Source organism: Eulemur rufifrons, chromosome 7 (assembly GCF_041146395.1).
Source record: "Eulemur rufifrons isolate Redbay chromosome 7, OSU_ERuf_1, whole genome shotgun sequence".
Lineage (NCBI taxonomy): Eukaryota > Metazoa > Chordata > Mammalia > Primates > Lemuridae > Eulemur > Eulemur rufifrons.
In genome coordinates, this window is record NC_090989.1 from 17,117,882 (window position 1) to 17,189,970 (window position 72,089).

Genomic DNA, 72,089 nt, shown 5'->3' on the forward strand with positions numbered 1-72,089 from the left:
TTTTATTATGAGAATAAAAGATAGCAAAGAAATGCAGTAGGCAACTATAAACACCTGCATACATAATCTTTTTTTAAAAATAGTTAATATGCATGTTGTTCTTCTTTAATATGTATTTATTCATGCCAGTTACTGAGCTAGAAACTGGAGATACAACGGTGGTGAAGACAACCATCATTTCTAATTTCACAGAACATACATTCTATGGGGAAGACACAGAGAGACAGAGACAGAGACAGAGACAGAGAGACATACAGAGAGCTAAGATAGGGAAAGAATGTGGGGAAAAAAAGAAAGGGAGGTCCAAAATAATTCTGAGACATAGAGTTATCTTTAGCAAGCAAAAAGTTTACTCATGTGGGAGAAACCCAACCATTAAACTCCTGTCAACAATCAAAAGCAAAAACAAGATTTATGATACAGAGGAGAGAGGTAGAAAAAAAATCTCATAGTCTCAAGACATTGTTTTGCATTTTTTAGAGGGTAAACTGATTGGCTGGAAGCTAGCAGAGACTCTAGTTGGGTTAGTTTGCCCTTTAATCCTCTGACTACCAGCATTTCTTTTTAAGTTATTTATGGATTCTCTGTGTGGCATTTAGCTATGGAATATATGTGAGAGAGTTTCTCTATGTCATACAGGCCTTTTTCTTTCTGTTAATACCTCCACACTTTTTAGGTTCAATATGCACCATTGAATTTTCTAGAAGAAAGAAAAACATCTAATAAGCTAACAGATAATTGAAATAATTGCCTATTTGATTTTTAATGCTTGCCAGAAGTAAGTGTGGATCTGAGATGCAGAAAAATAGGCATTTTATATATAGCGTATATATACTTAATTACAAACGTGTGCTTAGTAATTTACAATCACCTATTGGTAATTAATTCTGCAAAGTCATGAGTCAGAAGAATTCTTTCAGGTATCACTCAACAGAGTTACCTGAACAAATTGGACCCAAAATGACACAGGCCATCGAGGGTCTGATAACCTTTCTAGCTGGCTCTGGTGAGCAGTCTCTCTAAAGGATGATTTTGAACATGCATTAAAGTCTCACATGTGACTGCACCCCCACCTCTTTCTTTCCTATGCACCTCCCTTCTCAAAAGTTTCTGATGCTCCCCCATCCCTGAAGGATGAGGGAATCTTGTTTCATCACTAAAATAAACTGGCAAGTGTACAGATGGATTGGAAGAGGGTCCTTAGACGAGAGAAAGAGAGGAGCAAATGTAAGAATGGGGCTCCTGGGAAGAGCCACACAGGAAACCATGGGGAAAATTTAGTTACCTGAACTATGAATCACTCAAAGCCCACTTCCTCTGGTCCTGCTGCCTCAAGTTCATGTGCTCTTACTTTCAAAGGCCAGAGGTGGCGATCTTGTTGGGATCCTGGGATGCTCCAGCTAGTGGTGAAAGGGGAGTTTCTAACAGGTGCAGGTTGCACCATCTGGAAGGAGAAAAAGGGGAGTTGATGGTGAACTCCTTCCTGTAAGTCCTGGGCCTTAGAATCAAATTGGCATTCGGGATGCACTGTCACTTCCTGGTTCCAACATAACTGGGGAGTTGGGAAGCAGGGGTGTAGGAAGAGTGACACCTCCTAGGTAAAATGGAGTAAAAACTGCAATGTCTGTACCTAATTCCCCTATCTAGGATTGTAACCCAGATAACTGCTCTTCCACCTGTTACTACGGAACTGGGGAAGGTGTATGTTAAAGAAGTATGGAATGGTCCATGGAAAGTCATGCAAAATGACACTATCCTGTGTATCTCTTCCATTGACCATCACGGGTAGGAGGTAATCGCACTGATTGGGTAGCTGCTGTTTTGAACCAGCCAGGGGCAAGTGAGGCAGTATCCAATTGATCTTTATCAGCTCTGTTTGTACTAACTTCAGCTTCTTCCTTGATTGACCAGAATAAGGCAAATACATTTAATATGGAGACATTGAATAGTTTCTACAAAGATTATGATATTCTGGAGCTTGAGCAAAGTGATGTTAAGATGTAACCCCAACTTTTAAAAGAAATGTAATTGTAGGTAGGACCAAGAAGTAACCACTCCTACTACAATTACAACTATAACTACTACTCATTAAGTAATTTGAAAACTTTGCTTGAAATTTGCCATCATGAAGTGTGGGAAGAAACCTCGAATGTTTCAAATTACTTTTGGCTGGAAATTCCTAATTTTCCATGTGTTTCCAGTAAGGTTTGATTTTGAGATGATTTCTGGAAAATCAAGTAAAAAAAAAAAAGAATGTAGGTAACTCATAAAAGCAAGTAATATGTGCATAATTGTGTGAAAAAAGCTAAAACAACATTTCACAGCTGGTCAGCATAAAAAGTGACTTGTCAGTATTACTTTACAGATAACACCTGTATGTCTTAAATAATACATGTGTACATTACTCATTTGAAGACTTTTATACGGTACAAAATTTCTGTGTATAAGAAAAATGAAAATCTAGCTTTTCCAAAAATTTATTTTTTATAATAATAAGTAAAACTAATTCTGAAGCATATGTTATCTATATGTCCTAATCAGATAGAGAAAATGGTTTGGAGTTTTATCATGTATGCAATAAGCTTTCCTGAAAAACAAAAATCTCTGCAATGCAGGTCTCAAGAAAGTTTCTTTTTGGGGGGGCTAGGGGGCTGATCGTCTAATCCCCTGTCCTATTATCCAAGCTCTGATTAGGACTTTCTATTCACCCATCAGTGTAGCCTAGAAGGGAACATGAGTTAGAGTAAGTATGTGTGAGGCGTATGCATGCTGACATGTGTTATGTGTGCTAATGTTTGTGAGACTGTGTATATGCATTGATGCATCAAGATGTATGTTCCACCATTGTGGGATATAGGAGGAAATGGAGAGGGAAAGAAAGTGTTCCAAAAGGAGTGAAGAAGAACTGTTCACGTGTAGTTTCAACCTCTAAAAACTCAGGAGTTACATATCAAAGCTAGAATGGTAAATACAATACACTCCTCCTTTCTCTGCTCCCAAAGAAGTAGAATTTGCAAAGCTCAGTGGCACAGGAGGAAAAAGCTCACCCAGAATCTTCAAGGCATTCATAAATGGCCCCACGCAGTAGTGGAGCAGTTCCTACTCAGAGAATCCATGCATCCTGCTACCAAGGGAAATGGTACTAAGAGGCCTCCAAATGCAGCACGGCCTAGGGTAGGGATCTTGATGTGGGAAAGGAAAACACATACAGACCGTGATTCTTCTACAGGGGAGGTATGGAACAGGTGTTTGGCTGGAAGGGAATATTTTACTGTCAGATATTTCCTCACTCTAACCATTAAAATCATAGTTTGGGGGGGAGGAAGGAAATGACACTTTAGCAAATGGAAATTTGAAAAAATACTACTTACAAGGATATACAAATCCTATGGAGTGAAGCCGTGCTGGAAATACAGGGCTCACAGCACCTGCAGGAGTTATTCTCTTGCTTTTTCTCCTTCTATGTTTGTACTTTCCAGTTTGTATTCCAAGTATCTATTGGTACAATTGGCTCCATCTCGGAACTGTGAGTTCCTTGAGAACATTAATCATAATTTATTCATTTTCACATGCTTCTAGAGAGCCCTAAAGCACTTTGCAGTAAGGCCTTGATAGATATTTGGTAACCTCAATAGATTTTAAAAGGTCTTGTAGATTCAGCACCAAATTAGAGCTGGAAGATTTAAGTTTCAGGAGATTCTGCCACCAGTGGGCTTTTTATCCACAGGCAGGCCACTTCAGCCTCTGGGTCCTTCTCATTGTCAGGTGGAAGAAGTTGTTCTAGATAATCTCCAAGATAACTTCCAACTTGTAAATTCTAGAGTAGAAAGTCTGTCTTCCTTATAGGAAATGCAAAAGTATGTATCAATTGTATTTGTGACTACACATTCTATAAATGCAGTAGAAAGTTTTCATTAAATATGTACAAATAAAACTGTTACTTAGACTAATGAAGTAGAAATTAGTCTACCTAAACATGATTACTAATATATTTTGTCTTTCTACTGTAAAAATGAAATAAAAACTTTAGCTGCTTTCATCCAGTGCAAATTACTTCCTTGGACTGACAGACATTAATTTTTTTTTTTTCTGGAACACAGCTTATCCTAATCCATTAGCATAATATTTCTAAAATATTACCAAATGAACTTTCCAAAGTGTCCAAGTTATTTTCCCAGGAAAAGAAAACTATATCTAAGTAGAAATTTTCTGAGTATGTAAGAATTTACTCATATTTTTAAGCTCTATTATTTAATTTCCTTTTGAATATATGATTCTAATAAATATTTAGTACTTGATGTTCACATTTGAAACTTTATCTCTTTCTATCCTGTTCTTCAATGTATTTCTCAATATTTGAATTATCTGAGTACAAATGGCATTATGAAATTAAACTGAAAGGCATAAGATTTAGATGGAAGATCCATGTGAGAAGCACACAGTGTTTTTAAAAGAGCAGAAAAGCTTCATTAAGAAGAAAATTCAGTTGGAATTTCCTTAAATTCCAAGTGAGAAATCTGTGAATGAAAAGAATTGTAGTTAATAAATTTAAGCCACTGTCACCTAAAAAGCCTCTCCATCGAAATGATCCTTTGAGATGAACGTGATGAAATGGTTAAATTCACTGAATCAAGGTTGTTTTAGAGATGTTATTTAGTGCCAAATATTGGACTTTATTTTCGTTGGAACTGGTTAAAGAAAAGCTATCTGCAAGCACAAGGCAATGACCACTGAAGAGAATATGGCAACATAAGACTCCGAGACCACTGGGAGATAGAGAAGATTGCTGTAACCTAGATTCTCCTCCTTTTCCACCCCAACCCAGTCAGCTGGTGGTATTGACCTGGAACAACTGGCCACTTCAGTCCACCATTGAGACGCTGTGGAATTAAAAGGCAATGACAACTTTCTCCCAGGTCCAGATGTATTATTTCAGAATCCATCAGGGGCTGTTGGGTGTCCCTGGGTCCCCAATGATCACTTAATTTATAAATGAGAGCGAGATGTCAGGACATGTTTCTCTCCGTCTCTCAGATGACCCCAGAGACTGCTCTAGACACAGGGCAAGGGGCATTGTTTCTGGACAATGCTGGAATTCCTTCCAGGTGTTTACCACTACTCTGAGGACCTCAAGCCAAGCCTGGACCCTCACGGTTCCCTCCCCAAGAAAATGATCTGCCTGGGGACCATCGAGGCGCCGGCCTTGCTGTCCTCTGAACCATCAAAGTTAAATGTAGAAAAAAGAGGAGAACGTGCTAATTACACTAGATTCATTTTTTCACTGGTGCATTCATTAGCCTGAAGAATGATTGGAGGGGGCGCTCTTGCCCCTACAGTACTAGACCTTCTAACCATTACCAGGCATTGGTTAGAAAGTCGTCGGGTTTCCTTCTTCCTTCTTAGAATTTATAATTAAAGGAAACAAAGAGGACAGAGCAAATGAGTAGCCGTTGGCAACGCCACCCGCTTACCAATAAGCACCAACCTTCCTCCCCCGAAAAGTATTATTTTTCTCCTAAAAGGGATTTCTGAAAATGATGGTAGGTCAAAGCCTGTGGCAATGAATGGTTGTTCCACGGGGACAAAAACTGATATGGGTATTTATCACTTAATTATCATTTAAGCAGGAAGAAAAAGAGAAAGTGTGAGCACAAAACTGTAAAATCTTTTGAAAAAAAAAAAAAAAAATGAGCAGAATTCCCTCCGGGAGTTAACTCTTCCCCTCCCTACCTTTTCAAAGCAAAGGAAGTTCCAGTGGGCCAGGATTAAGTGACAGATTGTGGGCACTGACTAAGGCGCGCTTGAGAAAGGGGGGAGCCCGCGGTGCGCACACAAAGCCGCGGAGTTCCCAGGCGGTGGGCGGCCTTGCCCCGGGGCACAACAGTGCGCCAGGAAGCGCCCTCGGCTCTTCGGCTGCCCAGCCGCTCAGCTGGTGGCCGGGAGAAGTTAGTCACCCGGAGTCCCAACTCGGCGAGCGTCAGTGCGCGAAGAGGCTGGGGAATGGGCAGGGAGGAAAGCCGGTGCCGGGACGGATGGGAGGAAACGAGAAGAGCGCGGGGGTTAGGGGACACGCGGGAAGCCGAAAGCCATCGGTGGATGGAGTTGCAAGGTCTGCGGGGACAGAGCGCACGGGTGTGCAAAGGGCAAAAACTTGAGGCAGAGACTTCCGACCGAGGGCAAGAAAGGCAGGCGAGAAGGAGGCAGGGAGAGACTTGAAATGTCTCAGTAACTAAAAACACACCAAAACACCCCTTCAGGACATGAGGTAAGCCGAGGTTAGCCAAACCCAATTGGTTGTGAAATATCAGACGGACCCGGAGTCGCTGTGGCTTTAAATGAGGCCAAGGAGATCTGTTTTTCTTGCCCAAATACTTTTTTCCCCTCGCCTTCGCTTCCTCCCTTGTCCCTCCTTCCACCTCGCCAGGTCCCAGTCCCTTCCTCCTTTCTCGTCTCCCTTTCCTCGATCACCCTCCCCTTTTGCCCTCCCCCATCTGATTAGGCGCGGACGGGGAAGGGTGGGAGTGGTGGGGGAAGCTCTCCCTTTAAGAGGCAGCGTGCAGTGACGAATTGTTGAAATTGCCATTGCAGGATGGCATGCCGCTATAAATTCATTGTTCCACCTCCTCGCATCTTCACAGCGCTCGCGCTGCTCTCGGCGCTCGCAGCGGCCGACTGGGGATGACGGCGGGCAGGAAGACACCGCAGCCAAAGGAACACGGACGCGCCGCTTTACCAGCTCGCCGCAGGCCGCCCCCTGCGTTTTCGCTTTAATTTTTATGGCTTTTTTCCCTCTCTTTCTTCCCTTGCTCCTGGTTCCAGAGGAGCCAAGGAAACCCACAAAATAAGAAAGGAAGTGGGCCCGGGAGCTTGGAACCTCCGCAGCCAGCGAGTCCCCAGCAGCAGGCGGGCTGGAGGCAGCGCGCACCAGTTGCCGGCCGGGTGCGCTGTACCTTTCTTACTTTTCTTGGAGCAGCGACAGTGGCTGCCTTTGGATTTTTCTCCTTTTTCCGTATTTGCTGAATCTCCACTACCCGGCTTTTTTCTTTTCTTTCTTTTTTCCCTCCTCCTCTCTCTGGAGCACGAATCCAAACATTTTCCAAAGCAACAAAGAAAAGTTCGCACGCTGGCACCGCGGCCCGGACAGGCTGGCGCTGCTGCCGGGTCTCCCTCCCTCCCTCCGACACTTGACTCAACCTTGCAAGCAAGACTGTGCGTGTGTGTGTGTGTGTGTGTGTGTGTGTGTGCGCGCGCGCGTGTGCCCCCATCCCCCGCCCCGGTAACTTCCCTAGCGAATAACAAATACCCATAAAGTCCCCGTCGCGCAGCCCCTCCCCGCGGGCAGCGCACTATGCTGCTCCGGTGGGCGTCCCTGCTGTTGTGCGCATTCCGTCTGCCCCTGGCCGCAGCCGGCCCCGCCGCCGCACCTGCCCAGGATAAAGCCGGGCAGCCTCGGGCTGCTGCAGCGGCCGCCCAGCCCCGCTGGCGGCAGGGGGAGGAGGCGCAGGAGCTGGCCGAGCCTCCGGGTCATCCGCACCCCCTGGCGCAGCGGCGCAGGAGCAGCGGGCTTGTGCAGAACATCGACCAACTGTATTCAGGCGGCGGCAAGGTGGGCTACCTCGTCTACGCGGGCGGCCGGAGGTTCCTCCTGGACCTGGAGCGGGATGGTTCGGTGGGCGCCCCTGGCTTCGTGCCCGCAGGAGGCGGGCCGAGCGCGTCCCGGCGCCACCGGAGCCACTGTTTCTATAGGGGCACAGTGGACAGTAGCCCCCGCTCCCTGGCTGTCTTTGACCTCTGTGGGGGTCTCGACGGCTTCTTCGCGATCAAGCACGCGCGCTACACCCTGAAGCCGCTGCTGCGCGGGCCCGGGGCCGAGGCGGAAAGCGGGCGCGTGTACGGGGATGGGTCTGCGCGGATCCTTCACGTCTACACCCGCGAGGGCTTCAGCTTCGAGGCCCTGCCGCCGCGCACCAGTTGCGAGACCCCTGCATCCCCTCCAGGGCCCCGAGAGCGCCCCCCCGCGCACGTTAGCCTCGGCGGACGCACAGCGCTGTCCCCGCAGCTCCTGGACCAGTCTGCTATCTCGCCCGCTGGGGACCCAGGACCGCAGACGTGGTGGCGGCGGCGGCGCCGCTCCATCTCCCGGGCCCGCCAGGTGGAGCTGCTCCTGGTGGCTGACGCGTCCATGGCACGGATGTACGGCCGGGGCCTGCAGCATTACCTGATGACGCTGGCTTCCATCGCCAACCGGCTGTACAGCCACGCCAGTATCGAGAACCACATCCGCCTGGCTGTGGTGAAGGTGGTGGTGCTAGGCGACAAGGACAAGAGCCTGGAAGTGAGCAAGAACGCAGCCACTACACTCAAGAACTTTTGCAAGTGGCAGCACCAACACAACCAGCTGGGAGATGACCACGAGGAACATTACGATGCAGCCATCCTGTTTACTCGGGAGGTAGGTACAGCTGGGATGGGTGGTCCCAGAGCTGGGATAAGGACGTTGTTGGAAGGGACAGTCTTGCTCATGGCTTTGCTTCTTCCCCAACCACCTGCCACTATGGATTTGTTTAACTGCTTCTTGCGGGAAACCCAGCCAGCCTTCAACTCTGCTTCTGTATTCAGATTAGCCCCGGCAGCAAATTTTGCCTTAAATGACTAGCCCTGCTCTAGGCAAACAGCAGTCAAGAATGCTGGATGTCATCCAGTCTGAGGTACGGTGGCCTGAGTACATAAACATGACAGGAAGGCACTAGAATGCTTCGGAAAATGCAATGGTTAAATGGGAAAAAAAGGAAAGCAAGATTGCCTTGGGAATCATGGGTCTTCTACTTTCCAGTGTAACCAAAAATTGTAACTGTCCAACCCAATAGAAACTGCTTGGTTCATTCACAGCACTCACTTTTTTCTGATGACTTCCTTTTGTAAATGCCCACACCTTGTTAGTTGAATGCCTTCTGCTATACAGGTGGAGGGAGGACTTTCCCGAGGACTCCCTTTCCAATCTGGATCTCTAATGGAGTTCTTACATGTCCACCTTGGATCCCCAGTTCCTGGGAAGGAAAGAGGATCCGGAGGATATAGTTATCCAATCAGCGGAGGGTACAAACTTGTGAGGTTCCTTAAGAACTCCTTTGCCCAGTTGACCAATGTGTCACATCACTGCCCGTGCCAACTCCGCCACCGCGGAAGGGTCACAGCCAGTTTGCATGTTTGGGTTTTGGATGAATACGTCTCTGAAGCCCCAGTGCAGAAGTCTGGGCAAAGAGTCAAGACATGAGGAAGGAATGTTTTCTCAGGATTTCCCTCTTTTAAGAAAGACGGTTACAGGAAAGGAAAGGAATGGATCCTTGTAGGCCCAGAGGCTCTCGCAGGAACACAGTATCTATTTACACAGTCATCAGACCACCACGTTGGTGTGACCTTTAGACAAAAAGTCCGGGTTGATTTGGGGCCTGGCATGAACATAGTTCTGAGCCTCAGTTTTCACAACTTTGCTCGGGTTGGCAGTCTTAAATTGTGCTTCTCAAATGCCCGCTAAGAATTTGACTTTTAAAGCTCATTCTTTAAGTGTTTGAGACCCATCCAGAACAGATGAGGGATGACAAACTTGGAAGTATTTTGTGAAATCGTGGTACGAAATGAGGCAAACAGAACAAGGATAGGAAATTGAATGATGGATTGCAGGAGACCTGAATCACACAACTTCGCTACCTAATTCTTCTATTTTCACTAAGGCACCCCTGGTATGAAGGAAAAGTGTTGATAAATTTGGAGGAGAGAAACACTGTGGTTCATGGGGTGGACATAAATGCAAACCACATGTAAACAAAGACACTGGAGGGCGGCAGCTTAGGGAAGCCAGGCCGTGCTCAGCTGTGCACAACGGAAAATCTTTTTCCTCATTAAGTGACCTTCTGGAAGCCATCCTTTAATTCCTCTGCACAGCATTAGTCTTTGAAACTGTAGAACACTCATTTTGTAGCCTTCTCTATGAAATGAAGTTCTGTAAAACTATCCTTTTTTTATTTGGTTTCCAAGGCTTCTCTCTCTGTCTCTCTCTCTCTCTTTTTTTTTTCTGTAAGCAACTTTCCATGTCTGGGTTTCCTTGCCTTGCTACATCACAAGAGGCTGCCAAGAAGGAGTCTTTGGAGAGTTTATGGAAGGAGGCTCTCTAAAGAAAGAGGAAAAAATACTTTTGTAGGCATACGGTTCCAGAGAGTAGGTCATTTTAATAGTTCACCTTCATTTATTTATACAAGTACACATTTCATAATTATAAAATAAAATAAATAAAAATTAATGGAAGGTCCATTGCTCCCTACCTCCTGTCCCATAATTTTCCTAATTGTTTCGCCACCCCCTACAAAAAGGAAACTAGTTAGTGATTCTAAATGATCAGTCTCTTGTTTTTTGGGGATTTGTTTCTTGCTTGGGTAGTTAATAATTCCCATTTTCCCAAACTCTGAAACTTATCAGCATGTTTTAAAAGCAAGAGAGAAATAAATTAATGGTCTTTCTTAATTTTAATAACTATTATAATGACATAGATTTTTCAAACTGATCTACACATGGAAAATATTTTACATGGGCCCTCCCTGGCCTCCTTGCCAAGCAGAAGCATACTTTTAGTGAAGCAGATCTCATTTGTGGTTGGCCTTCTAGTATAAACATCTAATCCCATGAGAACTGAATATTTGAAAAGCATGTGTATTGTGAATATATGCATCTAATTTAAAAGAGTGCTATTAATTAAGAGGCTGAGAAAAATATTTCAAGACCCTTAGGTAGCACTCATTGAGAATACTTCAAAATTAAAGTTAATCTCTGCCTAATACTTCAGAAAGTAGAAAACAAAAAGGCTGATGGAGAGATAATCTATGCTCTTTTATTTCATGGACATCAAATATCTTAAGGCCTAAAGAAAAACTTTCATAGCTATTTCTTTTTCAATGAAAAATATCCAGAGTTGGCACCAGGATTCTACTTTTACAACCGTGTTTTGAATGTAAGAAGTACGTTGCTTAGCAACCAGACGCCAAGCCATCAGATCCATGTTTTGATGGGCTCTGAGTCCTGTTCAAATTTTGTGTCCAGATGTCTTTTCCTAAATTGCTTGTTTTCCAGGCATGAAGCAAATGTGTGAGGATATGTTTTCCACCCGTGTTTACTAGCTGAGGCCACCTTGAAAGCTGTGTCTGGGAGTCAGCAGAATAGTGCTAGTAATTCATCTATCAGACTAACACACTTCACTGTCAGGACTGTACCCAGCACTCCAGTACTGTTCTAATTAGAAAGAGTTAGCACCAGTGAATTTTCTGACATAGAAGCTGTTTTCATTCTGGAATGACACTAGTGGTAGGATTCACACCACTTCTGCCACCAAACAGTAGAAATCCAGGATTTAATTTTGCTTTCCAGAATCCTTTTCCTGATTGCCTCTTTTATTTAAGATAATTTAAAGACAGACTCTTCAGCTCATTTTGTAGACCATTCACTCTTCTTTAGAAACAAAAGCTGACCTGCTTGATGACAAAATTGGAAATTGTTTAACATCCTTCCATCCCTGTATAACACCAATGAAAGCCTTACTTTCACAGATTGAAAGCACTGGTTTGAAATGGAACCAGCTAAGGGACTGCGCAATGTAGAAGATTCATTCGCTTTTATTAACTATCAACGTGCTAGTTAATAGCCCATCGTCTCTCAGCTAAAACTCTCTTCTACATTCCGTCTTATGATGCTGGGGCTGGGACTCCACATACAGCATTTCTCGTTTAGCTTCCAGCTCCTCGTTAGGTTCTACAATAGGGGCAATAGTTGGAGACCAGAAGTTGGAAGAGGAAGAAGGATATGTTTTTTTCTTATTGGCTTGCTGCCTAGACTAATTCAGTCACGTGTTTTAGTTCAAATCTCATTTAAGTCAGAAAGTGGACCCTTACCAAGGCATCATAGCTTACAGGTCAATCCTAATCAATAAACGCCCGAGTAACTCAGAAATGGGGAGATTGGTAGCATAGTGAGCAGCTCTAGTTGATATTTTTACAACAGACAATGAGGAATATTCTGAAAAATATAAAGTCTATTAGGGACAGTACACCACACAAACAGGACCTATTGCGTTGTTGTATTTCTCACATTCAGCATATGCCTACGTGCACCTCCTATGTGTGAGACACTCATTTAGGTAGCTGAAGGTAGCAAGATGGAAAATGCCTGGTCTCTGCCCACTGGGCTTACCCAGCAGAGAGGAAGCAGCTACATGCATACATTACTTTAATGCTAGGAACACTCAGATAAATGCTGTAACTGAGCTGTAAACAAAATCTGTGAAAGGAAAGGGGAGGGAACAATTTATTCTGCTTATGCACTTTATACAGGTCTTATTGCAAATGTAGAATCGAATTGGTCCTCAGAAGATTAATAGATTTGGTTTGGATTCAGCCAGCTGTTACTGAGCATTCTTAGGTACTACCCATGGCCATTAACTATTTTGTAATTAATCCTTTCAACAATCTGCAACCATCATATCATTATTTTAATGTGACAGATGAGAAATTCATATGAAGAGAAACAGATAATCCTCTTAAAGTAACAGCTGACAAATGACACAGACAGAAGACAGTCCTGTCTAGTGCTCTCTAAACTAAACATATTATGATTATTATAATTTATTCAAAAATTCAATATGTTCCTCATAGTCAGAGAGGGATTCAGAGGTTTCAAAAAAGTAGCCCCTTTCCTAAGCATCTATTCCTGGAAACAGACTAGGAAATGGATAATTGCTGTACAGCATGATGACTTTTATGACAGAGGTGGCAGTAAGATATTATGGAAGCACACAAGAAGGTCACAACCCCATCTGAGTTCGATTTTGAAGAAAGAGTAGGAGTTTGCTGGACACATAAGAAGAAGACAGACATTGAAGACACACACCCAACTATCATATGCAATGGCCCAGGAAGTGATCTCCAGTGTCACTTCTTAGAATTCTATCTGCTCAGAGCCCCACTCTTATGACCTTTAACCTTATTTACTTTCTTATAGGCCCCGTCTTCAAATACAGTCACATTCAGGGTTAGGGCTTCAACTTAAGAATTTTAGGAGGACACAATTCAGTCAATAGCATCATGGAAGAAATTTAAATTGTAAATTAAATGCAATGGGAGTCAATGGAATGAAGATCAGTGGGAAAACATCAGTCACCAGAGGTGTGTTCTGAAATGAGCCTTCTGGTCTAAATAGTTGGATGAGATCCTGGGTAAGCCTTTGCAGGCTAGTTCAGTAATCTTCAAGAGCAGCCTCCAGGTGGTCTAAAATAAAGCAGTGGCATTAGGAATTAAGAGGCATGGATCAAGTCAAGAAATGTTAAAAAGAAATGGATGTGAGTAAATTAATCCTTTCTAGCAGAAGGAATGTTTTGAGCTCAAGTTTATGGGGTGAAATATTCATGAGCTCTGCAGGAAATAGTGGACAGGATGGAGGAGGAATGTGCAGGGGAGGCAGGCAGGAAGGCCGGGGTTGCATTGTGCAAGGTTTTGAATGCCAGGCTGAGGTCGACGTGGAGGAGTCTTATAAGATCTGTTTTCTAAAAAGGTAACTGACAGTGGCCTATGGATAAGGAAGTTACCGGAGACAAAGGGACCAGTTAGAAGTCTCAGGTGATAATCCAGGCAGGAAGAAATAGGAAAAAATGAGATATAGAGGACAACTACAGTGACTTAACAGTGATTGATTGGACGTGACAGGTGAGAGATAGGGAAAGAGGCAAGTGAATGATATCACCAGGTTTCTTATCCAGCACTTCCATTTTCCTGTTTTCTGGAATGTGCTTCACAGTGCATTTTGTGTATTTAGTATGCTTCTAAATTATTGAGTTTTACCAGACATACCATAGAGATAAAGATCATGCTGTTCTTCATTTTCTGCAAAAAAAAAAAAAAAGGAAAAAGAAATTTGCTTGACCAAGTGCAGATTGTGACTGTAAAAGATAAGATTAATGTCAAGAATAACCTGATTTCATACCATAGAGAAGTAAGATCAGGAATTGGGAGTGTTTAGATGTAGGTTTGAGTTTCAGCTTCACTATGCTCAAGCTTGAGTTTGGGCACTTAATGCCCCTGAATTTTAATTTCTTCATGTATAAACTGGAACTTTTTCAGTTCATACCCACCCATGTATAGCTGGGACAAGCCCTAGAGATCATCTGGTCCAAACTCCTTATGTTGGTGGCAAAGCATGTAAATGATTTACATGATGCTTCTTACTAATAGAGTTAGCGTTAAAAAGCAATCTGCCTTCCAGTCACTATTTCTAACCAGCTTCCATTCCCATTTGCCAGAATGACTCTTCCAGGCATCTACTCCTTTCAAGCTACTTTCTCTGTCTCTTCTCCTTCTTACCTGACATTTGTCAGAGAAAATTTCCTACCTTGAAACTCTGAGCCCAGACTATCTTTCCAGCTTCCTCTGCTGGTGCCCCACCACAATCTTGTTGTTCCCCAAAACAGGCTCTGCCTTTTACCATCCCACGATGTTTCCACTAGTCTTCCCTCGTTAGCATGCCTTTCCTCCCAGACTATCAGATCCAGGCTCCTCTGCAGAGACACCTTTACTGGTTCCCTCAGGGAGAATTTATCAATTCCTCTTCCGTTCTCCCTCAGCAATCCATTCATAATAGCATCTCACATTTGCTTCTCTCTTGACATAGGTGTTTTGCCCACTAGATCATGATGCTTCTTGAGGCTCAGGATCAGATCTTATTTTATCTATTCACCATGTTGTCAGCACTGAGCAGTGTCTGGGTGATTGTAGACAGAGCACGATAATTGTTTTAGGAATAAATGCACCTGGATCCCCTGGCTCCTAACCCAGCTGGGCTCTGTATGTTTGGTATTGCTTAGTTGTCTCCAGAGGCAAGGATGGATACCGTACAACATGGTCTTTGTAACGGTTGGTCTAACAGTTCCAATTAATGCAGTCTCTGCGGAAGTCTAAAATCAAGACCCCCTTGATTTGGGGGATTGCTATGTGCATAGACAGAAAGGCAATCAATGACAGCTCAAGAATCAGATTCACAGAACAAATATGCATGGGTGTGTGTAAGTATGTGCGTGTGTAATACTTAGGATTAAAATATGTACCACACCACGTTCATTCTTCTGTCACTAATCTGTCTTCACTAAGAATAGTGTAGACAGATAGGTAGACATCTCAAGCCTTGTTAAACCCTCTATTATACTCTTCCCTTGAGCTCCACACTTGCCCTTATCAGGAGGTAATATCTATAGAAGCAGAAATGCCGTTGTTTAACTCCTATATAAGGTGTTCTTTCTTAACTTCGGCTGCTACTGCTGCAGTTGTGATTATCTACCCTTCTCAGCATTTGTGTTTCCTCTATCTCCTTTCCTCAGCATGTTTATGCCACATAGGAGACCAGTCTCTTAGTCAAGGCAAGATATCCTACAACTCCTCTGATATTTTTTTCATTTTGTACATTTGTATCTGCTTTATTCATTTTCACCTCTCAATCGGACCACTGGGATTTTCCAAGGCTTTCTAGGCATCTGCTTCTCAATGCAGCACACTTTGCTGCTGTTCCCCTCTCTGTCATCAAGAATAGGTCTCAGGTACTATTAGTGCTTCTAAATTCCATGATTAATACAAACTCTGCCATATTTATAGTCGTCTGAAAGGGCATACCTGGTGAATGTCACAGTGTAATGACCTTGTCAAATCTTTGTTGATCTTGCAGACCATCTCAGATATATTTTTTTAATTAGATACAATGCCTCAGTCTTGTATCCTGGCCAACACCACACCACAAAACCACCAGGTGAATCTCTGCACACTCTTGCGACCCTTACATTTTACTAAATCTCCCATTGCATTTCTCGTAACACAAGGGTGATAAATATTGATCCTGCATAAAAAGAGCCATCTTTGATATGACAAAGATATAATTTATCTCAGATCCTTATTAAGTAGAAAAGCTTTTGTCAGCACTTTGAATTCATTCACCTCTTATAGGAATATGTATGTGATTCACATTTCTTCATTGTTTCTGCCTCCAGATCTAGATTAGCTCATGTATATATGCTATTGCCCCAATAGTATTTTTAACCCCTGCTATAATTTTTTTTAAATCCTACAAACTTCAAGTAAGTTTGCATCTATACACATTATAAATCACAACCAGAAAATAGACATGAATGTGATATGCCGAATTCTTAATAATTTGATACACAAGTTACTTTTAATACATTGAGATGAACATTGGATCACAAAGAAATTCAGATGTTCGTTGGAAATCTTGAGAGTGAAACCATAACTGTACTGCCAAGGTTTGAAATGGTGCGAGTGAAATGGAAAGGTTGCCAGTTTACATAATTGCAGTGAAAGAAATAGTCAAGGGGTTTTAAACAGTGTGGTTAAAAAAATAATAACAAGTGCTTCTGTTCATAATTTTGTCACATGCACACATTTCCATGGCAAAAGGCCAAATACATTTAATCCAATTCAAGGATGGAAAGGAGGATTAATGGCTTCTAACGAGCAATTGATTAGCAGTAAACAGAGAGGTATTAAGAATCCAATTTAAATTCCATCTAGAACAGGGAGGGCTGTTTCCCTCTGCTGTGGCTCTTCAAGCTTATAAATGAAGTAAGGAGTAAGAAGAGGAAACTTAATTCTTGAATTGTATTATGTGCAGATAATGAACCCCAAATTGTGACATAAACATAAATCTTGGTTTAAAAAAATATGTGTGTGCAGAAATAACCTACAGTGTCTAGCAACTCACTGCAGCCATGACCTGGATCTTTGGTTCTAGAGCTACTGAAATTATTGGGGAGGGAGTTAAAAAATATATTGTACTATATTATTATCTCAAAGACTGATTATAATGCACAAGTGTGTTCCAATTTCAATTCAAAAACTACTAATTTGTTCTCAACAGCTGTAATTTGGGATCCCATGGGATGACATCTGAGGACACACAGGAAACTTTGGAAGGCTGTTGTTGGTTTGGTGACTTGATTCACCAAGCCTACTTGGCCAAGATTTCCACTGTCTGAAGCTACAATAACATGGTGCCACACTGTAATTCCACACAGCTGGGAACTCATAATACACAGAACACAATAAGGACCTGAAGATGTAATAAGAGAAGAGAATTAGGGTGAATGTTCTTCGCCTTGGTTGGGTGATAAAAACAGACAGTGAAATAGGGAAGAGTGAGGAGTATGTTGCCATTCAGTGTATGGAATTGGTTTGTAGTCATATTTTCTTTCACTGGTTGCCTGAAGGCTGTTGAGGTCTTGCTAACATACAGTATATTAAATGTGTGTGAGGATTACATGCATCTGACTGTATGTCACAATTCCATTCAATTAAGCAAACATTTGTTGAGTTCCCACTACAAAACTGTGTGGTTGTTGGTCTTAGAAAGATGATTGCTATCAAAGAAACAACCTATTATTTCAACTAATAAACAGTCATCTTTTTTAGTAATTAATATATTTATAAATCCTTTCCTTTTGAAGTTATTAACTTATGGCTTACTAGAAATACTGTCTTGCTGTTTTGGGATATGTATGGGCACACTTAATAAATTTTCATTCAAAATAGTAGCCAAGCACAAGAAACTCATGTCCATTAATACTCAGATAGCATTTAAAGGCAAAGTTTATCATTACAAATCTGTCAGGTCAAAAATTGTGGCTTATATTTTCTCTTTATCACCTGTCTTCAGAGTCTCCTTACTGTCCCTTTCATCCAAATGGATCATTTTTTAACCATTCATGGGGGTGTGACCATGGTCTCTTTTAAGAATCTCTTAAAAGCTATGGAACTTCTTACCAGAAAAATGCATATGCTCACATACATATATACAATATATGACATACATTTCCTGGGGATTGAGAGGTTGAGAAGCACTACATTAAATGCTATGAGTAAGAATGCACAAATTTCAGAAAATACAACCTATGAAATTAAAACTCATCTTGGAAATTAAGAGATGATCTTTCTAGGAATTATGCTTATGGATTTAGTTTTTCATCCAAATTACTGATAAATTTATATTCTGTTGCAGATGTGTGGTTGCAGTTTGTCTCTGTGATGGAAAAGAACTTATTAGGCCAGACTCGTGATAAATTTAGCATGAATTTAGGTCAAAATATTAGGGCTTTTCTAAGCATGACCACATGTGAAAGTGATCCATGATGTATATACATTACAGCTTTGCTAAGGCTGAGGCTGCTATTGTAATGGACACACTACAATCCTAAGATATCTTTTTAAAACTAATTGAGTTCCATTATCCTTCTGTGTTTCTGGGTCCCGGAGTAGCTCAGAAGAGTTGCTGCCTTGTGTTTGCCTTTGGAGCATTTCCAAAGCAGAACAGGTGACACCATAAACATATCCCAGTCTTGCCATTTGGGGCAAGCAAGTGGCTCTATGTGGTGGCTCCTTCTGGATGTAAATTGATTTTAATGATTTCTTTATTTCTCCCGGGCAGGATTTATGTGGGCATCATTCATGTGACACCCTGGGAATGGCAGACGTTGGGACCATATGTTCTCCAGAGCGCAGCTGTGCTGTGATTGAAGACGATGGCCTCCATGCAGCTTTCACCGTGGCTCACGAAATTGGTATGCGGCGCCTTTTCTCTTCCCTCGCCAAATCAAACACTTGTAACAGCTGCAACAGGAACCAAAATACTTGGCAATTAATTCCAGATTTCTCCTGGTTCAGATGTGCCATTGGGGATTAAATTTGTTTATATTTGCACTTTTAGGGTTAACTGAAATGGGAGAGGGAAGGCAAAGTCAGCAACACAGTAGATGTTTCCTTCTGACTGTGTCATTTAAAAACGTAAAGAGAACTTCTCTACGGCTACTGTCTTCTTACTGTCATTTGAAGCATCCCTAAATGTCTCCTAGACAGAATTGGTCACAGTCGACTATGGAATGCAGAGAGGTCCATCTTAGAAGTTATTCAAGACAGTATTGACTCATCCAGGGCTAATCGGTCTGCACAAACATTTAACATGTTTTACTTCATTATGAGTGATAATTGTAGGCTCTTGTCAAAGACAATCAATAGCTTATGGTAAATATTTCTGTCTCATTCTTAATAGCAAGGCAAATGAAACCAAGTCTGATACTCAACAGAGTTTGCTTTAAAATGCCATTTGCCCAATTTGTTTGTTATCAGAAACACATCTAAATCCTACAGCTATAAACATAGGACTGAGTTGATTGCTAAAATATAGCCTGAAAATAAGGAATATGTGCTTCCTAATCATTCATCTAGGCTACTAGGTGTGTGAGAAATTTGCTTAGTACACTTAGGACTAGATGTTAGAATTAGACACATCTGGGCTCCATTCTTTCGAAAGTACTTTGTACCTAGATCATGTTGGTCTAATTATTTAAACTCTCTAAGCTTCAGTTTTCATATCTGAAATATAGGGAGATAGTGCCTATTTCATAGAGTTGTTTTAGGGACCAAGTTAAGTAGAGTTTAGATAGTAGGTATTATTTATATTCCTGTGTATTTCTATGGGGTTTTTTTAGTTAAATAGTTCATTTACTTGTCAGATGTATATATCATCTCTTAGCATCATCTTTTTGGGAGCAAAGTGTAGTTTGATAATTATTATCCTCTTTTAGATATATTTTTAAACATTTATTTTTAAAGCTAAAATCATAAGTTTTTAAATGAAAATTAAAACTCCTTTTTCACATTCCTAGTAGCAGAGACTATTTTCACAAAGTGTCGATTTCTAACTGCCATGTTTTCTTTGGGAAGTTAAAATAACTTTTAATCGAAAGTATAGTGTAATTGCATAAGTCGGAATATTGCAGCAGTAAAATAGAATTTTGTAGGTAAATTTCAATTCTTAAATATTAATCATGACATTAATGTTCTTAATTGACACTCTTCTTACCACCTAAGCAAAACAAACAAACAAACAAACAAAAAACCCACAAACATAAAACCTTAATGTAAATAACCATTCAACAGCATTACTGGTAATATTTTAATTCAACACTTTATTAATTGAGCATCTTTGGCTTCAGGAGCCAAAAATCTGAGATGGAATCCCAGCTCTGTCTCTAGATTCTCTGTTTTATCTCAGACAAGTAATTTAGACACTTTGAGTCTCCTTTTCTTCCCTATAAGGTAGATTAGAAAGGGGGAATGGCTCTCTCCTGTGTTGCCTAGAAGAGCTGGTCAGCCTGGAAGTATTTTTAAAACACATGGTTTGGGCTCCAGGGTAGGGATTATGGCTTTGTCTCTCACTCATGCCTATTAAACTAACTGATAAAAACACAGCCTAATATAGAACCTTAATCAATACTTATTACATATCTATCTATGTGCATGAGTAAGCCAGGAAAAGAAACAAGGCAACATTCTGATCTGCAGCAGAAATGAAGGGGAATTATTCCAGATATTCCTAGAGGAATGTAATTAAACAGAAGAGATTTAAAAAGTAAGCCAGTAATTAATCACTGTTACTCAGAGTGAGAGAAGTCCCTTTGGAAAGGTTCTAAATCCCTGGGACGGCAGAGGCTGGTTTATCTTGGGCTGGGTGGAGAAAGCACAGGGAATAAGACACAGAGCTGAATTTTGGCATCATCCATCCACAGAATTATAAGCTTCTAAATCATGACCTTCAAAAAATGACATTACACATTCCTTGAAGGAAGGGCCATTTCTTCCCTCTCTCCTGCTTTCCTGTAATGATCTGTTTTTACACATTGACAGCTTCTGGGAGGTTTCCCTGTAAGACCAACACTGTGGCAATAAGTGCAGCTTCTCCAAGGCCACTTTGGCTCTCAAGCCGGAGAGGCTGGAACGAAGAGCCCTGCAGTGTCACCTTTCTCAGCCCTCCCGTATTCCTGAACTAGGGGTCTTGTGTTACATGGGCTATTGCAGCAGTCTGAGAGGTAGGAAGCCAGATGCTGATAAGAACAAATGTTATATTAAAACTATATACACACATATGTACACAATAAGAACTTAATAGCACAAGAACATTGGACGTAAGTATACAACGAAATAGTGTGGGAGAAATGTGGGCTTCTATATGCAAAATCAAACCTAAATCTTTGATATGTGTCCATTTTAATTTCTTGGTTGGATCATCTCTGTTTGATTTCTTTGGAATTCCCTATAATTTATTCTCCAATCTAACACTGCATACGTAATTCCCTTTTTGCATTGCATTCAGGCTACTCTGAGGTATTTAAGGTCTGGACATAGGGGGAATATGGATTTAATTTCCCTTTCATAAGAGAATCTGGCTTTCATTCACTTTGTTTTTTAATTGCTTTATTATTGTTTAATTTTGTTTTTGCCTAAATATTATGAACATGTGTTATAAAATATGAACCTTAAATATTTAGAAAAGATAGCCTGACAAAAGATTTCCTAATCATCTGTGTATTGTTACAGAGCCTTGCTTCCACAGGCAGTGTGATCTTGGGTATTGCAGCTTGCTGATCCATTTCCAATGCTTTATTTTTGGGTAGTTGCATGAAGCTATCAGCCTGAGCTAACCATGCACTCCATTCTAATTCTACTATATTCATGCAATTTTCCCCTCCCCTTTTATTAGACATTTTCAACTTGCCAGATTTGGAACTTATATATACAGGCTAAGTATGGTGATGAAAATGAAATCTTAAAGCCTCACTTTTCTAGAGTGTTTTGAATTTGCTTGAACCTCATCCCAAAATATGCAATTTTGCTTCACGCAAACAGACAGTGTAAATGTGTTACCACACTTAAAACATAAGCTGGGAGATGATTCCCAGACTGCTCCCATAATTTTTCTACTTTATTTCTTCTATAAGTAGTAAAAGGATATAAAGTAATTAAGAATAACTTTTATTTATAGGTTCTCATGGGGGTGCCCAACTATTTTCTCTTTCTATGGATAGTGATTTAAAAGACAAAGTCATGTACATTTTATGCACAAACCATCAAAATTTTCTTTTTTGCTTCTACCTCTTCCAGCTAAAATTTTTCCCACATTGGGAATTAACATTTAAGATAAATAGAAGCAAAGCTGAAGTCTCTATCTTGCACCACTTCTATGCATGGTGTCAGATTACTTAAAGTCAAAATGACATGGGTAATAAATGACGAATTCTGAAGGGTTGTTCGTCTCATATTCTTCATGATAACTGGGAAACTTCTCTTTTCCTGCTCTTTTGAAAGAGCTAGGTTTTGGAGGTACAAAGTCAAGTGATGGATGCCATTGCAGGCTTCTGGAAGATACATGTTGATTAGTCTCTGTGTAGGCAGTCATGAATTGCCCTCCTCCTTGCTGCGCTATGTACATGTAAATATTTATTAAATTGTTAGGACATTTCAGAAAGTTACTTCAGACTATCACAAACACAGTCCCCATCCATGTGCCTTGAGTGGAGGTAGGAATGTGTTTAGGAAAGTTTTTGAGTTAATGTAAGTTTATTTTTTGAGTTTATATTTTTAGCTTGTCAAACTTTTATCATTGACTTGTAATAATAAAGATTTCGCCTGCTGCATACATGGTTCTTCAAAACAATAATTTTACTGATATTGGGCCAGCTTCTAGTATGCTAGGGAGAACGATCGGATTCTATGTAGGCTAATGAAATCCATAGTTTGCAAACATGCCTACGTTTTGCTTTACAGTAGTTAATTATGAAACGTGTTAAGTGAATCGCTCTACTATGAAAGACTCCAATATGTTTCCTAAGCTAAAGTTAGGCAACTTAAAAAGTCAAGACCAAATATTCAGCTGAGGCTGAGGAAGTGGTTGAGACACAACAGCAAGGCTGCCTGTTTTGCTGTGGTTGGAGGGTGTTCTCTGGTTGTGCTGATCTGTGTGTGACTGTGCTCCCATAGATGATTAGATTAAACACAGCCATGTTTTGAAAAGCTCCAGAGGCCCTTGAAACACCATAGACCAAAGCCAAATGCACAGAATCAGATGCCCAGACTGGCTGTGAGATGTGACGCGAGAAGGAAGCTGGGATTAAACTTGGTATTTACCCCCAAACCCATCGCTTTAATCAACACAAACTGAGCAATTTTTTTTTTTTTCTATCCAGTTGGAAGCAATGCCACGCTGTGTCTTTCTCGGCCCCTAGATGAAAGCTGGGAATAAGTTTTTGCTCTATGTTCTGTAGCATCAACAGATTTAATGTTTATTGTCAGTTTTTAAACAAATCAAATACCAAGTTATGTTTCTCTAGGGGAGGCCTATAGATTATCTGTCACATGTGTGCAATCCAGCAAATTGAAGGTGGTACAAAAAAATAAATACATCACACACTTTGCTGTGTGATGTTTTCTCCTCTTATGCTTAGGAAATTTACCCTTCCCTCCTAAATCAAGAGTTTCTGGTAATAGCAAAATTTATTAAAACCGATGAGGACTAGAATACTCATAAGAAAAAGTATAACAAACCCAGAATATCACCGAAGATAATAAAGTTTAGCTAACAATCACTGGCCCTTTGCTATATGTCAAGCACGTATCCTAAGCACTTTGCATATTTTATGTCATTTAATCTTCACAAAATGCCATGAAGTAAGTACTATTAATGGGACCCCCAAGAGAGGAGGAAACTGATGCAAAGAGAAGTTTCTAAACATCTCTAAGGCCAAAAACTAATATCCTGCTAGTGTAAGATGCAAACCCAAATCATCTGGCTATAGATCCCAACATTTTTATATTATCCTGGAATGGTTTTTGAGACCATATTTAATTTCTGAGTTTGATTCAAAAGGATATTGACACAGGCAGTTTATAAGGTGAAAAAAATTAGGTTTTTCTTCCTTCCAAATTACATAATTGATACCACATTTACTATTTATGTTTAATGTTTTGAAATGGGAGTTTAGGAATTTTATCACATCTATATAAAGATTCATGTTTGCATAAACATGTATGATCCAATTATTAGAGCTCGTGATTCCCTTCTGCAAGGATTCTAGATGCTGATCCCATGTGGGCTGTTGACTCACTTTTCAACCCCTGGCACCTCCATAATCCCAGCTGGAAAATTAGGTAAAATAAAAACATGACCTCATTAAGAAGCAGATGCTTCATCTAAGCAGTGCTTTCCCAAGTAAACACATTACAGAGCTTCTTGTGACATTTTTTTAGGATGTGGTGCTATGTCCCCTTGACCATTGGTCAGCTTGGGATCAGGAGACAAGAGCTTGAAATCCTGCTTAATTGGCAGACCAAAGTTTAGAAAAACAACCAATTTCCCTCTTGAGGTTAACATTACAAGTCAGTTCTAGTTGCATGGTAATACCTGAGTTTAATAAAAACCAAACCAATAGTTTTCTTTAAAGTAAAGTGTCTTTACCTGGCTGCACATTGTCACAGATTTTCTAAAATCAGATTTCACAATTCACTTGTGAATTTAAAGAAACAAGATGCTCTTTAAATGTATTGGGAACTTCAAAGATTAAATTTATTTAATAAAATATCACTCATTTGCCAATCTAAAAAGAGGATAATAGTACCAGAAAAATGATTAGGTGACTAACTGTATGCTATTTCTGAGCTAACAGCGTAACTCAGAATTTTGACCCTATAGACTTTGCTTTGACATAATTTACCATTAAATTTATTTTCTTAGTATAATTCAAATAAACTCCTTCCTGACATTTCTTTGTGTGATGGGCACTCAATAACAAGACTGTTGTATTTATGACATGATTTAATATCTATTAAGAATAGATGAATATTTTCTACAAAAACACAATTTGCACCTTGACTTTTATTCATGAACTCGAAAAGCAAAATACAGTTCTGGAGTGTGCATCACTTGGAAAAATACTCATGGATTACACAGTTGCATTATTCTCTAACTTTCACTCTGGCTTCTGTCCCTCTCCTTTTTAAAATCTTGTTTTATGTATAAGTACAGATGCCATTAACAAGTGCATCCACTACATAAGTGTGGTTGTCCCTTGATTGCCTCAGGATTTTAGGTGAGGAGCTCCCGATTACATCATCAAGAATTAAAGATTTGCTAAGAAAGACAAAGTTCTTCAAGCAAACTGCTTTTCAATCTTTTGCATATTCACTGATTAAAAATGGTTGCCAATACAAATACTAATTCTTCCCTAAAGTAAGACTTTGGGACTTCTACTTTAAACCCTGATGGTGAATTGTAGCCTCTAAACCCACCTCTGCCTTTTCTCTCACTAGGAAATTTTCATGTCCTCAAATCTCTTCTTTAACCCTTACAAATTGCTTTGAATCCTCTCCTCCCTTCTCTTCCAACACTGACTCTCCAGAAAGAAATATTTCTCCTTTCCAAGGGTAAAGACTGACTTTCTATGTGGGTTTCCTGATTCCATCCCCTTGCCTCCTCCAAGACTTCACCCCTCAATTAACTCTGTTGGTCTCTATTGCTCTAAAAGCTCATCATAAAATACAACTTAATGTAAACAACAAATTACTTCAGGCATCGTAAACATTTTCTCCAACACTACTTTATATTCTTTACGTGTGGTTTTACTCTCTGGGATAGGAATGTCTAAACTCCATCTGCCACTAATTCTCCCCAGGGGCTGCTTGACGAAGAAATTCTTAATCACCAAACCACACCATTCATGTTAAACATCTCTATGTGTGATTTATGAAAAACTTCTCTCTAAAAAGACAGAGGTCTGAAAAGCTGAGGGCTGCCCTAGGCGATCGGTATAAATGTTGATTTGGCTGGGGCATTGCATTTTCAATTTCCTAGAGTCTGAGTTTTCTCTGGTAATAAGCTTTTGCTATCATAGCTTGCTGTCTCGAATGTGAGTGCCACTTTAAAATAGCTTATGCTTTTGTATGCACCTTGAAATTTCAGGGCTCAACAATATCAGCCAATTTCAAACTGACAGTAGATGTCTTAGCATAATTGATTGGGGGCTCAATATCTGAAAATACCACTCCTTCTGCTGTTCTCAGATTTTAGTATGTCTGTCACGTCTTTCCTGAAGAGCATCCAAATATCCCTCACATTGATCTTCCCTTTCATATCCTGTCCAGCTCCTGAGGGGAAGTCACATGGGTCTCACTGTGTCCTGGTTCCAGCCACTCTTGGAGCTGGCTGCCTGTTTCTTTGGGTGCTTAACTGTTCTTCACGTTGCCCACGGCTCTCACTGCCCTGGAGAGAGCACGCCTCTCCCAGACAGCTGACAGGCTTCCTTCATGGGGGACGGAACCTTCGCTCACCCTCAAAAGAGTCGATCGCTTTCAATTGATCCTCAGTCACTCTGTTTCTGCCTGATACTTGGAGATCGTAAAAAATTCACATATCCTTTTACCTCTTGGTGAGGTGGAACTAAGATTTGTTCGTGCCCAGAATGACAGTCTTGTCTGCTAGAATTTCCTGTGTACATCTTTGGGGGCAATTAAGTTACATTGATAAATTAGTAAATTTGGGGAACATAAAATTCATAATGGTATGCCAAATAGCATGCCAAAAGATTTGTAAAATTATGCCAAAGTATTTAAAATTAAATGGCTTGCTTACATAATTTGAAATATATAAAATGATATGGCTCACCTCTCTGTACTCTCTTGGGCCCCTCAAAGTGCATTTAGTGTTTGCCATATGGCCTATACTTTAAATCAGAATTCTAAAATCTACCCTCCAAATGAAGTGAAAATCCCTTGATACGAAATGCATATGGAAGTACTATTTATTTATATAGATTTAGAGGAAAAGACTATTACTCCATTAAGTACGTATGAATGTCATATGAAATAGAATGAAAAAGTCACATTTTTAAATATAAAATCTGGATTCAAATAAATATTATGTTGCACAGGTCACTTTGGGCCACTTTCCCTCTCTCTCTTCTATGCCAGAGGAACAATCTCAAGTGTGAAATTTCCACACAAATCCCACATTTTTCAGCGTTAGCTGACAAATCTACCTTGGAAAAGTTTAGGAAGCACAAACTGCATTATCAACAAGTGGTTGGTTTCCTAAATAACTTTAAGTTGTTTTTAGTAAGCCACAGTGAAAGATTCTGTTTCTTCTGTGAGCCGTGATTTCTCTTGGAAACTCAACTTACTACTCAAAACTTGGAAAAGCCTCTGAAAATTTTCTTTGCATGATATTTGGGACATACTTGATAGACTATAATGCACATTTATGCAAACAAAACATAAGTGGTGGTGGGAAAGTTTCCCAAAGAAAACTTTCTTGTCTAGTAAATACTATTGGAGTAAATATCTGGATAAATAGCATAAAAATGTGGAGACTTGGAAGGTCACCAAGCCCTAGCCACTTAATTTCAACCATAACAGCAGTGAGTTGCTCAGTGGACAATTTTGTTATGAGGTGTTGGTGATTTAACAAGTTGACCAAAGTAGTCGGAATCCAGCATGAAATATTTCATCCGTGTTGAGTTTTATTGGTGTGCACTGCACTCTTTTGATAGAATGGCCAAAGTTTCTGCATTTGGCATTCAGGAACCCAAGGAGAATGCATTCATCAATTTGCTATAGTTATTTTCTACATTCTTTTTAGTGGCTTGTATATCATTCCAGAAAGCTTTGCTAAAAATGCTGACATGATTTGTTGTCTACTTTTTAGAGTTCCTACTAACAGCTCAAACTACTGTCCTAGATTTTTTAAAACAGCATTTTAGATTTACTAGAGAATATCATTTTGTCCTTAGACTATACAAAAATTGATCTTATGTAATAAAAAGTAATGTACTCAGATTATAAGAATGTGGTTATGCTGTGAAATAATATCTAGCTTGATAGAATGAATATGGCATTTGCTGGGATTGTGGAGAACATGTTTGGGAGACTTAAGCACAAATATCAACTGGCTGAGTGGTTTTAAACAGTCACTTACCTTCCTAGTATTTGTTTCCTCTGCAAGCTCTAACACTTCATGATGGGCATCTTGGTATTTTAGACATTTCTTAAATGTAGACAGGTATATTTTCAAAATAAGTTACATGCTTGTGAGAATAGTATACATTAACAACTCACTAAATAACTAACAGAAATGAACAGGTGAAGCAAGCTTATATTTGCATGGAACTTGAAAGTTCCTCATTTCATTTCACTCTTTTCCACTCTCCTAGTTCTCTCTTATATAGCTACCTATTTACTTGACTAAGAAAATAGAAGTCATTGACAGCCAAAAACTGTCTATTAAGTGTTTGCAACTTGCACAGCATTAAGTGAAATACAGAGGTTTTCAACAGTGTATGGAGGAAGATGTACTTTGATCTCATGGGGTTTGATCAGAGGAGGCAGAGAATTAGACAATCGCAGTAATATGTGGTGTGGGCTATGACATAATCCCACAGTTGTCTCACAAACTCTAGATTCTAAGTAAGGCTTTGTTTCTACATGTCACTGAGCATATGTGATCCAGATGAATTATGGGAACATCCACTCGTTAGATTAACTTTTCAATTTTCATCTAAATAGTCACCAAAAGTAACTGCTACACTAACTACATGCAGCTTTTATTTCCCAGGGGTCCAGTCCCTGGGTAAGAAGGCAGTTAAAATGAAGTCATCTACACTTGGTGAAAAAAATCAAGCACTAGCACAACTGTCATGGGAAAACAGAAATGCACAATCACCCATTATTTTCACTTCCTCTGTTCTTTCCCTCAGGACACTTACTTGGCCTCTCCCATGACGATTCTAAATTCTGTGAAGAAAACTTTGGTTCCACGGAAGATAAGCGCTTAATGTCTTCCATCTTAACCAGCATTGATGCATCCAAGCCCTGGTCCAAATGCACTTCAGCCACTATCACAGAATTCCTGGATGATGGCCACGGTATGTATCATTCCAGACAGCATAAGCTGAGAAACGGGAGTTTTACTTCATTATATCTTCATAACATTCATCTTGCCCTCTAAGACAATGGGTTGTTTAGATAGTGTCAGAAAAAGGAGCAAGGAAATTGATTGTCTATTGGCGTGTAATGCCAGCGTCCTTGGTGGCATTCTAGCTATGGTATTTTTGCTTTTGAATTGAAAAAGTTCAAAGGAGAAGCAGTGTGGGAGACCACACAGAATGCCTAGCTAGTGCCCTGAAAGCCTGGCTTTTATTCCTTCTTTCACCACTAGCTTCCTGTGAGAACTTTGGCAGACATCTTGGTTTCCCTGCTATTAATATGACTCTCACAATTATTTGTTACACGCCCTTTATAGGGCTATGGTTAAGTGGTAGGTGACAATTCTACCGATTTCTCTTTATGGCAACATAAAGCCAAGAAAGGAAGCTCTCTAGATTTGCATTGACCGGAAGAATTTGGTTTCATCATGACAGCAGATTCTCCCAAAAGTGGAGTAAAGACTGCATGCAGAACAGAAATAGAAAAGCAGTCGGAATGATGGGAAAACACTTTAAGAACTTCAAAGGAAAATCTTTGGCTTTATACTTTAGACGCAGTTCAAGAGCACAGAATACTTTTATTAAATTCTGTAAGACTAGGATTAGTGCTATAAATCATATAACAATACTGAGGAAGTCACAAGTTTTAGAAATAATAAATACTGACCTCTAAGTAATCTTTGAAACAAGCTGTTGCAAATTTTCTTGCATTCCTTATTACTTTAAAATAATAGAAACACAAGAGGATAAATGCATTAGGGTTGGAAAAGATCTTCAGAGATCATGTAGTTCAAGTTTTTTAATCTTACAGAAATGGACACATTCTCATTTCTTTTGTTCTTTTTTCTAAAACTTATGGTTAAGTAAGTATGACAGAAATTCTTGATCATCATAATTTTCCATAAAATTTTCTTCTATGGTTCAATACTGAATAAAGAGAATCTATGATAACTGTCTTTTTCCCAGTTCCACAAAGTTTATGACAATATTTTCATAATTTCTTAGTGTGTTGAGCATCTTGAACTTTGGCTACATACTGTCATAGCAATTGAAAAATTCAATTCATTCAGACAAAAAGAAATTCAACTACGTACTGTCATAACAATTGAAAAGTTCATATCATACAAAAAGAAATTCAACTGCACAGTTTTTTGATACCATATAGCTGAAGTCTCTTTATTAACTCATAGTTTGGCTACATTCGTGGTGAATTAGCAAGGGTACTTGCTACTATGTATTTAAATCTTCCTATTCCTAAAACCAATCCAGGTCCAGGTTGGTTTAAATTTTTTCTCAATATAAAATAAATGTTTTTTGGTTAGTTGAAAAGATATCCCAATATCTTAAAGATTTAGAAACCATACTAAGAATTAATGTATTAAGCTTTACTTTTGCACTCATAATAAAATGGTAATTTTATGTTTAGCTGAGTTTACAATGTAGATTAAATGTGGATAAAGTTCTAAAATTAATATTGCCATATTATCTTCCTATCTACATTGATAGGATCAATATCTAATACAGTCCCTCCTGGGTGGAATCTTAAGTCTCCACTCTTAATACTACTTTTGCTGTTTCATTCTTTTCAGGTTTTCTGAAAATAAAATAACATTAATATTTTATTCCAAAATCACACGTTACACATTCCAAGAAGTTGAGCTAACTCTTGAATCACTAAATGAATGGATTTAGTTGCTAAGGCAGCAAATACTTATGGCTAAAATGGGACTAATTTTTTTTTCCTGTACAAGTATTAGGTCAGCTAATTACAATGCTGTGCAGAATTTTGTTCCCTATTGCCATAATTTTGGAATGATTCATTTATTTCATGTTTATGGAATTTGTGATCCTACTTTATTTGCAGTAAATATGCTTTCAGCATTGTCTTCATTTGTTAACATTATTTTTATATTTGAAGAAGTCAATGCTCTGATTTTTTAAAAAATTACAACAAATTTACATAGTTTTTAATCTCTCAATTTCTATCCCAAGGGACTCATGATAGAGAACAACTAAGAACATAATTTAGTAGAAATAGATCTTCTTTATTTGCTCTGGTAAAAAATTATCTGAATACTAAATAAACAAATTCAATTACCAAAATTCTTCGGACAGAAACTATGTATAGTTTATTTATTTATTTATTTATGTCATTAAATATAGACTCTCTCACTTTTGAATATGTTGGTTTGATTAGGCAGTCTTTTGTTTCAAACAAAGAAAAATTCTATTTTATCAGTAACCTATAATGAATAAAGTGATTTCAGAATTATAAAAAACCGAGAAAGGAAGTGTGGCACAATGGCAAAGCTCAACTACGTCTTACTGCATTTCAAAACTGACTTAGTCAGTTTAAGTGAAAATGTGGCCACAGAAACTAGCAAACTCAATTTTGAGATGATTGGGGTTCTAACATTTTAACTACAGCACTTTGGAGAGAGCTAAGAAGAAAATCAAAACCCAAGAAGACAGAAAAACAAGTAAATTCATCTTTGTTAGAAGATTAAGCTGATATCATGAAACTATATTATAAAACTTCTTAACTTTACTCCTAGTGAGCTACTTAGGTTTCCACTCAGAGCCCATATATTCATATTTTACAGACCTACTATTTTTCTGTTTTAACTTTCAGGGCAACTAGCATATCTGGTGGGGGTGGGGAGACTTTAGATAGGTAAACTGAGAGCAAGAAGTGATATCATTTGACCATAAGGGGAGAGCCAGAAAGCTGTAAAATTTAGCCCAAAAACATGAAAGACACAATAGTCTGGTACCATTTCCTAAAAGGTCAAAAACTCTATCACACCAGCATGACCCCTAAAGGCATCTCTATATTTTAGCATGATACAATAATTGATACATAGAAAAAAATGATGTTCAGTTTTCTAGGAAAGTTAACTTGTGACTAATACAAAAACAGCAAAGGCAACTGCCGTGTTTAAGTAGATACTCTCACAAAATTTATATAATTGTGCAGTGGTACCTAAAGAGTACATTTTAAATGGAAAATCCATTTGCATGTAATATCTTATCCCTCCCCCTCTCACCTCCAGCAATACCAGAGAAATGAGGTCGCAGAGTAAAATTAAATTCAAAGTATTTGATTTATTTTTAAAGTTATTAGCCATAAGTAGCTGGACATTTGTAGCACTCAACCACTGCCAAATTTAAATTCATTAGTACTGAGTGTTTCCTGATTTAGTTCCAACAAGAAATATGCAGCAATTAGGTTATGGTCGGAAAGCTAGAGTGCTCACTCTAAAGTAACTGTGTCTGCAGATTTGTGATTCAGAAAAGGAGAAGCCATGCCCCATGGGACTCCTCCACCAACCCCAGCCAAGATACTTGTAGACATTCTGCAGCATTTATACAAGTTAGCTCTAGGCAAGCTGGCTAGGAGTAGGATCCTCGAAAATAAAGGTAAGCACTGGCAGAGAAATTGTGCAGTGAAAGCAGGTTATTGAATTTCCTTTCTCAAATGCTTAATAACCTTGAAGCCAAAAAAGATAGCTGTGTCCGCTGTATCCCTGAGTCCACAGTGCCACATGATGAGAAAGGCCACCACCTAAATACATAGCGCTCCCAAGAGCACTCACAACACAGGCTGCTAAAGAAAACCTAGAGCTAGTTTTGAAAAATTACCGTGTACTAGCATATTTAAAGAGCTAGGTTTATAGCCAGTTACTGAACTCAGAACTTTGGACATAAACTGACACTGGAAAACCAGTTCTCTAAATCCTTTGTTAAGGATAGACTGTAAAGCTAGCAATAGGAGCATAACATCAGCTTTTAAGGTGATATTAATAGAATCCAAAGCCTATTATGGTTGTACGTTGACTTTGACAATAAATATATATTTAAAAGTGTATGCAAATAAGATGTATATTTTAAGGCCATAGTGACCTATATTTTTTTAAAAGTTTCCTTCATCCTGTAATCACGGAGAATTTTTAATCTAATTCCCTTACCAGTACATCTGCTAAACAGTGCATCTATACCTCTAACAGCTTCACAAACAGGACTCTTGGATGTTACTTTTGGTCAACAACCATTGGCTGTTCCTTTTTCAGTGCCCCTGTTTGTTCATCTGTCACTGGGCCCTAAGTGAGTCATCAGAGAGCAGGCAAATACACCAGTTTCTCTCTTAATGTTAGACATTCAATGAAAGACTTAAAAGCAAAGGTGTAAGGGCAGAGAGGTGAAGAAAGGAAGCAAAAGGGAAGAGAGCAGGCAGTGGTGTTACGCTCCTCTGGATGAGTTTCATTAGGAACATTAATTGATTTCTCCTAGGCCTTGGATATTTGGGCCGATGCTTAATTTCATGCCTGGGTACTGAAAAGGAAGGGAAGATTGAAATGACTGTAGTGCTAGAAATAGAGAAAAAAAAAGGAAAAAGATAAAGAGCAACTTTGCTAATTTCCACTAATCATTGATATGAGAGACAGTACTAGAAGGCAGACGTGTCAAACCATAGATTTTTCAGTTCCATTTTCTGGAGGCGTAAAGACCCTTCCATCACCCGTTAGGGACTTCTGTGGCACAGAGAGATGACCACATGCTTTTATTTGTCCGTCTCAAATCACTGCGTTTTATGTTTGAAGGTTTTGCTTTATTTTAAACATTTACTGCAACATGGATGGTAAGAACATATATGCAATATGCACACATTTCTATTGACTCTCTTTTATAAGCTATCTCTGTACACAAAATGTTAAAACAAAAAAAAAGGAAGAAGGAAGGAAGGGAGAAGGAGAGGGAGGGAGGAAGAAAGAAGCAACTTGCCAATTTGTGGAACAGAACAAACACAAAATATTGGCAGCAAAGCCCAGATAGAATTTCAGACTGGCGTGAATTAAAAATATGTAAAGTAGCTATGAAGAAGTGGTTGAGAATAAAAGTAAAGCAGATTGGGAAAAAGTCAGCAGCAGGTCGCATGCTTTTAGAGGTCAATATAAATGATACCAAGAGACTGATCAATTTCCCTTTTCAGCCTTCCCCCAAACTATACACATTTTAAAAAATGACAATGTATATCCAATCCACTATTATTTAGATATTACATATTTTATACTGTGCGATTCAGAATCAGACTTGATATTGATTTTTTTTATTGTTCCTTGGCACCAGTCTGCCCTTTGGTAGTGATGTCTGTACCTTTTTGTTGTAGAAGGACATCATTCAAAATAAAAATGAAATCAATAGGCTATACACTTCCTCAGGGGTAAACAGAAACTGATGCAGCAACTAATCCTACTAGTGAGAATTTTGGGGTAATAAAATAATGGCAATTCTGGAATAAATCTTTTTATTTTAAGCAACAAGAGGTCATCACCACATGTATAACCTCTAAAGGAAAATTATAGAGCTAATATATCTCCTTTTTAATAACAAAGTAAATATTATTTCTAAAAATTATACTTCCAGATTAAGCTTTGTAAAGAGGTACCACATGTTAAAGTCTCCTTGTTGTAAGCTGATTTCAAATTGTTTGCATTAGACATTTCTTTTTACTCATCATCTCCTAGTGAGGTAGAACAGGTGTCGACGACTGTGTATCCACAGTCAGGTGGGAAGTTACTTTGGCGTGAGATAAATGAGGTAGACCTGTGCCACGTGCACCCACACATGGTAAAGCTTCCTAGCTAATATTTAGTTATCCAGTCCCACAGACTGTGCTTTTTAGTAAAATAAAAAAGTTTCTTAAAACAGCACTTTTGAAGAATTGGAAAGCATTCTTGCTGATTCAGAGATCTGTTGACAGTCCTCTAACATCAGCAGTCTGCCAAGCATCCCCTGGTTTACACAGCACTCCTTTTTATGTAGCCATAAAGATAACGTTTTTCATGGGGTTCTGAAGTGCCTAATCTTATTCTGTCTGGTAAACAAAGCTTAGTGAGGTTTTACTATCATTCTTTCCTATTGACTTGATGTTTTTCTTTTAACTAGATGTTTTTCTCCCAGAGTTCTCTTTGGCTAGATACTTATTTTTAATGCTTTTTCTGGCTTGCCTTAAGAAACTTTACCTCTTCAAATGTTCTGGCTCAAAAGTTAAGTAGGAACTTTGCTCTTTATTCATTTTCATATAATGCCACCATCACAGATTGACAAATTCTAAGGTATTCACTTTGAAGAGATTTTAAATGTAGTTGTAAAAACATTTGCAGTATACTTCAAATGTGCTGAATATTCTATTTCTCAGTGGAACGTAAGGATTTGAGTATGATTTTCTTTTGCTAAATACAAAGAATAACTCTAATACATCTAAAATGTGGTTAAAAATGTTGGGGATAAAACCAACTATCATTGTTTCATATTTTTCTGGTTACCCTTTATATCTCTCTTAGCTAATTTTATGTTTACAGTATAACAGGGAGAAAAGAAACATTTCACAGATCTTGAAAATAAATTAGGGAGAGGTTAGCTAACTTGGCCAACAGCACTCAGCCATTTAGTGTTTCTCCAGCATTAGACTTCAGAGGGGGTGTTTCTACCATTAGGCTCAATATCCCACCATTTAAGGGATCTTTGTACCTGCCTGCCCTTCAGCAGTAAATTAATATCCACACGCTAAGCAGAGGCCATATGGTATATGAGGAGGAGGGCAGGGTCTGGGCATAAAACCCTAGTAGCTATGTGACGTTGGGTAAGTGATCTATCTTTTACATTCCTCAGTTTCCTTATCTGTAGGATAAATAAAATATGTAATAGAATCTGCCTCATGGGGTTCTTGTGAGGATTAAACAAGCTAATATATGTAAAGAACTGAGAATAGTGTCTGTAACAAATATTTGTTATTATTATTATAATCAGTGTATATATACATCCTAAAATCAAGTAAACAAAAAAATTACTGAAATTGTTGGGCAATATGCAAGCATGAGTATATGACAAGAGAAAATTAATGGTGTTGACTGGTTGGGCAGGGATTCCTGGGGAAGGCTTTTGGGGATGGGGAGGCACATGTCAGCTTCTGGATTTGTATCATCTGTGTCCCCACTTCCGTGGTTTCCCCATCTCAGTCCTGTTGGCCTGTACAGTCCTGCATGCAATGCAGTGAGACACCAACTTGGTGTTGGCAGATGCTCTAAATACCCAGCAAATGTCAATTCCATTCAATAACAAACAAAGAGGGTACAAAAAGGAAGAGAAGAGTATAAAGACAGGCCTAAATTATCAAAAATTTGTTTTTTTCTTCTCCCGTCACTCCTTTGTTCTGCAAATCTTGAAAGCTTTTAAAGTTTTTGTCAGTCTGGGAGAAATACTTTATTTAGTTTATCTCCTTTGCTCTGTTGGGAGGCCTTGAGGGGTAGATCTGGGTCATTTTTCTGTGTTCTCAATCTCTAGTATGTTTTCTAGAACATCGTAGGTGCTGAGCAAATGCTTGTGAGTTGGTGCGAGAATGAATGAGGTGCCACCTTGGTTATGATTTCTGGAATTAGTGGGAAGGAGACATACGATAGGCACATGGGGGAAGAGGTAAACGGGAAATGGGGAAGGGGTTATAAACAGAGGGCCAAGGACAAACTCTATTTCTTGAAGTTGTAGAGTAAATGCTTTGGTTATTATTATCATTAAAGTTCACTATCTGATTTCCTCTAGGTCCTTACTAATGTCTTTTATTGCCTCAGCACAATGGCTATTTTCCCAACTAATCATTATAAAATAGTTTTCTTTCATCATGCCACTGCCAGCCCCACCTCCATCATTATAGACACTGCAGAGAACGTTGCCCACTGAGAATCCTGGGGTGTGTTGGTGAGTCCGAGGAGGCATCCAGCCTCGGCCCTCACAGAATCCCTTCTCCAGAGCCCCACACTGCGATGGATTCATGGATAACTCATGCTTCAGCACCAACCAGAGCGTTTCAGTTTTAGATCTATGGTTTTAGTGATTTGAAACGTGCAACCTAGAGCAGTGGTCAATCTCAGTTATTCTTTCAGGCAACTGTTTGCTAGACCTACCACGAAAGCAGATCCAGGGCCCCGAAGAACTCCCGGGACAGACCTACGATGCCACCCAGCAGTGCAACCTGACATTCGGGCCTGAGTACTCCGTGTGTCCGGGCATGGACGTCTGCGCTCGCCTGTGGTGCGCCGTGGTGCGCCAGGGCCAAATGGTCTGTCTGACCAAGAAGCTCCCCGCTGTGGAGGGAACACCTTGTGGAAAGGGGAGGATCTGCCTGCAGGGCAAGTGTGTGGACAAAACCAAGAAAAAATATTATTCAGTAAGTGATCTTCTCATCACCCAGTGCTTGGAGACCCAAGATGTGAAGTGCATTCCCATGACATGTGTGGGCACTGTCATCAGGTGGTTTTATTTCCTAGTTAAAATATTTTTTCTTTTTTTTTCCTTTTTTTTTAATTTCAGCATATTACGTGGGTACAAATGTTTAGGTTACATATATTGCTTTTGCCCTGCTCAAATCAGAGCTTCAAGCATGCCCATCCCACAGATGGTGCACACCACACCCATTAGGTGTGAATATACCCATCCTTTCCTTCCTCATCCCACACCCGAAGAATGTTATTACTATATATGCACTTAAGTGTTGATCAGTTGATACCAATTTGATAGTGACTACATGTGGTGCTTGTTTTTCCATTCTTGGGATACTTCACTTCGTAGAATGAGTTCCAGCTCTATCCAGGATAATACAAGAGGTGTTATATCACCATTGTTTTTTGTGGCTGAGTAGAACTCCATGGTATACGTATACCACATTTTATTAATCTACTCATGTATTCATGGGCACTTGGGTTGTTTCCACATCTTTGCAATTGTGAATTGTGCTGCTATAAACATTTGAGTGCACATATCTTTTTTATAGAATGTGTTTTTTTTTTCCTTTGGGTAAATACCCAGTAGTGGAATTGGTGAATCAAATGGTAGTTCTACTTTTTGTCCTTTGAGGTATTTCATACTACTTTCCATAGAAGCTGTACTATTTTGCAGTCCCACCAGCAGTATATGAGTGTTCCTATCTCTCCGCATACATGCCAACATTTATTGTTTTGGGATTTTTTGATAAAAGCCTTTCTCACTGGAGTTAAGTGACATCTCATTGTGGTTTTGATTTGCATTTCCCTGATGATTAGAGATGTTGAGCATTTTTTCATATGTTTGCTAGCCATTAGTCTATCTTCTTTTGAAAAGTTTCTGTTCATGTCCTTTGCCCACTTTTTGATAGGGCTGTTTGATTTTTGTTTTCTTTTCCTGAGTTCTATACAGATTCTAGTTATCAGCCCTCTATCGAATGTGTTCCATGCAAAAATTTTATCCCATTCTGTAAGTTGTGTGTTCGCTCTCCTGATAGTTTCCTTGGCTGTGCAGAAGCTTTTTAATTTGATCAGGTCCCATTTATTTATTTTTGTTGTTGCTGTGGTTGCCTTTGGGGTCTTCGTCATAAATTCTTTCCCTAAGCCAATGTCTATAAGAGTTTTTCCAACACTTTCTTCTAGAATTCCTATAATTTCACACCTTAAGTTTAAGTCTGTTATCCACCATGAGTTGATTTTTGTGAGAGGTGAGAGGTGCAGATCCTGTTTCAGTCTTCTACATGTGGCTATCCAATTTTCCCAGCACCATTTATTGAATATGGATTCTTTTCCCCAGTGTATGTTTTTGTCTGCTTTGTCAAAGATTAGATGGCTTATATGAAGATGGTTTTATGTCTGGATTCTCAGTCCTGTTCCATTGGTGTATGTCTCTGTTCTTGTGCCAGTACCATGCTGTTTTAGTTACTATAACCGGTAGTATAAGCTTCATCTTTTACCCACTGTCAGTAGCCATTGTCAGTAATCAAATTTTGAAGAAAATACAGATAATAGGAATTTCTTTGCAGGTTATGTCCTTTAACGAATAATTATATAACCCAGATTCTGTCCAATCAAGACCCTGAGTAAGACTCTGCAAGTTGTTTTTGAAAGCTCACTTTCAAACTTCTCTTGCTAAAGTTATCAGAATATATTTATAGAAATTCAGTAAGGAAATAATAGCAGAGCTGACACATATGGTCCTCGTAACATTTGGTGAGCTCCAAAATAATCATTTTTTTTTCCTGATAATAAGTCAATCTAAATTTAGGAGCTAAAGTGACTTAAGACTGCTCCAGGGAAACCCGTCTGCGACCACGTACACAGTCCAACATTAGGTCAGCTGCCCTCTTAATTTTCAAGGCCTGAGCAAAGTGCATGTTCACTCTCACCCGCAAGATTTGCAAAGTCCCTAGAAGAGTGTTGCCATGTGCCCATTGCCTGTGTCTTTTCAGGCTGTTGCCCAACTTTACATCATCAGATACCCTGACACAGGCAGCCAGAGGCAGTTCTTCACACATTCCCTCAGCAAAGCAGTTTATAATATTCTTCCTTTTGGAGTTACTCAGCTTCCTCCTGGAATGTTTCCTGAGCTGTAGACCTAGGGTATCATAAAAGGGCTCTTCCTTCCTTCCCTTTGGGGAGTGTGTGGGTGGGAACATAGGTGCACTTCAGTTTCTGTCACATCTAATTAGGAAGTAAGCCACACCCAGGTCAAATACATTTACGTATGTAGCAGAGAGTCTGTCATAGACAGGATGTGGCATGTCAACAAAAGGACGACTACGGAACTGCAGTGCTAAAGAGGGAGAAAGAGAGGCAGACACAATCAAATAATGGCCCAGCCTCATGCAAAACCTTCAGTGTTATATAAATCATTAAAGATTCAAGATCAGATTGGATACAAAGTTTGCATGGTTCCATGATTATTAACAGAGTTGTACAATATCAGAAAACATAATTTAAAGTGGTCCAGAGAAACCAGGAGGTAATCTCTGTAGTGTGATCATTTCAGATTCTCTGATGCTGGGAGCTGGGGCAGGGGGAGGGGGAGGGGGGGTGCTGGAAAAGATGAATTATTTAGAATTGGAAATGTGTTGCAATTCCAGAGCATGACCATGTTAAATTCAGTGAAATTGTGACTATATCTATGATGAAGTGTCCACTGTGTCATGAAATGCAAGTGATTTCCAAATGTATTGTACATTTTGAATGTTTTTCTCCCATCTGAGTTAAAATATCTTCTATTTTCTATTCCAGACATCGAGCCATGGCAACTGGGGGTCTTGGGGGTCCTGGGGCCAGTGTTCTCGCTCGTGTGGGGGAGGAGTACAGTTTGCCTATCGCCACTGCAATAACCCTGCACCCAGAAACAATGGCCGCTACTGCACAGGGAAGAGGGCCATCTACCGCTCCTGTAGTGTCACGCCCTGCCCACCCAATGGTACGCTGCTCCCAAGTGTCAGCAACCACCATGTGCCATATGTAGTTTGTATTTTAGAATTAATAAATAGGGGAAGCTGGAGAAACAGCACTAATCTTATACTGCGCACTTCTACCAGTGTGCAACTCAATAACAAATTTGTGAGAGTGATTTTAAAATTCTTACTGTAAACAATAAAGTATTCGGAGAATTGGAAGAAATAATCAATAGTTTCAACTCTATACATACATAAAATTCATCAGCACTGGTGCTTAAAGAAGTGCAAAAAAAAAAAAAAAATAAGTTAGAATCCTCTCCTTAAAATTATTTAAGCACAGAAGGATATATCAAAGTTTCAGAACAGATAAGGTACTAATGTAACATGTGTGTTTCCTAGGTAAATCATTTCGTCATGAGCAGTGTGAGGCCAAAAATGGCTATCAGTCTGATGCAAAAGGAGTCAAAACCTTTGTGGAATGGGTTCCCAAATACGCAGGCGTCCTGCCAGGGGATGTGTGCAAACTGACCTGCAGAGCCAAGGGCACTGGCTACTATGTGGTATTTTCTCCAAAGGTAACTACACACCGACTGTCCAGGAACAGTGGGCATCCTTGGTGGCAGTTATTTGGTAGGATCAAGGCTGTGGGTGCCAAATGTAAACAGTCCTTATTTTGGGAGTGGTTAGATTTTGGAGGGTTTTTGTTTTCATCTCTATAATTTTTATATCTTCAAATTTTATACAATGAATAAAAATTATTTTATAAATGGAGCAAGGAAATGTTTCAAAGTCTATTTTTGAAAAGTGCAACTCACTGTCAAGGAAGGAGAAATTTGACCTTAACTTTAAAATAGCCATGAAAACAACTAGGATGTCCTGCGAACAATTGTAAAAGGGACTTTAAAGCAAGGAAATTTTCTATTTTTCTATCATTTACTTAAGAATTCCTTTGATGAGTAATGAAGATGAATTTCAAGGTCATCATCTCTGACCCAGGCTTTTGAACGGGTCAATGAATATTAATGAATCAATGTCCTCCTAGTTATTTCTATTATAATATTTTTGTGTGTGATAGTCCTCATTTTTCACAGGTGAACATTTTCTAAATATAAAGCAGTTTTTTTCTTACAATCAGTGTTATGCAACAATTTACAAATACTGTTTATCTGATTTGCACACAAGTGCTACATTTAAAACCACTTCTGAAACTTGGCCTTCAGATATGTATGACATGTTATTGAAAACAAGCTAATGTCCAACTTATGTGATTTTTAAAACATCACGTCTTTTTTATTACAAAATAACAAATTTTCATTTAAAAATATTACAGGGAAATAAAAACATAAACATTACCTGAAAATACCACCATCTGGAGAGCTTTTAACCTGTTGAAGTATATCTTACTTCATTTTCCACGCACATACACATACATTCAGTCAATACACACATATATGGAAAGATAGAGTTTTGTATATACACAAATATAAAATGTGTAGGTTTATTTATATATGTGTATATATTTATATGTGTTATACTCACATGCACAAGCCACAGTCCATATACATCTATTTTATAACTAGCTTTTTAACTATATACTAATTCCTGTACTCAAAATATATTCAGTGTCTTCCAGTAAGTACTTTTCCTCTGACTTCCTCAGACTCCTATTTCTACGCTGATCTGATTGTCTCTGTTCTGGTGTCTTACAGTTCAGCACACAATAGGGAGTGCTCTCCAATCATGACATAGTTTTGAATGTCAAAGGTAGATTTTCAAATTTGTTATTGTAATAATAATTATACAACAAAGAAGGATCTTTGCACTCTGGAGCCTGCTTGTGTTCAGCTCTCCACACAGCTCTTCCAAACACCAAGTGAAAAGATTGCTTCTATTAAAGTAAAAAGCCGAAACTATACCATAGGAACGTGTTATGCGTATACAAATGGAGATGAGGATCTCCGGTCTCCTAACACATTTGGAATTAAGCTTAAGAGAGAAAGCGCGTAACTTAGATTTATCCCAGATCTGTTTCCTGCCAATATGTCAAAGATTTTTCAGTTAGATACCCCTGGAAATTATGGTGGGTTTTTTTTTGGGGGGGTGGATATTATTTTTCGATCTATTCCAATCAAACTCAAAAATGACAGATTAGAACTTGCTAGAGTACCAAAGGAACTAAATATACCTACGTACGAATATTTGCCACCGCTAACGCGTTTGTCGTGATTCAGGTGACGGATGGAACTGAATGCAGGCCGTACAGTAACTCTGTCTGCGTCCGGGGCAAGTGTGTGAGAACCGGCTGCGACGGCATCATCGGTTCAAAGCTGCAGTACGACAAGTGTGGGGTCTGTGGAGGAGACAACTCCAGCTGCACAAAGATTGTTGGAACCTTCAATAAAAAAAGGTAATACGATAGAACCCTTGCCTTCATATGAATCAAAGTGAGCGTTAGACTCTTGCAAAATTGATAAAGGGGTCTCACATTACATCATAAGCTGTCTGTAGGAGGAGGTCTAACGTTGCTCTCTCTCTCGGAACACAGTATGAATATGAGAGGGAAAGAAGCAGAGGTGAATTAAGCTCTGGTTGCTCGGAGGAAGCTCTTGGTGCCTCTGAAAGCAGATAAACTGCAATGGGGGTCAAGGTCTCGCAGAGTCAGAAAACTGAAAAGAAAAAGTGGGTGACGTTCTACATTAGTGATGTCTTGCAGAACAATTATTTCTGAAATGTAATTTAGAAAAGGATGGCTGGCTTCTGTCCTTGTAAAAACAAATTTTCATCAGGCTGTGTTCTTCTGGAGAAAACATTTCTCCCTACAAAATGTAAATTCATTGTAGTGGTGTGGGCAACATATTGTTTTATAGTGAACCATCCTGGCTTATATCTACTCTCTAAAACAATATATGCAGCAATGTCTGTCTCCTGCTGTCTCTCATGGTCCTAGATTACATTTTTGCTTTGAATGTGTAAGTTTATATAGTACCAATATCTGGCACAAAACATAATGCTATCAAATAGGGTGGCTGAGTTGGCTAAAGAATTTCATGGGATACAGGGTTGTTTTTCCTCTTCTCCAAACCACTCATGCTGAATGGTATTCTTGAGTTATCTGTATTCTTGAGGGAGGTGTTATGTTGTCTTTCACTTGAGAGCAATATGCAAGCCAAATTAATAATAGGATTTATTAAAGAGATTAAGCATCATGTTGATGTAAAAAACTGGAAATTATCTCTGATAGGATTTAAATATATGTGGCTGAAGAATTTATTCTGAAATTAAAATGTGCCTTACTAATTCTATGTTGTAATGAAATAATAATGATTCACCTAATTGTGTTGGGCCATCTATGTCAAACACCCTGAATGTCCAATTATTTTCTGCATTTTTATACATTTTAAATGTATAAGACAACTTAGAAATGATCAGTCTGATGTTATTTTATAAATAAGGAAACTTGGAGTTGGAAAGTTTAAAGCTTACCCAATACTGATGAGTTTCAGAGCAAAGCAGAGGCTGTAATGCACAGTCCATTTTGTAAATAAATAAGTAAAGCAGAAAGGAAGGAAGGAAGGAAGGTAGGTAGAAAGGGAGGAAGAGAAGGAGGGAGGGAGAGAAAAAGAAAGAAATTCAAGAACCAGAGTAGGAATAAAATTATTTTTAAAAAATAATATTTTATGTACTATATGCTGCATATTCTTTCTGCATGAAGTTGTAAACCACTTTCAAAATGCTAAATTTAACATTTTAAGTTTTTTGTTTTGACAACTAATATTTGCACATCTTGTCGCATGAATAGATGAAGAAATTCATTATAGCAACGAGTGGTGTGCAGCATAGCCACTTGCTAATAGATTTGACCAAGATTATATTATGGTACAAATTACCTCCTTGGATATCCCAAATAAATTACCTTGGCCTAATGTGATTTATATCTAAAACAAAAGCACTGATGTTGGGGCTGGAATAGTTGTAGTCAAGTTCTGGCTCAATAAGTCACTGGCCATGTGGTCTTTGAAAAATCACCTAATTTCTTTACCATGAAATTTCTCAAAACTAGAAAAGAAATAATAGCAATTATCTTGCAATGAATAAAACTGTTGTGAGGATGAAATGAGGTAATGTGTCTTAAAGTAGTTCATCAAGTTCAAACCTATTCACAAATATGACCCTAATCTTAACTCTTCTCCTCCCTAGATTTTCCTCATCTTAGCAAATGGCAACTCAATCCTTTGACTGTTCAGGTCCAGAATTTTGGAGTTATGATTCACTTCTCATTTTCTCTCACACCCCACACCCACCCATCAGCAAATCCTGTCAGTTCTGTTTCTGCCATATATCCCAAATCTGGCTGCCTCTCACCGCTGTGACATTACCACCGCAATCCGGGGGATCGTCAGATCTCGTCTGCACTAGCACAGTAGTCTGCACACTGGTCTCCATACCCCTTGCCCCTCACAGCCTCATCTTTATCAAGCAAGGAGAGTGGCCACTTTATTACCCAAATCAGATCATAGCATTCCTTGTCTCAATACCCTCCAATGGCTTCTGTCTCACGCCTCACTTAGAGCCATTGTCCAAGACTGTCTTGTAACCTAAGGAGGTACTAAAGGGCCTGGCCTCTTCCCTGTTCTGTGTCTCTTTTGTACTGTCCCTTTCTCTTGCTCTGCTCCAACCACACTGGACTTCCTGACACTCCTCAAACATGGCGGCAGGCAGGCATGTGCGTGCTGTTTCCTCTGCCTGGAACACTTTTCCCTATTAATAAACAATGCTCCCTCCAGAATTCCTTTAGGTCTTTGCCAAATGTCACCTCCCCAGATGGTGGCTACCCTTTGTGGATAAGAAGACCTCTCCTCCATCCCCGTGATTGCTGTCTATCTTCTTACCTTGCTCTGGTTTTTCACAGCTCTTATCAATTGATACTGTTACATATTTTGTTTGGGGGGTATCCTGGGGGCCTGACTGCCCCCACTGAAATGTCCCTTGCATGACAGCATGCTTGAATATGAATGGATATATTCCTTCATGACAACAACTGCATTCATTTATGGTAGTCAGGGAAGCTGGTTAGTGTCCGGAGTTTAAACAATACCAAGCAGAGTATAAAGAAAATGAATAAAAAATACAAAGAGAGTCATCCTTTACTAAGGCACTAGGAAATCAGGGTAGTAATACTCAGACTCACCAGTGCCTGGTGAAACTCGGTTTGAAGACCCGCAGCAGTACTAATCCCCACTAATTCTCATCAATGGGAGACAGGCTCTAAGGAACAAGGATGAACACTAAAAAGTCTTCCTGCCTGATTCCTTTACCCTTCATTCTTTGTCTTCCTTACATCTTGCCTGGTATCATTTAAACTCTGAACATAACCACAACTTATTTTCATTTAACAGTTATAAAATATGGCTGGCAAGGGTAAGGATTCTATGCGTGGGGACATAGTGAAAAGAACACACATTGGAAGTCAGGAGACCTGGATTTTAAGCCTAGCACTGCCACTAAATTAACCCTGGAGTGAACTTGATCAAATACTTTCATGTATCTCCACTTCATACCCTTTTGGTCTAAGATGAGATATTATCTCCAATATCCCCCATGACTTTGAAGCTAGTTACTGCAGGCTTGCATTTTATTTATTCATATTGGATACTACAAAAAAGTCCTGTAACAAAGTCTGACCCATAATGTATTACAAAAAACAAAGAATCAAGTTAGACAAAGTAAGCAACACCCTCAGCACTGTGTTGTCTCTCTTCAACACATCAGGAACCTTTGACACCTGTCTGGCAATCGCTGTAGATCAGATGCCTAGTAGACGGGGGCCTTCCCGGGGGATGAGCCTCCCCTCTAATTCAAAGGGAACACTGGAGCGGGGGAAACACGCTTGGATTTTTAGTGTATGAATCAGTTATCCCATAACTTCTAACTTTGAATGAGAACTGGCAATTAGACTGTGCAATTTCACATACAACAGTCAAACTGCACAAGCAATAGTATTTCTATTTAAATAAGTAAGAAAGTAAAACACGTGGGGACCTTATTATGAAAATTACTTATAAAGGCAAAGATTTTGACTCCTTCTCACTTTTCCCTTGGTGCTTAATTAGCATTTCCCTCCTAGCACAGGTTTATGGACATTGAAGATATTTATGCCTTTGCCCATTTTCCTGAGCAGTTGAAGAACCTTTAGAGACTTATCTTATTTATCACTCACTATAAAGCTTTACTCAATCTATCATAATGTCTTACAGATACTAAGCACTCAGAAAGAAATTGCCAAGGCATTATTGTTTTTTCGTTTTATGATAGTAGTGAGATGTCATTACCCAAACAGAATTTTATGTTCCATTTAGTGGCCTTGCCCCACAAATGCAGAGTTCTAGTGGAAATGGAAGCAGAGACTCTGTCTCCAGCCCCAAAGTTAATTAAATCCGTGTTCCCAAAATAGTCTGCACATTGGAACAATGTGAGGAGCTTCAAAAGTATTGCCGCCTATTGCCCCTACCCCACCCCCCCAAAAATGAGGATTTAATTGGTCTGGAGTGTGGCGTAGTCTTTGGAATATTTAAAAGATCCCCAGATGATTCTAATGTGCAAACAAGTTTGAGAAACATTAAAGGTTTCTATGACCCTAATTGAAGGCAGGTTTTTGTCAGTTTGTGTTTAGATATATCCCATTTTGTGCCAGAAAGAATGTAAAGTAGCTTTGTAAAGCTGATAGGATGTTATAAGAATGGTAATGACTGGACAAATATTTGAAGTTAGTATAAATTTTTAAAATAAAGGGAGCATGCTAGCATCATCCTCATTTTGAACATCTCAATAAAAATGTATACAGTACTATAGTCTAACCGCAATTTTGTCATAAGATTGGTTTTTAAAGCTGATTTTGAGCTAATCTTTTAGGTACTTGAAAACTTTGTGTTAAGAGAAGGGAAGACTTTTACAAAATTTCTGTGTGTTTATCCGTATGTTAAATGTTTACTTATTTTCTCTCCTTGTCTCATCACCTTCCCCTTCTCCCTCCCCCGTGGACATTCCTGCCTCCAGTAAGGGCTACACTGACGTTGTGAGGATCCCCGAAGGGGCAACCCACATAAAAGTGAGACAGTTCAAAGCCAAAGACCAGACTAGATTCACTGCCTACTTAGCCCTGAAAAAGAAAAACGGTGAGTACCTCATCAACGGGAAGTATATGATCTCCACTTCAGAGACGATCATTGACATCAATGGAACAGTCATGAACTACAGCGGTTGGAGCCACAGGGATGACTTCTTGCATGGTATGGGCTACTCTGCCACGAAGGAAATTCTAATAGTGCAGATTCTTGCAACAGACCCCACTAAAGCATTAGATGTTCGTTACAGTTTTTTTGTTCCCAAGAAGTCCACTCCAAAAGGAAACTCTGTCACCAGCCATGGCAGCAATAAAGTAGCACCCCATACTTCACAGCCGCAGTGGGTGACGGGTCCGTGGCTGGCTTGCTCGAGGACCTGTGACACAGGCTGGCACACCAGGACGGTGCAGTGCCAGGATGGGAACCGGAAGTTAGCAAAGGGATGTCCTCTCTCCCAAAGGCCTTCTGCATTTAAACAGTGTTTGCTAAAGAAATGTTAGCCTGTGGTTATGATCTTATGCACAAAGATAACTGGAGGTTCAGCACTGATACTGCCGTGGTGAACGAGAGGTCTACCTAATGCACAGCATGTCATGCTTCAGTGTCATTGTCTACAGGAGTCGAATTATGGGCAGAATCTGCTCTTTGTGACCAAAAGAAGATGTGCACTGCTTCATATGACAATGGTGACCTTAGAATACAGAATAACTTGGGAGTGATTCAACATCCCCTGGGCCTACAAAAATGAAAAAAATCACTGATGAATGTAGAATCAGGGGACATTTGAAGATGGCAGAAGAGTCTCCCCTTTGTCACCTACCTCTTACAGAATGTCTTTAAAAGACATTGTAATGATTTTCACCCATGATACACAGTAGCTTATTTTTACTGTTTGTAAATATGTTCTTCCTTGGTATGTCACTTTATATCCCTTGGTTCTATTAAAATATACATATATATATTATATTTCTATACAAAAGTGTTTGACCAAAGTAGGTCTGCAGCTATTTCAACTCCTTTCAGTTTCCAGAAAGAGCTGTGGATGTTTTACTGGAAATTAAGAACTTGCTGCTGTTTTAATAAGATTTAGTATATTTTCTGACTACAGGAGATAAAATTTGAGTCAAAAACCATTTTGACAGCAAGCATCTTCTGAGAAATTATGAAAAGAAGAAGGATCTCAGTGTATCTAGTCATTTAAATATATACACGGGTCCATCTACTTAGACATTTGACTGCCTGTATTTTTTTCAGGTAGCCAGCCCAATTAATGCATAATTTAGGATATAGAAGTAGGGTTTGCGTGTGTATGTGACCAGTATTCAAGAGTCTAAAACCTAGTTTCCTCGTGTTGAAATTTAAAAAAAAAAAAACAAAAAAAAAATCATATTTCACGGTGTTTTCAATTTATATTTTCACAGCTGCTTTCTCTTTCTCTGGCTCCCATCTGGAATCTCACAATGTGTAATATACATATAAAACACCCAGCTAAGATTTTTCTATCATATCCAACACCTTCAACACTGGTATACCTCTTACCAGCAGGCCTTTAAAATGCGTTTGCATTTGTTTTGCTTGTTTGTTTGTTTGTTTTGTTCAAGGGTTCCATAAGACCTACAATGTTTTGTTCTTCTTGTTGATTTAGTTTAATAGGAACATTAAAGATCATGTGGTAATTAACCACATCTAAAAGTGGTTATCATCATTAATGTGGTTAATGCAGAACAAAAAGTGGTGAATATTAATAAGACTGTTTCCACATCATCGGCAATAATTCCTTAAAATTTTTTAATCTAAATATGTTTCTACTGTACTAAAGATTTTTCCCAACTGGAAAGTATTTGGTTGTACCAGTAAGTGTTTGAGTGATGAAATGTGATGATTTTCAGGAAGTTGTTGCTTTTATTTCCATAGCCTGTTTAAGTAAGTTGTAAGTTTGAATAGACATTGAATATTTTTATAATCATACACCTAAAAATCTCCTTTAAGATAGTATACTGCATACCCCCGCACCCCATAGCTCAGAAAATCTAAGGTGTTTCATTTCACTGGGATTATTTTTTTTCTTTGTGAAATACTGGAAAGCCAATTGTTTTTTATAAAATTTTATAATATTCATACCAAATGTGCCTATTGTTAAAGATTTGCATCTAAGGATATTTGAGTTCCTTTAAGCTCATGGGAGTTTATTTTTATTGTAAGATATTTTAATATAGAAGAATTATGTAATTGATCTCACTATATCACTTTCATTTCAGTGGGCCAGGAAGATGGATGTCTCACTGTTTTAAGGATTTTCTTAAGAAATTATTTTTTTAAAAAATAATTGTTTTACCAAACCAATAATTATCCTTTGAATTTTCATAGAAACTTTGCTTTAGATGTGGTAATTTTTTTCTTAATAAATAACCAGCTCAAGAAATGAGGCCTATACAAGGCTGGTAACCTATGTTTGATGGACATCACCGGGTACCAATGGCAGGAACCAAAGCTAGTTAAATCAGAAAAAAAATAATAAAAATCACATTGACCATTTGACTGAAAAAAGAGAATGAATAGAGAGTCCAATGTTACTTTTTCCAGTTTTGAAAATAATTTTAATCAAGTAACTCAAATGTGACAAAATTTATTTTTATCTTTAGTGGTTACATTACTAACAACATGAAAAAATAATTGAAGAGTAAACATAGTTGTTTCCTACTCTGCTTCTCTATAGTATATTCATAGATTTTTAACATGATTTATTAATGATTCATTTTTCCCCCAAATAATGACATTTTGTACTTCTCATTGAAACAATCTGAGTGAGCGTAGGGCAAATAAACCACTATTTCACGCTTTTAAGGAGTTTTTTCTACTTTTTTCTTATGAATATCACTAGATTGACTGAGGAATGTATGTCTAAACTCCTGAGAAAAACGCTACAGACTGGAAACTGAAATTTAGAGCAAGGGAGTGTTCAATAGATGTGAAGAATGATGAATAAGGGGAAAATCCTCTGTAACTCAATCTAATTCAGTTCAGTTTCACTTTGTACTATGTCTTTCACCTTACCATAGTTGCATCTTGAATTTTTAAAAAGTCTAAAATTCAGGATGCTGAGACTACTTCTTAAAAAAAAAAAAGTTTGTCTGAAAATGCTCAGGTCTGTAAGAATCTAATCTCACTTACATAATAACTAAGCACTCCAGAATAAGTTTCATTAAGTATGAAGGGAGCCCAGAAGAAAATAGCATTTATTTCTTCTAGATCATAAAAAGTCAAAGTAAGCCCAGTCTCATTGTTTAGAGGTATAGGGGCCATTGTTATAATTTATTCGACACATTGAACTTCCTTTGCCGTCCTGTGGAAACAGTTTTATCTGATTAAACTAAGAATTAAGGGATGAATCACAAACAAAAGAAAAGTTGCAGCACTGAAAAAAAAAAGTAATTTATTGTCTTTGCAACTAGTATGTGAATTTGTGTGATAAAATTATTTATTCTTATTTAACAAAAATATGTGCAAATTCTTCTATATTTAAAACGTTTTGCTGTTGTCCTACTTTTTAATTTATGCTTCATGTTGTGTATAAAGTACACCCTGTGAGTTTACATAATATACAGCACTGGTTGCTTTTGTATTTTTTTACAGAAAGCTTTCTGCATAAAACAGGTGTGTGTGTATGTATTCTTCATGTATTCTTATTCTGAAACTACCATTTTCCTTTCTAAGGAAATTTTAAGTTTGATCTTTCATGACTAGTAGTGTTCATTACTTGTAGCTATATTAATCGTTTTTTTACATCCCATTGACACTAATTTTTCCAAGTCACAGATAAGAAAACTCTTATTCAATCAAACAAGGTGCAAGTTTTAAATCTGGGTACACAGATAGCCTAGGAGCTTCCCATAGACATTAAGATACAGTCAAGAGTCAGGTCCATTCAATTCACTGAAAAAGCTGGACAAGTAACTACTGATGTATTAGATGAAAGTTGTGTACACACAACCTCTGAGGACTATAAATGATAATAAAACCAAATATTGTCTTTTGCTGCTTTAGAAACATCCCCTAAAATTAATATCATTTAGTCTCTAGTATTTGTAGGATTCTGTAGGTGAGTGCAAATACATTGGATTTACATGATTCAGATGCTATTAGTCACAATTGTTTCTACAGATATGGGGTATCCATTAATAGAATATGACTTTTTCCTACTACTATTGAAACCCCTGGAATGATCATGGGATTCGGGATAGGAAGGGTCACCTCTAATGACATCAACTTGCCTCTGACTGGTTTCGCAGTCTGATCCCAGCAATAAGGCAAAGCACCCTGGTCTCTCACAGCACAATATACCACATCAGTCTCCGGCGCTGATATTTCTTTATCGACTTCTTCCTTGTTAACAAGGTCATTGTCACGGTTTAGGTGAGGCTAGCAGCCAGATTCAAAGTCCAGGACTTGTGCTATGACTTAAAGTTCACTGCAAAATAAGATTGAATTTAATAATGACTGCATTTTGCTAATGGTTGATGACTGAGTATGAAATCTCATTGGCAGGATTGGTGCACATTACTAATCTCTTCAGACTTAAACATGAGGACATACAAATATCTTATATTTTCAAGCATTTCAAAGCTACAAAATAAGTGAAATAACCAGGAGTACAGAATGATCATCTAAGCTATAATAGAACCAAATTCAAGGTGCTTTATCATTTAGACACACAGAAAAAGGACTTTGTATAATTTCTTATGTTATTGTTCTCATTTGCCAACAACCTATAGTTTTATATTATCAGATTAACTTAACTGACTAGTATTCTGAAAAAAAAATTCTTAATAGCATTCTGTTAGCATGAACTACAGAAATAATTTATCATCATGAAATACATTAGTCTATAATGCATAATTGTGTTCTATTTAATTAACATTTGGGAAGATATTGAAATAGAAACCATGCATTAGTCAGCCAAAAAAAAAAAAAAATAGGAATACATATGGTGATCAGATCAGCAAAGAATTCATTCTGGCAAATTTCTGTTTGGTGCCATGATATAATTTTCAATGCAAGTTTTATGTGAAAAATGAATATATTGTTAGATATTGGTTTTGAAAGCAAGACTTTAACATACATATTAGTTAGCCCAGTTAATTTCACCTTACTAATATACTAGCACTTTAGCAATAATTTTCCTGTCTTTGGTCCTTACTTGCTTATCTGCTCCACCAACTAACTAGTCCATTTGACTAGTTAGGTCAAATGAAAAAATACATAATGGTCCATCATCCTATAAAACACTGCCACATCAGAGTGACCCAAAGTCTAACACTGTGAGGAAAACTGTGATTTGTAAATAAAACAGGGCATGCTTTTTTACTTTTTTTCATTTTCCTTTGGCACATCCAATGAACAATTGTCATTGTTATCGAGGTGCTAAGAGCTTCAGTGACCAACTTCAAATGTGATATTTCTGAGTTACTACTTTTTTTCCTACATGATTTTACAATTTGCAAGAAAGACCTGTGAGCTTTTTCTCAACATAGGACATAACTTGATACTCAAAAATTGGGGAAATAAGCACATCCAATGGTCATTCTGACCAGCAGTGGTCAGTGACAGAAACTATATGTATATCTGAGGACATTGAAGGTGTCATCAAAACTGGAAGAGCATCAGTCTTGTGTAGGAGACTTTTGGATGAGTCATGTGTCAGCATTCACTAAGTCCTCAGTATTCCACTCAAACTTTTGTGTATATTTGGCCTGATTATTTTTAACCTTCACAATATTTTATGTCCATGGTAAACACTTGGTGGCTATAGCTCAGCCTTTTCTTTAACAATTCACAATATGTTAGAAAGATTTCTGCTCATACTGAGAGTATATTTAGAATAGGAGGTCATGTTGTGCGTGACTTTGTGAGGCTAGACTTTTAATTCAGAAATATATAGTCTCTGTATGGTATTTTTACATTATACACTCAGGCATGACATAAACATTGTTGGTTCTTCTTGCTGCAATTAAGAGTTGACAAACACTGCTTACATTTTTGTATGATCTGTTCATCAGAGGAAATCATACACATGCTTTGTAAATAAACTTTGCAGATAACTAAATAGATTGAAGAAATGTGTTTGATATAAGCAGTGGCACAAATATTTGATTTCTATATTAGAGTATGTGAGTAAAGTCAAGTCAAGTAATGAACCTAAGTAGGTATAACAGATTTTTATAACAGATTTTGAAACATGCTTTCATGATAGGGAAAAACATTGAAGATTTACACACTGTATATAAGATGTAAAATGTAAGCTGCTTCTTACCCTCAATTTTGCAGAAGTGATGGTATATAATCCAGTTGAAAAACCAAAAATCTTGGAAAACTAAGACGGGTCTTGTTTAAAATGTCTCTTTAGCTTTGGCAAACTTCAAATCTGAATTAACTAATTAAAGCATTACTGTGTCTTGTAGCCTGCATTCCACAACAGCTCTGTTATTCAGGTAAACCACTTGAACTGAGCCGTTTGGGACTTATACTGTAATATTTTTCATTGAGGAACAATATCCTATTTTGTAAAGCATTTCCCTATGTGTGACTTTAAACTGTTAAGTTAAACATTGGTTTTGTGGTTTCAGTGAGCATAATAAATATAAATTGTAAACTAGGTTAAAGTATGTACTGCATATAATATGTTTTAGTGCTGGAAACTACTGTCCATTTATTTTATTATTATTTTTATTTCAGAATATTAAGGGAATACAAATGTATTCATTACATGGCTTAAGGCAGGGCTATAAGTGTGCTCATCACCCAAATAGTGCTCATTGTACCCATTAGGTAGGTTTTTGCTCCTCCCCCACACCTCCCTCCCCCATGCTTGATTTCCACTGAGTTTTACTTCCCTCTGTGCCCATGTGCTCATCAGTTAGTTCCAATTTAATAGCGAGTACACATGGTATTTGTTTTTCCATTCTTCAGATACTTCATTTAGGGTAACGGTCTCCAGTTCCACCCTAATTGTTGCAAAAGGTATTGATTCATATGTTTTTCAGGCTTAGTAGTACTCCATGATGTCCATATACCAGCTTTCATTAATCTACTGGTGAATTGATAGGCACTTTGCAATTGTGAATTGCGCTGTAATAAACATTCGAGTGTAGGTGTCTTTTTGATAAAATGACTTCTTTTCCTCTGGGTAGGTACCCAGTAGTGGGATTGCTGGATCAAATGGGAGGTCTACTTTTAGTTCTTTGAGGACTATCCATACTGTTTTCCATAGACGTTGTACTAATTTGCAGTCCCACCAACAGTGTATAAGTGTTCCTTTCTCTCTGCATCCATACCAGCATCTATTGTTTTTGGAGTTTTTAATAAAAGCTGTTCTAACAAGAGTAAGGTGATATTTCACTGTAGTTTTAATTTGCATTTCCCTGATGATTAGTGATGTTGAGCATTTTTTCCAGTTTATTGGCCATTTGTCTATCCTCTTTTGAAAAACTTCTGTTCATGTCTTTTGCCATTTTTTAATAAGCTTCTTTGTTTTATGTTTTGTTTTTTTTTTTCTTGCTGATTTGTTTGAGTTCTTTGCAGATTCTGGATATCAGCCCTTTATTGGATGTGTCATATGCGAATATTTTCTTCCATTCTGTAGGTTGTCTGTTTGCTCTGTTGATTATTTCTTTAGCTGTGCAGAAGTTTTTTGATTTAATCAAGTCGCATTTATTTATTTTTTCTGTTGCTGTAATTGCCATTGGGGTTTTAGTCATAAACTCTTTGCCTGGTCTGATACCTAGAAGAGTTTTCCTTACATTTTCTCCTAGAATTCTTATGGTTTCATGCCTTACGTTTAAGTCTTTTATCCAACTTGAATTGATGTTTCTGTGAATGGTGAGAGATAGGGGTCTTGTTTCATTCTTCTGCATGTAGCTATCCAATTTTGCAACACCATTTATTGAATAGGGCTTCTTTTCCACAGTGTCTATTATTGGCTGCTTTGTTAAAGATCAGCTGGCTCTGTGTGGATGGTTTTATATCTGGGTTCTCTGTTGTGCTCCATGGGTCTGTGTCTCTATGTTTGTGCCAATATCCTGCCATTTGGTTACTATAGCCTTGTAGTATAGTTTGAGGTATGGTAATGTGATATCTCCAGAATAGTTCTTTTTTGCTTAAGATTGCTTTGACTATTTGTGCTCTTTTCTGGTTCCAAACAAAGCATAGAATTGTTTTTTCTAGATCTATGGAATATGACATTGGTATTTTGATGGGGATTGCACTGAATCTGTAAATCACTTTGGGTAATATGGACATTTTAACAATGTTGATTCTACCAATCCATAAGTATGTTATGTTTTTCCAGTTGTTTATGTCATCTGTGATTTCTTTCCTCGGTGTTTCATAGGTCTCCCTGTAGAGATCTTTCACCTCCTTGGTTAGGTATATTCCTAGATATTTTATTTTCTTGTAGCAATTCTGAATGGTATTGAGTCTTTGATTTGATTCTTAGTTTGACTCTTATTGGTGTATAGAAATGCTACTGGTTTGTGTACATTGATTTTATAAACTGAGACTTTGCTGAATTTATTTATCAATTCCAGGAGTCTCTCGGTGAAGTCTTTGGGGTTTTCTGGGTATAAGATCATATCATCAGCAGTGTTAGCACCAAGCCAGGTCTCAAGGAAGTCCTAGAGTCTCTATGATTGCTATCATCCCTTATCCACTTTGGCACAGACAATTAATACTTTATTTTAGAGTACTATGAAATTATTGCTTCAAGTTCTTTTTACTAGACTATCATCCCCTAAAGTCTGCCTACTATTGAAATTCTGGTGTTAAATTAGAAACAGCAAGCAACATAATCTATTACTTAATTTTTTATATATATAAACTTATTCCAGATGTAAAATTTAAAAGTTGGGATAATAATGCAAGCATAGAAATTTTTTTAAAAAAAAGTAAAATTGACTGGCAAATGTCTATTTATTTGCTAACAAATTTATGTCAAATTTTTCTTAATGTCATTAATTCCTTTTAAACCTAAAATCATTACTGTTTTAGGTACATTTCAAACATTGAGTTTCCGTCTCATATCATTTTAGAATAGTGGTACTTTAAATTTTCTCCTTAGTAGGATTTATACTTTTTAAAGAAAAGTTTAAAAACATCCATGCTTTTAACAAGGTGGCATATAAACTTAGCCATCGCAACGTGGCTAAGATTTGAACATCTCATTGGGTCAAGCCCTGTGGTCATCATCATACAAACTTTCTACCATGAATTTCTCTCCGTGACCCTTGTGAGGTTCATCTTGTGATTCCAATATTAGAGATGACAGTCACAATGTCATAACAGTTAATGGTGATCTAGCTTTCACCAAGTGCCAGTCACTGTCACAAACATCTTAGATAGTCATTATCATATTGGCTTCTTTAAGTGCTGAGAATCTTAAATCCATATGGACTGTGAATCTCAAGGAGGGATTGCAGGGTGGATGTAGGACTGTGTGAGATTAGAGAAATGGGAGAAAGTGTTCAGATGCCCTAATATGTGAGCCCCCCTGAGTAAAAGCAAGAGCAATTCTGAACTTCCAATGAAAATGGCAAGGAAACAATGTAGAATCAGGCAAGCAGCAAAGGTAGAGGCCAGAGCTTAGAATGGTACAAAAGGCCTGTTGTTTATGGAGAGAGGAGAGAGAATTTGATTTAGAAAACTAGTAAATTGCTGGTAGGGGGTTTAAAAAAAAAACTTCAGTATTTTCCCTTACAAACTCCTTCACAGCTAATAATGAGCTGACTCAGACAAGGTCAAAGGCATAAAAATAGTCCTGGGGGTAGCTGTTAGATTAGGAATAGAATGCACAAAGGAGATCATTAGAAATGGAACTATAAATGTGTATGAAGTCCAAATCATCTTTCATACATAGATTCTGTTGGGTCTTTCTTGACATGTATTTGAGTGTTTTATCTGTTCAAGTAAACTCATGTTTTCTCAGAGAATAAATGATTATGTTTTTATGTAGACACAGGTGAGGGAATATAAATGATTATATGTCATTATGTAGACATAGGTGAGGGGGTATAGTGGAATATCCCTATTTTTATTAGGTTCCTTCAATGTGTATCACATAAAGAGAATAGAATCCCACAATGATTAACCATTGGGGGCAGTTCCTAGCCCAAGACCTCACTCTAACATGCATTCAAAAAAATTACTGTAATATTTATTTCTCTTTCTACTTCTACAGTGCTTTGTCTCCCTATTTCAGCCTTCATTAGAGGTTGCCTTGAATTGGAATTACAGGATTTTGTTGTTGTTATTTATTATGAAAATCATCTAGATCTTGTAAAGCAAGAAAGCATATTTCTACTAGTTATAAGTAGACTCCGTCGAAAAACAGTGGCTGAACTAGTTTTAGGTTATAAGAGGTTTTCATCAACAAAAATGTTGAGAACCATCAACCTATTCATCTTCCAAATATGTCTTCTACCTACCAGGAATTGTAAAGAATTTACCTAGATTGTTTTCTTACTCTCAAGATCCTTTACTATCCCTCTGCCTGTTCAAAGATATTTCCTCTCTTGTTCCTTGGGTCTTAGTCCTATTTTTTTTAGGTAGTTATAAAATGGGAGCTCAGAGTTTGGGACTGGATAAGATCAGACAGGGTATACAAAAGCTACAAGAGCCTAGAGGCAGAATCCTGAAGAAGTGCCTGAAGCTGTGACCACCTGTAACTATGTCAGACAGAATATTAGTACATGAAAACAAGCAACAGATGTCCCCTCTCTCAAGTTAGACTAAGACCAGGCAGTTCATAGCTCCTCCACCAACACCACCCAAGGCCAAGCCACCGACCCTTCCCATCCTGAACAACAGCAAATGGCTCATCATGGGGCTTCTTTCTTCCTTCATCAGCCAGACTGATCATCGAAAACCATAAGTCAGATCATTTAACTCCTCTGCTAAAAATGCTCCACAACTTCCTGTCTTACTCAAAGTAAGAAACAATGTTCTTTCCATGGCCTTCATGGCACTGTGGGATCTGGTCCTGCCTACCTCTTGTAATTTCCTTACCATTTCTCACCCCCTGGTTCACCGCTCCAGTTATTTTGCTGTTCTTCAGGGCATCAAGCATGAACCATGTCCAGAATCCTTTGCCTAGAACACTCTTCTCCAGATAGACATTAGCTTCCTCTCTTCCTCCAAGTCTCTCCTTAAATGTTATCTCTCAGAGAGACCATCCTTGACCACACTAAATCAAATAGATACATTCTTCCTTCATTTTTCTTCATGGCACTTATCAGCACTTGAAATTTACTCATTTGCCTGTTATCCCTGTCATATACACAGATATATGAATGTATATACTTTGAATGCATGGTCTTTATTTTTTTTTTCATTGCCGTCTCACCAGCTCCAAGAAAGGTGCCTGGCTGATAATAAGTGCTCAATAAGTACTTGCTGAATAAGTGAGTAAATCAATGAATTGATGGCAATTCAGGTAGACATTTATCATTAAGTTTCAGCAAATGGTGGATGGGTTTCAGTAGGTGGGCAAAATGTGATAATGGAAATATTTTAAACAGACAATGCTGTTTATTTTAGAAAAAAGTCAAGCCAGGATTAAACAAGGAAAGTAGGAGAGCCAGAGTACATGGGTGGCACCAAGAACTTGGCTACCTGGTTCCAAGACAGATCTTCAGTTCCTAGAATGACATGCTGTGGAGGGAAGAATTCTAAAGACATCCCTCTGTAATTCCTATCTCTTGATTAATCAAACACTAATCTAGGTACTGCTGAAAAAGTATTACATGAATGGAATTAATATTACTAGCCAACAAACCTTAAAATAGGAAGATTATCCTTGACTATCTAAGAAGGCCCACTATAATCATGTGAACTCTTAAAAAGCAGAAAAGGAAGGCAGAAGGGGAAGTCACAGAAATTCCAAGTAGGATAAGGATTCCATGCACCGTTGCTGACTTGGAAGATGAAGAAAGGAAGCCTCAAATTAAGGAATTCAGCCAATGTCTAAAAGCTGAGAATGACCCCCGCCCAACAGTCAGCAAGGAAACGGGGATTTCGGTTCTACAACTTGGAGAAACTGGATTCTAACACAAGCTTGGAAGCAAATTCATCCTCAGAGCCCCCAGAAAGGAATGCAGCCCTGCTGATCCCTTGATTCCAGCCCTATAAAACTCCGAGCAGAGACCCAGGTGAGCCATGCTGAGTCTGGACATCTGTAGAACTGTGAGGTAATAAACAGGTATTGCTTAAAGCTGCTGAATGTTTGGCATTTGTTATGGTATTAATAGAAAATGAATACACTGGTGAAAACAAGGAAGGATCCCAATATAAAGTGGAGTATTTAAAAAGCTATCATGTTAGACACATAAGCAGAATGAATAAGGCTAAGACTCAGTTTTCAGGGTTACCATACAAGGGGGGACAGATACATAAGAAAACACAGAATCAGAGTTACTAGATCTGGCACAAAAACTTGGAATAAGACCATCATCTAAGCAAACTTTGATATGGAGTTACTTATGCTGCTAACAAGGGGTACATAAATACACCCTAACTCAAGGACAGGATTCACTAAAAACATGGTGTGGAGTGAGAATCTGTAGCCACAATGACAAGTACAAACAAAAACAAGGCTGAAAACAGGGGCAAGAAAAATGAAAGCTGATGGGTGTGGAAATCTATTGTCTGGAACAATGTTTTCCAAAATGTAGCTAAGAAATCCCTTCTTGGCAGTAAATAAATGAATAAAGGTTTTAATCAAATAAGCTAAAAATTCAGCAAAGGCATTATGTTTATATATTGCTGTTTATAAACCAGCCCACAACTTAGTGGGTTAAATCAATAGTTTATAGAAACTTACGACGTTGTCAGAGCTCAGCCAAGAGATACTTCTGCTCCAACCATCAAAAGATAGGTTCACCCAATCTCTGGGTCTTGGCAGGGACAGTAGAAGGTCAGTCTCCGCCCACCTCCCTCCTCAGCTAGTCTCAGGGCCTTTCCATGTGATCTATTTAGCAGGGTACTCAATCTTATTACAAAATGGTCAGGGTCCCAAGAGAAGGTGTTTTCCAGAGAACCAAGAGAAATCTACAAGGTTTCTTATGCTCAAGACTTGGAAGTCTCAGAACATCTCTTTTTAACATAACTAATTAAAAATTTCACAATGTGTGAATCAACAACACTCGAAGATATTCATTCTTCTGGACATTGAAAAATTTAAAAATATACCACCTTACACTTTGGTTATCAATCTTTTAAAGTTAATTTTTCTTTGTTAACATGCCATTGCTACACACACAAAAATGGGGCTTTCATTTCAGAGGCAACAATGCTTAGAAATGAATATCATAAACAATAATGCTTATTACAAAGGCAAAATAGCTAATGATAAGGAATAAATTACTACCCTTTCTATTCACTTGAGTATAAAACAAGCAAGCTGCCGACAATAAGTCACACAGTCTTGTTATGAACTTGGTCCACCAGCACTGACTCTGGGGAATCTTCCTGGTTGGGCATGGAAGATGGATTGATTTTTATTGTTTTTGGTTTTTTGTTTTTTTTTTTCTTCAGTGGGGTGGGGTGGGGAGAGTTGTTTTCCCAATCTACATGCCTTTCCCTGAAAAAACATTTCAACATTTCTGAAAGTTGTCATTTTGTGGACTAGGATTGTCCAGACGTAAGGTGGAACAGGATGTAAGGGGACTATTCTGTGGGCCAGAATGCAAACAGGCCCCAAATTTAAGGCTGCAAAGAAAATTTTTATCAGTTGTATGTGTGAAGTTGGATGAGACACCTTCATTTTCCAAAGATTAAGCCAGATGTTTACAACAGTATAATGAATTGTTCCATCGCCTGCTGGGTAGTTCCATGAGCAACTGAAACCCCTCTAGTGAGGAAGAGGAAGACTTAGGAAATGTGCTATTTAAGAAATGTGGATTGAATCTTAATTTGGCTCTATCTAATGAAGCCATAATCAAGTTCCATCTTCTCTAAAGTGTAGAATTCACTCAACTCTACCAGTGCCTCTGTCGTTGGTCCCATAGGGGTCAGTCAGCAATTACAAATGAATCAATATAAATCCATCAATGCAGACTTTAAAAGGCATCTACTGATAAATGGGTCAGGAAACTATAGAAAGCACAGCTTGTATGTTGCATCCTTCTCCTTTGAAAGAATGAAACAATTTTAATTGTAGTAGAGTGTTTCTGGATCCTATTATTGTTATTTTTACAATCCATTAGAAATAGACTCCCCAATTTTTTTTGAAATTTTGGCATTACTAACTCCTATTATATGAGCTCTGTGACAGAATTACACATAAAATCCAGAGCTGTCATTGTAAATACTTTTTTATTTTTGGGATCATAGGAAGAAACAGAAATATCTCCAAAATAGGCCCCAGCTGGCTGTTCTATTTTCTTAAAAATAAGTGTTCTCTCAGAGTACTTTACCTTTGATTTTCCATTTATCCTTTCCTGAAAAATCTATAGTGCATAGAAACTTGAAATTTAATTGGAGGGGTGGCAAATGCTTCTTTAAGAACCTTATTAAAGCTGTAGTTTGATTAATAAATGCATATGTAAACAAAATATTGCATATAATTTTGAGATAATTCGTAGACGTCCAGTAGCTAAATATGGAAATCTGATGTAACAGAAACAAAAAGAAATATAAATAGAAATTTTCTAGTAAATAACTTTGTGCAAGTGAAAATTTTGTTTTTAAGATTAGAACATATTTGGTATTCATTGATACTTTGAAAGAACATTTCCTGAGCACTTATGTAATATGGCCTGTAACAATACAGGGATGCAATTGCAAATAAGGCACAGTTTCAGTATTCAACAACCTAAAGCCATGATGATGCATATGTAAGTAATAAGGAAATTACATTGCAGTAGAATAGTTTCTATTATAAGGTAAATACAGTGTCAATCATGTAATAATATGGTTGTCAAGGAAGCAATGAGGCTCTTAAAGGGCATTAATCCAGTTATAGACAGTGATGCTCTTCGTATTCTGCATTGATAAAGTATGTTGCAGGTGCTGCCACTACTGATTTACATTCCACCTGCCTTTTTTGCTCCATACTATCATCTTCTCAGCTAGAGACTAGGTCTTTGAGCAGTTGAACCAACATCAGCAATCACCCATCTGTGGAATTCTTGTTATGTGAGAACATTTTTTTTAAAGGATTAAATCACTGTTGGATATTCTGTATCTTGCAGAAAAAAGCATTTCTAACTGATTCAATTTGTCATGGGAATTGGGATTCTCAATCCTGGGAATCCCAATTTGATAATATAAACAGATTAAAGCTCCATTAAGGGAGAGAAGACTGGAAGAGCTTAAAGCTATGTCCTATTTTATATGGCAAAAAAATATATCTAAACGGACTTCAGAACAATATAATATGTTACATGTTTTCAAATAGTTGAAGGGCTATCATGGAAAAGGAAAATTATAATTATTTTACATAGTCCAAAGGGTAGAATTAAAACCAATGAGTTAGTCAAAATAAGGACTAATGTAGAAAGTTTCTCCCATTATCACATTCTAGTTTTTCTTCCAAACATGGGTGCTTCAGAAGTATAATAACTGTAAATGTTTATTTTTACGACTCTCCCCCCAATAAAGTTTTCTAAAAGTCAATATATGCTTTGTGTTTATATATATTAATTTTGTTTGTTTAATAAATATTTGTCCCCTATTATTTTTCATCCTGTAGACTGCTATATATGTCATGCATTCAATACATAATGTCGACCAAATACAAATGCCTAGTTTTAGTTTTCCCTTAGTATAGTGGTTCTCAATCAGGACAAAATTTTTCTCCCATGGGACATTTGGTAGTGTTTGGAGATATTTTTGATTGTCACAATGATGGAAGGGATGTTACTGGCATCTAGTGCAAAGAATCCAGGGAAGCTTGCAAGGCACAGAACAGCCCCCACCCCCAACAAAGATTTATCCCATCCAGAATGTTAATAGTGCTGAGGTTGAGAAAGTCTGCTTTAATAGACCACTCCTGTTCTGGTCTGTTCTGCCTGTGTCATAACCATTCTCAGGGGAATACTTCTTACCTTCCAATTAGATGTGAATCAGCGTGCTTGTAACTCTTTTCTCCTTGCTGCTATAGAAGTCCAAGCAGGCAAAGCTAGGAGCCAGTGCTTTGTTCTTGGAACGTTGGCACTCAGTGTGTGTTTCCTGAGACCCAAATAACCTCAGGTAGCTTATGAGCCCTGGGCACTGCTGGGACAGTTGATGGATTATGCAGGTGAGCATGGCATACAGCGATGACAGGCAATTACTATAAATCACCACGAGTCCTACTTCCAGCTACGTGAAACTGATTGCAAGCAATCTATGGAAACCAGCCCTGGCCCATCCATTTCAGAAAATTAGTATTGTGCCCAAAGCCATGTTTGCACATTTTCTGAATGAGCAAAGTGGAATGTTTTCCATATAACCAAATGAAAAGAATTGAGAAGAATGAAAGTTTTGTTCTTTCAAGGGCATTTTTAAACAATATTTTATTTTAGGTGCAAATAGCATGTATTTTTAACTAGTAACCACTGTAAATGAGCATGTTCTAGTTCCTCGGGAATTCTAGGAAATACAAAATCATGGTACTATAACAGAAAATCCTAATTCAGTTTCCAATGGGAGTTACTTGCTGTAGATATTGGTTCTTTTGTTTACGAATATTTTTGTTTAAAATTTTTTTAAACTTTTGCTTAAAAATAAAAATTACATTAAAAAAAGCCTGTATATGAAGATTTATGCCAAAATATACATTCTTGAACTTAGTCATTTAGAACAGCCCTAATCCTATTCTAATGGACTAAAGAGAACAAAAAAAGGAGGAAGAAGGTTTCTTTTTCTTTCTTTTTTTCCAGCCACAATTTCCTAATATAGAAAGGAAATCACCAGCAATACAATAGCTGGAAATTTGGTCAATAACAAAAATTAACCACAATAAACATACCTTAGAGATCACGGAGAGAGAGGGAGGAGGAAGGAGGAAGGAAGGAAGGAAGGAAGGAAGGAAGGAGGGAAGGAAGGAGGGAAGGGAGGGAGAGAGAGAGCAGGAAGTCCACAAGCATTGTGGCTAAGAGCAGGTAAGATCAGGGGAGGACACACTAGGAAATTCTGCTTACATTTTCATGAGGTTATTATTCATTTTTAGATATACACAGGGTACTTGCCACTGGATTCCAGCATGCCAAACCAGAAGGATTCCTGAGGTTCTCATTTATTTCTGCTGTCTAAAGCCATTACCTTCCACCTCCTAAAAGACTCTATACCACAGCTTTCAAGTCAAGGCCAAAGACGCTACATCTCTAGAATCGAGTGTGCAATTTGACAAATGCTTCCACTTTGATGTGCTTTGTTTTTTCATGGAAATGATTCTCAATCACAGGAGCCAATCTGGGCTCAATTCAAAACCTGATGCACAGGGACTGGTATATAAAGCACATAAGCCACCCAAACAGAGGGTCATCGCTCCAAGCATGTTACCTTGGTTCCGATTCACTGTGCATGTGATACAGATGGGGCAGTGAATAATTCCTTTCGTCAGTTCAAAGCTAAATTTTGGAGGCAGCGTGTTTAACTAAATCTTCTTGGCTAAGCATACTAGGTCAGACCAACAAACTTCCAAATACATTTAGAAACACAGTGGGTTCTCATTTGTGGGGATTCCACACTTTGAAGAATATTTGCAGCTCAGTTTTTCACCCCAGGGTGCCTGACTCTGGAATCCAGCAGATGAGGGGTACTTAGAACATTCAAATTCCAACCAACTTTTCCAGCCACATGTGCTACTATTACACTTGATTGTACACACTTATGATTTTGACACAAAGGCCACCTTCTTTCTGGAATTTTCTCCATATGCCCACGTATGTGGGCCTTTGCCACATTATTCTTCAGCCAGGTTGCCTTTCAGTCATCTCTTTATAACAAAATCCTGTGCAGTTAAAAAGTCTCACTTTTTATAAAGACTGCCCAATTCTGCTGCTGCTGCTTCTGCTGGTACTACTACACACACACACATACACACATACTCTCAGTCAAAATCAATTCTGATGTCTTCCAAATGTCCGTATTATGGGTACCTGTATTATTTATACTTTTCTATTTTTGCCTTGACTTTAAATTACTTGCATAATTCTGCTTCCTCACGTACCCTGCCGACTTCACCACCCCCCCTTAGTTCATAAGTCCTTTGAGCGCAAAGACCATGTTTTAAACAACCTTATATTTGCAATTACTACAAGTTTATCGCATGATAAATACAACATGCAATGTTTATTGAATGATCACATGAATATGTATTGTAATATTAGCTTGAACAAACATTATAGATACTAATTCACAATACCAAACTAATTCTAAAAGGTAATCTATCTTTATTTAGAATGTTGATGTTTTATTCTTCATTGATTGTTGTGCATTAATTTTGATTTTTAAAAATGTGACACTAAGATATTATTTTTCTAAATGAGTCTGCCAAACTCCCACCCCCTTAAATTTGGTGCCCGGTGCAAGTTCTTCACTTATCTTTTCATAGATACATTACTTGAATATCAATTACATCTAAAGTAGCTGATGAAAAGTTAGCAGGACATGCTTTTTGTTTAACGTGTTGTCCTCAAGGCTAATGAAATTCTGTTACTGAAGAATAAGGTTATGATAGATTAGAGAATTAAGGAAGCTTATAAATCATAGCATCTGCCGTCCTCATTTTAAAGATGAAGCAAGCCCTTAAAGGCCAGGGGGTTTAGGAGAAGTATTCCAGGAACACATTTTTACTTAATTTTTTCTTGGTAAGGCAAGGTTTTCATTGGGTGGCTGTTTGGGAGTCTGTGGTCATGAACAGAACCCAATCAACTTTCCTATGCACCAGCACTAGTTCAGGGTCCTTGGCTCTGTTGGTACTGCTCTCTGTCAGTCTGAACTCAGCCTATCTTGGATGACAATACATTATAAAATGATTAAGGCACAAAGAAGTAATCTTAGATTGTATGCAATTTTGACTTATTTCATTGGCCTTTTGGCTCTCATGTTTTAACATAGGTATGTATTTCCTTGGAGGACCTTATATATAAACATTATAGAAAAGTATCCCAAGAATGGAAAAACAAGCACCACATGTACTCACCAGAAAATTGGTTCCCCTGATCATCACCTAAGTGCACATTTGGGAATTACACCAATTGGGTATCAGACTGAGGTGGGGGGTGGGGAGAGGGGATGGGTGTATATCTACATGATGAGTGCAATGCGCACTGTCTGGGGAATGGTCACGCTTGAATGTTCTGACGGGGGGGGGGGGGATGGGCAATATATATAACCTGAACTTTTGTACCCCCATAATAAGCTGAAATAAAAAAATAAATAAATTAAAAAATAAAAAAATAAAAAATAAATAAAAAAAAACACACTCTTGCCATAAAGATCCAGAAATTGTGCTCAAAGGGGTTGAAAACTTATGTCCCCACAAAGATGTTTGTAGCAGCTTTATACACAATTGCCAAAACCTGGAAACAACCAAGATGTCCTTAAGTAGGTGAATGGATAAATAAACTGTGGTACATCCAATGGGATATTACTTAGTGCTAGAAAGAAATGAACTATTATACCATGAAAAGACATTGCAGAAACGTATATGCATATTACTAAGTGAAAGAAGCCAATCTGTACAGGCTATGTATCGTGTGATTTCAACTATATGGCATTCTGGAAAAGCCAAAACTATGGAGACAGTTAAAATTTCAGTGGTTGTCAGTGTTTTTTGGGGTAAAGAAGGATAAATAGGCAGAACATGAGATCTGTAGGGCAGTGAAACTACTGTGCATGATGCTATTATGGTAGATATACATCATTACCCATTTGCCCAAACCCACAGAATGTAACACCAAGAATGAGCTCCAATATAAACTACGGACTTTGGGTGATAATGATGTGTCAATTTAAGTTCATCAATTGCAAGAAATGTACCACTCTGGTAGGGGATGTTGAGAATGGGAGAGGCTGGGCATGTGTGTGGGCAGGGGATCAACAGGAAATCTCCGTACCTTCCTCTCAATTTTACTATAAACCTGTAACTTCTCTAAAAATAAATCTATTAAAAAAATGCCCAGGCCTCACTCCAGACCAATTAAATCAGAAGCTCTGGGTTGAGGCCCAGGTGTATTTTTTTTTTTTTTTTAATCTTCTCAGGAGATTCCAAAGTAAAGCAAGAAAACTATATTTCTGCACATCATTGTGACAATGTTTTCTTTCTTTTCACAAGCTGCATGCTTTGGTTTGGTTTTTGGTTACTCATCTTTGAATGGAAAAAAAAGTCTATCCAGATGTGATTTTTTTCAGTAAGGTGGGCAACTAACCCCCCTAAAGATCCACTTGAATTTTGGGAGTTTTCCTCTCTTGATGTGGAAGCCAAGAAGAGTTGCATAATCCCTTGGTCATCTTGTGGAACATAGCAGGGATTGATCTGGTAGGCACCTGGTGAACTGAGTTTGGGTCTTTTTCAACACTAACAGTGGGTTGCTCTGACAATGCTAGAATTAGATACAGTTCACAGATTTTCAGTGTGCTACCAGAAACATTCCTCCATCTCTACGAATTTCTAGCCCCCTCTAATTTCTCAGCTTTTCTATGCTGAGTTGTGTAATCTGTGAATCAATGTCAAGAAACTAATGCATGTAGAAGAAATGAAGGAAAGAACTGGGCTCTGGATTGACATAGTTCAGATTTTAGTACACTTACGGCTCAGAAGTACACACCTATGCTCAGGGAAGAGCAGTTCCTTTAACCTAATATGCAGCACCTGTAACGGAGAGGTAAACACGTTTCCACCCTTGCAAACATGGTGGCTTCTTTCTTGTCCCACTTCAGAGGTTGGAACCTAGCGTGTGTAGCCCAAGAATATGCTTTTCAAATGTCACACGAGAGATGCAATTCGAGAAAATTATGTCCTTGTTCTCCTCTTGTATTCACTTTATAGTGCTGCTGCCACTCTGTGTGTCATTATGCAATTTTAATGGGAAATTAAGTGGAGGTTTATCATTAAGCATACCCAGTTTGCTAACTCATAAGTCCCATAGACTTTTATAATCAGACAAAAATAGTAAAACTAGAAATTCTGGGGTTTGCCCATGTTTTGTAAAGTTAGAGTTTATGAGTTCCACCTGGATGCAGGCTAGAAGCTCACACCTAATATCCCAGCTCCTAATCTCTACACCTACGGCCAGATCTTCCACCTTGAAGATCTTCTTGAATCCTGCCATTCTGGAAGCTTAGTCTTTGTTCATTCGACAAACCTGGATCAAAATGCCCAATCTATGGATCCTAGCAAGTTTTCAGCATCTCTGAGCCTTAGTTTCTGCATCTTCATAATAGGAAATGTAACATGCCTGTATATATATATATATAGAGAGAGAGAGAGAGAGAACAGAGGAACAGCTCCACAAATGTTTGATCTTTCTTCATTGATCCTTTTTATTTTATCCCTTCTCTTGTCATGGAGCTCTATTTAAAACTCAATGTCTACCAAGTGCCAATTATTAAAATAAAATTCCTAATCCTGGCATTCCAGGGCATGTACAAGCCTAACTTTCCTACTTTACCTTCCACTTTGTCTATGTCCTGCACCTTGAATTACTCTCACTCGTCTGACATGACTTGGCCCTACCCACATCCCTGCATTCAAGCAGCTTCTCGACTTGGTATGGGGGACTCTACCCCATCCCTTTGTTACCGAAATTGTGCCCTTAGAGAAACTCCAGGAAGCTAAGATGGCCTCACTCCAAAGAACTTCCAAATTTAGACTGAAATTCGTCCCATACCTTTTTAAATCAAAATTCAAATAAACCAAGAACATGCCAAGAGCTTATTTAAATTCACAATGCAGTCAACAAATGAAAGAAGAAAATAAATACACCTGAAAAAACAAAACCTTCTAAAATGTTTTTAATAAAAAACCTACTTCTTCATTCATATGTTTTTTCTCCTAATTTTTAAAAAGACAGATAAGCAAAATGCCATTTGTTTCATTTCAGCTTAACCTCTTCTCACTCTAAAGGAAGGGCATGTGTTTTCATTAATTCCCTATATAGGTGAAATTCTAGATTTTTAAGGGGTCTGGTATACATCCTGTTTGCAAACTAAGATTTCTTTATGAATGAAGAATAAAATGTGCATATGCAGACCTGAAACAGAAACCTTGCTTTGGGGCTTTGCTATTAGTTCCAATCTTTCTAATCTGCATCTCTGAAACATTCCACTTCACAAAGTACAACGCTGTTTTCACAGTTCTCTCATAACTTCTTTTCCTAGTGCACTCCAATAAGTTTTGAGGCCAGTGGGTGTCTGTTGTGTTTATTATATTTTGTCTTCTCTCCACCCAGCCCCCACCCTCAACTCCCACACTGTGAGCAAGACTTTGAGTAACCGAGAAAGCTTGTTAGCAAATTTTCCAACAAATAGAATTCTTTGGAATTTTTTCCACCTTGACTTTATGGGTTTACCCTGAAGTAAACCAGTCATGTTTGTGCTAAACTTCTAATGGAACTTCACTTCCACTCACATTTAATGAATGAATGAAAAACTGAATATACCAACAAAATCCAGTCATGAATGAAAACACAGAGAGACAGAGAGACACTGAGTAAAACAGAAAGAATGTGAGAAGGAAACTCCAAGAGAAAGAATAAATGTTTATTCCTGTGGCTCTTCTAACAAGAACTTAACACATATATTTTTTTCCCTAAACTGAATATGAATATCTGAACATCAGAAGGAATTAAGACATTAAACCCTTATTTTACTTCCATTAGATCTATTCCATAATTATTGATCTCCTCTACTGGCATCGAAACTTTGGTAAATCTACTGCTAATGTTAAGTGTGAAAGTCACAAAGTGAACATAAGATCACCACTAACTGAGTTTAAATACTAAGTAGCCCTATCCAGGTGAATTGAGAAGCAAACAAGGACAAAGCCAGCCTTACCCAAAACATCAAACCAGATGGGATGTTGACCCCCTGCTTCTGAAAAGTCTCCAGGCCTGGGCTATAATGGCTCCTTCTAGTTCTGGTCCCACACTACCTCTTTTCATTTAAATTTTTTTAAAATTTAATTTCCCTGTTATCTTTCTTATTATCTTTTCAAAAAGTACCAAAGTGTTAGCTTTGAACTAAGATGAATAGCTTACTAGCAACAGGAAAATGGGAGGCCAGGGTGGGGAGGGTGGAGAAAACAATCAAACAGAAAAATAACATCTTCAAAGTAGAAACACCTTTAAAACGGGCGTATCTCCAACCTCTAAATCAGTTTCACATCTTGGCCTTGACCCATGTATTGTTCCCTAACTGAATTTAGTCTCAAGGATCTGAGGAGACTTGAGAAGATGACTACAGTGTGTGTCCTGACCTTAGATGATGCCAACAGCATGTTCTAAATACTTCTAAAACCACAAGTCCCCCAAAAAAGGATAAATAATTTTTATACACAAAATAGTACTGCATATATTTTTATAAATGCACTCAAATATTGCCTAATATTTTGTCTGATTGACCCAAGGTAGGTGCTGATTCAATGCCTACTGCATTGGATAAAAATATATTGAAATCACATGAGAAATTTTCAGGTGTATGATGGACCTAGGAAATGAGAAGTCCAGCTGTTGGTTGGAGACAATGCTTGGTTTACACGCAACCAACCCAGAAATAAAAGCCAAGCTCATTGGAAGAGTTGACACACCAGAACAGCTGGAGTGAGTTTATTTTCCTATAGGAGAAAATGCTTACACAGAGGTGTGACCAGAAGCCGATGATGCCAAAACTAATTTAAAAATCTGTGGTCTCCTGCCCTTTTGCATTTTCATGGGAGGAGATCAATAATTCATGACTAAAAGTCAAATTACCTGTCAGTGCTGTTAACAGCATCCTTTCATCTGTTGATTCAAAGGGACCAAGTCCACACTGATGTCTTCACAACACTTGACATCTCCATGTCACACTTCAGCATAGCTTTCCGTGGTAAGCACGGCACCATGCCCAACGTCTCCTGTTGCTTTCCCTCCCACCCAAACACTGACCAAAACCAACACCTCTCTGAGCTTCAGGGACTCAGCAAGTACACAGGACTTCTAATCCTCACTGGGATACATGGAATTGTCCCACCCACAAATCCTTGTGCTGCCTTGGTGATATGTGGACGATTTAGGGCCAGAGCAGATAGGACTTAAGGAGTGAGAGATCAGACAAAGGGATCAAAGTGACATTGTGGCCAGAGCTAGAAGCATGACTGTGAATGGAAAGGGACCTCTTTGAAGTCCTGTTTGGGGATAGAATACTATTTAAAGCTTCCAAAAAGAAGCATTGAAACTTACCTTGTATATTACATTCTAGGGGACACTACTGTTTACTTGTCCCTTTTGCATATGTTTACTTGAATGGCAAAATAATTCAGGAAAAGAGAGAAAAAAAGTTTAAATTCAACGGAGAATTTTTTTTGCTGATGTTCTAATTTTTTTCTTGTATTTTTTGTATATTTGCTTTTGAATTCAATGCAAGAATATGATTCTAACACGTAAAGTTAGCAAAAGGAATGAAAACACCCACCACTACAAATTCATTGTAAAAAAACATGAATTTACTCTGAAAACTGTAAGTGAAAAACTGAAACAAAATACTTTTGGCTGATTTGAGGAATATGGAAGACTTTGAATTATTATTCTGCTTTTGAGGATTTATTTGCTAAAAGGTTTTATTTTTTGATGCCGCCAACAAAATTGAAGCCATGTTATGATTCTGACAGTCA

The 72,089-nt window shown here is 38.3% G+C and overlaps 1 protein-coding gene across 1 annotated transcript; it reads left to right on the plus strand.

Annotated features, from left to right (window-relative positions):
* Positions 1-7,348: 7,348 nt before the first annotated feature.
* On the plus strand, positions 7,349-47,745 carry ADAMTS5 (ADAM metallopeptidase with thrombospondin type 1 motif 5). Its single transcript, XM_069472412.1, has 8 exons — positions 7,349-8,452; positions 18,514-18,646; positions 28,664-28,831; positions 36,832-37,115; positions 39,964-40,147; positions 40,524-40,699; positions 42,356-42,531; positions 47,178-47,745. The coding sequence occupies exons 1-8, from the start codon at positions 7,349-7,351 to the stop codon at positions 47,743-47,745; spliced, it is 2,793 nt and encodes a 930-aa protein (XP_069328513.1).
* The last annotated feature ends 24,344 nt before the right edge of the window (positions 47,746-72,089 follow it).

Bases quoted from the DNA above. Each gene is read 5' to 3' on its own strand.
- ADAMTS5 (XM_069472412.1), top strand. From the start codon at position 7,349: ATGCTGCTCCGGTGGGCGTCCCTGCTGTTGTGCGCATTCCGTCTGCCC. The intron at 8,453-18,513 runs GTAGGTACAGCT...TCTCCCGGGCAG, and splicing joins CCATCCTGTTTACTCGGGAG to GATTTATGTGGGCATCATTC. The intron at 37,116-39,963 runs GTAAGTGATCTT...TTTCTATTCCAG, and splicing joins CCAAGAAAAAATATTATTCA to ACATCGAGCCATGGCAACTG.